This window comes from Ctenopharyngodon idella, chromosome 22 (genome assembly GCF_019924925.1).
Source record: "Ctenopharyngodon idella isolate HZGC_01 chromosome 22, HZGC01, whole genome shotgun sequence".
Lineage (NCBI taxonomy): Eukaryota > Metazoa > Chordata > Actinopteri > Cypriniformes > Xenocyprididae > Ctenopharyngodon > Ctenopharyngodon idella.
This window is the reverse complement of record NC_067241.1, coordinates 29,321,473-29,393,561: the sequence shown is the minus strand read 5'-3', so window position 1 is coordinate 29,393,561 and position 72,089 is coordinate 29,321,473. Positions and strand designations below refer to the sequence as shown.

General features: G+C 39.9%; 1 protein-coding gene across 1 annotated transcript; it reads left to right on the top strand.

Annotated features, from left to right (window-relative positions):
• The first annotated feature begins 12,935 nt into the window (after positions 1 to 12,935).
• On the top strand, positions 12,936 to 71,861 carry opn7b (opsin 7, group member b). The gene is made up of 5 exons (XM_051880580.1): positions 12,936 to 13,044; positions 21,560 to 21,722; positions 26,267 to 26,394; positions 60,841 to 61,175; positions 70,007 to 71,861. The coding sequence occupies exons 1-5, from the start codon at positions 12,957 to 12,959 to the stop codon at positions 70,496 to 70,498; spliced, it is 1,206 nt and encodes a 401-aa protein (XP_051736540.1). The 5' UTR covers positions 12,936 to 12,956; the 3' UTR covers positions 70,499 to 71,861.
• The last annotated feature ends 228 nt before the right edge of the window (positions 71,862 to 72,089 follow it).

Genomic DNA, 72,089 nt, shown 5'->3' with positions numbered 1-72,089 from the left:
GATCCTCTGCCCGGGGGAGAGTTTGCTCTTGTCCCAGTTGACCCGAAGACCCAACCAGCTGAGGTGAGCTAACACCATGTCCCTATGTTCGCACAACTGCTCCCGCGAGCTGGCCAGGATGAGCCAGTCGTCGAGGTAGTTGAGGATGCGAACGCCCTGTTCCTTGAGCAGAACAATGGCCGCCTCCGCAACCTTCGTAAAGACGCGGGGTGACAGGGCCAGCCCGAAGGGTAGGACTTTGTACTGATATGCCCGACCCTCGAATGCAAACCGTAGAAGGGGTCTGTGACAAGGCAGAATCGAGACATGAAAGTACGCGTCCTTCAGGTTGATCGCTGCAAACCAATCCTGGGGACGGATGCATTCGAAAATGCACTTCTGCGTAAGCATCTTGAACGGCAGCCTGTGAAGGGACCGATTCAGGACACGCAGATCCAGGATTGGCCATAGCCCACCGGGGTACAATGAAGTAGGGGCTGGAGAACCCTGACTCCATATCGGCTGGAGGGACCGGCTCAACTGCATCCTTCGCCAGGAGGACAGCAATCTCCACCCGGAGAACAGGTGCATTGTCCAGGGACACACGAGTGTAATGGACACCACCAACACACTGGGACCTGCTGGCGAAGTGAGAGGGGGCTGAGAGTGGCGAGGCGGGGCCTCATGCACTGCCAGCCGCGCCCTCTTGGGACCTGGAGGGTTAGAAAACAGTTCTACTTTGTAGGTACCGCTAGACTCCGGAGAGCCAGCGGCGGAACAAACCAAAATTCTCCACCCGGCCCTCCTCCGGGGAGGGAGCGATGCGGGCATCGTCTCCCAAAGAACTGTTTACCTCAGCTCCAGGTCACCCGTTTCTCCAGGACCGCTTCTCGCTAGCCAACTGGCTTGGCTGCAGGCTGAGCGGGCTGGATTTTAGGCCAGCTTGTGAGATGAGAGCATCGAGAAAGCGTACTTAGACGACGACACACCTCTGCGAGGCTAGCCAGGGGTGTTTCCGGACCACCATGGTGGACATTGTCTGGCCAGGGGCCTGCGCTATGACTTACATCATGCGTAGCTCAACCCCGACTCAGAACTACCCATATGCAATGAGTGCTTTGGCCTTCCACAGACTTGCCGGGGGCCAAGACCCATGCAGGGCAGAGGTGGTGTGCCCGTAGCACTGCCACCCCACCACAGAGGGTAGTGAGAGAGAAAAAAAACTTTTAATGCAGATTATGACCCTTTTGGCGTTCCATATTTGGCACCAAAAAAGGCTTCCAAACTGCCAAGTTTTTCATACACATCCGAGCTAAAGACAGGGGGCGGGGCAAGGCGAGTACGCATTGCACCACGCCCCCAGGAGCCCGGGAAAGCATGGTTGTTAACTCTGAATCTGATTCAGCATGAGCACATCACAACCGTGGGACGCTCAGCCTCATCTTCATGTCCAGAGCCCAACAACCCTCTCTCCAATGTAGCAGTCGACATTTGATCCTCTGCTGGAGCCCTGTCTAAGATGCTAGGTCCCCCATGAGAAGGACCAGCAATCCACCCAGAAGCTACCAGCCATGTGGGACAGTGAACGTGGCCGTCTAACTGAACGACACATGGCCATGTTGTTACCAAACAATAACCACCCACGAACACAGTCACAACATGTTTGCGATGCATTAGAGGAGTGGGGGGCCCACGGAGATTGGCTCGGCGGGTATTGCCCCACTGTGATCCTCTGGTCACCCTGGCTTGTTCACCAAAAGTAGTACTTTTCTGATTCAGAAAGAGAAACTAGATTGGGGAATAGGTGAGGGGACTCCACCTCATTTGAGGCACTTGAGTCTCAACCACGCATCTAGAGCGCCAAACAACACGCTCGGTTGCCATGGCAACGCGCGCTGTCAGCCGGCAGCTCGACGGCACACGGTGCGCTGAGCGCTCAAGCCCTTACGAGAAAGGCAAGACGAACAATGCGCCGACGTGGGCATGCCCTCTCTTTTTTGTTCTACAAGAGAATATGAACCACCCACGAACACAGTCTCAGCACGCGACATGAGAAAAAGTGATTGTGGCCATCAGTGAGGATAGGAAACGACCGCCTCCAGAAACGCACAGACAGAATGACGTCTTGAAAAAGACACAGTGTCTGTCTGTGAAGCTCTTTTAGAAGCTCTTGTTCTTTGTGCCGAAGCACACAGGGAACAGCCGCGATGTGACTGCAGGTACACTTTTCACTCCATGAGTCACAGACACAGAGGAACCAGCCCAAATCGCAAACCAAACGGGTCAAATAATGCTGTGAAAACAGCAGTTGAGAGCTGTATAACAGCTCGAGAAGCTCACTCTGGGAAAGCTCGCGGCCTCGCTGTAAGGTGCCATAAAGCCAGCACTGTAGAACAAAAGCTCTTCAAAGGCTTGCGAAGTCACTCTCAGACTAATAGCAGGAACACACAGGTTGGCTCCGAAGCGAAAGACAGAGTGCGATGCCAACTCCATTGGCCTGTTGTAGTTCACTCAAAGCTGATAGGGCTCTCTAGCGATATCCCAATTCGTTGGTCACTACTGACGTACGTCGAACGTGACCGACTGAAAGGGAACTAATGTTAACTAATGAACCTTATTGTTCAGGCTAAATCAAGCTGCCTTTCCACTGTCGTGCCAGTAGCCCCGCAGTACTACCCTAAAACACGTCCTTAACACGTCCAATAGAACAATGTCACACAACCGCACCTTTTCACCAGTATGGGGCTAGCTGACTGAAAACTAAATAGATCACAAATCTTTACTTAAAGACGTAAGACTCCAGCATCTATGTTTGTATTTATGATATAAAACAATATAAATGATATAATCATTTACGATATAAAAATGTTACAGTTACAGTAATTTATTAATTTGTTATGGCATATGCGGACGCACTGCAGACATCCGGTATCAAAGGCATCTGTTCCATGGTCCAAGCCCACCTCTGCTCCATGATCGAGAACTTCTTCCTCTTCGCAGGCCTGGTCCTCCATCCCTCACTCTGGATCTCCTCTGCTCCACCACCCTCCTGGGCATTTTGTATGTTTTGGGTTTTGGGTGGGTGTTCTGTTTGGGCATTTGGAGCTGCTCGTTTTACATTCTTGTTTTCACATCTTTTAAGTTTCACATAGTCTTGTTTCCTGTCACACCATGTGATTCCCTTGCCCCTTATGTGATCTTGTCATGTGCTTACTTCGCGTCATCCATTTTGTTCTGATTGGTTCATTGTTTGATTGCTTTCAGGTTATGTAATTAGTCCTTGTGTGTGTGTATATAGCCTTCATGTTTCCATTGTGCCTTGTCTACAGCTCTGTTTGTGTGACCTGCTGTTGGTGAGTTCCTGTTCATGGTTTTGTTCAAATCAAGTCATCATTTGATTTTGTTTATTTTGTATTTGTTTGACACTTTTGTAATAAAACTGCTAATGGGTTCTCAATTTTAACTCACCTTCAATGGACTTCGTTAAAGTATTGTTGTTGAAATCTCTTCTAAAACTTTAAAAAAGACCATTGTTGGGAGTGTTACAGTGTTCTGTCTAGGAGAAACATTTGAGATGTTAAAGAGATCTCATTTTTGATTTTTCTTTCTTAATCCTACCCAATACCTAAACTTAACAACTACCTTACAAACTATTAATAAGCAGTTATTAGGAGTTTATTGAGTCAAAGTCATAGTTAATAGTTAATAGTGAGAATTGGACCCTAATCTAAAGTGTGACCGAATTCATAAAGCTATATCATCAAGTATAATCATCAAGTCTTATCGCTTAGAAAAGTAATTGCACACTCTCCTACAAATACACATTGAAGTTTAATACTACTACTAAGGGTTATGAGTTTGTAACAGTGAATTTGAGCAATAGTAACAGTACTGTTTCCCTTAGTAAACTCCACTAATTGAGGTTTTATCAGGCTATTGCTTATTTACAATGGTGGTCCCATTAATTGGTCTCAGACATTGAGGAGATGAGCAGGCTAATTACACATACCACACTTTTAATTCATTTAATCTCCAGACTCTTCAGTATGCAGCTAATGAGGGCATTGGTTTGTCAGATATTTCTGAGTATTTCATAAGGTCATATAATTTATAAATGGAAGGTGGAGAGGGTAAACAGGGTTTGTATTGCTGTAATTGACTCATATAGTTCACAGTTCTGTCCTTGACCAGATTCCACAAGGAAGTGGATTTGGGTGGAAGGTGATTGAGACCAAATGAAAAGACATTCATAGTGCTTTACTGGTGATTGGTGGGATTATATGAACATGTATTTTTATCTCATGCTCTCAGCAGATTGAGAAATTGTATTGGTTGTCTGTGATTTTAAAGCCTAAAGCCTGAATCAACTGCTAAAGGTGTGTATATATATATATATATATCCAAACAGTTGTGACACTGTCACATAAAAGACATGTTTTACTGCTCTATTTATTACTATGATTTATGTATAATAGAGTTTTAATTGGTTTACATGTTTTTTTTTTTAGTCCATTTTATTCCTCTTAACATTTTAAGTGTGTATGTCTTTAAGAAATGAATGGTTGGCCTGTCATGTGACCAGTCACATGACAGGAAGCAGGAAATGCATCTGTATAAAGAGTGCAGCATGGCAAACAAACGGGAACTCACTAACAGTCAACAATTTACCTGGATTGTGGAGTTTACATTTTGCGGACTTACCTCTCCAGTCACAACCTTACAAACCTTGGATTATCACTACCGTGGACATTTGTGTATATACACTGGTGGACTTTCACATTGGGACTTAATCAGCACACTAGGATTCTTGGACAGTTTTAGGGTGTGGTACTTTGGACTGTATGCTTTTAACAAACTCAGTTTTCCTGGTTTTATTGTGTTGTTTTAAAGTCTCCTGTGAATATTGTAAATACACAATTCTTATTTAAACTTATCACTGTTTTATGTCTCATTCTTTTAACCACTAACAAACTCACACAGTAAAATCTGAGCCCATTTTAAATCTTGTGACTCAACCGATTTGGCTGATCGTTACACAGTGATCTTAAAGGGATAGTTCACCCAAAAATGAAAATTACCCCATGATTTACTTACCCTCAAGCCAACCTAGGTGTATATGACATTCTTCTTTCAGATGAATACATTCGGAGTTATATTAAATAATGTCCAGGGTAATCCATGCTTTATAATGGGAGTGGATGGTGGCCCAAAATTTGAAGTCCAAATAATTGCACCCATCCATTATAAAAGAAGTCCACACGGCTCCAGGGGGTTAATAAAGGCCTACTGAAGCATAGCAGTGCATTTGTGTAAGAAAAATATCCATATTTAAAACTTTATAAACTGTAATCTCTAGCTTCCGCTAACCATCATACGCGTGTTCATGAGAGAGTAGTGTCCCAGCCTATAACGTAGGACGCAGGCGCAGTGTGAGCTCCGATGACGAACAAGGAAGTGCAGAGGAGAGAGCAAAACAAAATACTGGTCACGAATTAAAAGTACAAAACTAGGATTTGTAAAGAAAAATGTTGGAGGATTTCGATATAAGCCAAGAGGACACTGAGTTTTTTGCCCAGCCATATTTGTTTGAACCGGAGTATACCGACCAGGAAATCTGGGAGATGGCTGCAGGAGCAGCGGCACAAACAACAGCATCTGCGGCGTCTGTCAAAATAGACCTGCCGCCTATCTTTAGCGAAGCAGCGTGGCGAGCTGCTTCTGAAATGCGCCAAGGCGTGGCTGGTGTAAACACAAGCACTGACTAGAGTGGCCACGGATCAGCTCTGGTAGCCGCGTCGCAGCCGTAATGCGCCACCGTGGTCGTGCTCATGCGGGATAAGCGAAGCCATACCAACAGAGGTTGAGAGTGCCACAAATGGGCGATCGCTGCCACGAATGGGCGATTGGAATGCCACCATTAGAAGTTTTTGATGCTGCCGGTTAGAGGACTGAGCGCTGCTGTATAACACAATATGAAAGCTCTCTGTACTTTGTTGAGCCAAAGTGTACTCAAAGCAGTATTGTCCTTACCTCATATAAACTGGAGGCGTCGACCAAGATCTGAAGGACCTGGTGGTACACAGTCTGTGAAGTAAGTATTTTTTTTGTGTGTGTGTAAATATTATGTTGTTATAGGTGTGGGCTAGCTGTATTCACTCTATGCATTTGTTTTACAGTCAGGTTGGTGGCATACCAAGTTGTGCTAGTTTTAAATGTTAAATTGCATGTAGAGATTAAAAATAATAATAATAATTAAAAAAAATTTTTTACAACAGTTACATGAGTGATTACTTAACTGCTTTATATAGCAGTCATATTACAGTATTTGCTGGTTAACCAGCATACCAGCATACCAGCTTCAAAACCTACCTTACCAGCATATGCTGCTTTTTTCCTCATTTGGCTGAAACAACAGCGCAGGCGTAGGCACAGCTGACGATTTCAGAAGTTGTCATGTACTTCCACTCTTCTCTGCCTTGTAATCCTCGGAGCGGAAATGTTGACTGCACAGCACGCGTTTATATAATTTTTCCACAAGTGTATTACATCCCAGCAAATAGCGAACAGCCACAACTCCCCGGAGCCGTGTGGACTTCTTTTATAATGGATGGGTGCATTTTTTTCTGTCTTTAGAATTTGGGCCACCATCCACTCCCATTATAAAGCATGGATTAGCCGGGACATTATTTAATATAACTCCGATTGTATTTGTCTGAAAGAAGAATGTCATATACACCAAGGATGGCTTGAGGGTGAGTAAATCATGGGATAATTTTCATTTTTGAGTAAACTATTCCTTTAACACACAGAAAAACACACATAACAGATTTGCTTGAAAACCAAAGAAAATACTCAAAGGAACTGAGGAAACAGAAGGCATTAAATACAAAGGAGCTCAACAAGACACAGGTGGGTAACATGATCAGTAACTATGGAAACAAACTGGCACATGAGAAACGGGAACTAAACTCAGGAAAACAAGGAGACACAAAGTAAAAGTCCATGGAACTGAAACTGAAGCAGAGCTTAAATGTTACAGTAACATTTTGGCTTATGCCTAAAAGAAATATATTGATTAAGTATGGTCTTTATTATAAATAATCTTTTTACTTTGTTATGAATGTTTTTGTCTTTGGGAATTTTTTTTTCCTAAACTGATCCATGGTTTACCAAGAGTTTGCTGACACTAAGGGATAAATGTGTTTCTGACGTCCAGTGCACTTTTTGGATCTTTGTGGTAGAGTGATGTAAAGTATGCCATCATAGTAGTCTGCTGCATCCTTCACAAACTTCCATAGCAGGGTTTGTGTCATTACCTGATTTGCATAATCCTTAAAGTGAATAGAAAGCTAAAACAATGCAGACATCGTGTGTAAATAAACAGCGCTATCAGTGTGCATGAATAGTGAATCCCCCCTCCCCCCGTGTTTTGGAGCCAGGCTATGATCAGGTTTTGACCGTAAATAATCCGTCAGTATGAGGACTTTTTTATTTATTTATTTTTCTCAGAGCAGCTGATTAAGTGATTTACTGAGAGAAAGCTGTATAAATGAAGAAATTATTAATATAAATAGAGCAGCTTGTGAGGATAGGGAATCTTTATTTCTGTATGTTCCTTTGGAGGATGTACTGTAATACTGAAGCTATAAGAGAGGACAGTCTCTCCATATGCACCCTCAGGGACGGAAGATAATCATTTATGTCCTGTTTACATAATCAGGCTTATTGTTGTAACTTAAGTCCCTTGTTTCATTGGCTTTAATTAAATCCTGAATATCCTGAATTTCCCTTCTTTATTATTAATTACAGCAGATTTTATCTATCTTCATCTAACCTCATATACCCTTACATATTTCTCTCGTCCTCTCTCTTGGTTCATTTTCTCTTAGTCTGTGAAAGCGACTTTGTAACTCATGTAGTTCATTCATGGTCCGAATTCATAAGAGCCTGATAATGGTTCTCATTAAACTGAAAAGCAAGAAAGAAGAAATTTAATCAAATTAAATCTATTTTCTCCTAGAGAGCAATGAGATTTACTGGGGAGTCTCCTTTTTTCCAGGGCCCGTATGTTTAAAGCCGCTCAGAGTAAAATTTTAGTCTTAACTGTGTCAAAATTCTAAGAATGACGTAATTTTACTCTTATTCTTAGACTTAAGAATAAGTATGATTCATAAAGGTTCCTAAGTGTCAAGACTAGGTCTTAGCTCCTAAATTATTTAAGAGAGCTGTAGAGGTCTCTTAACCTAGTTAAGAGTAACAAGATGGCAGCAAAGAAGAGGAGACATGCGCATTCCAATGAAGATATGATGTATTGGAGTTATATGATGACATGGAGTTGATAAAATGATATAAACTTGATTGTCAATTCTTTTTGTAACTGACCTAATAAGAAATGTAATAACTTTAAATAAATGTAATAAATTTAAAAATATTACTTAAACAATAATTAATATGTTTAATGCATTTTAATACATTTAAAGGTGCTGTATGCGATTTCTCAAATTCGTTGTTGAACACTGTTGATATTTGAAATCAACCCAAACAAACCCACCCGCCGCCTCCAAAACTCACGCTCCAATACTAACCACCCTGCTCAGAGTCGAAGCCCAGCCGGCACACTGTTGGCACGTGAGGCGAGTGCACTACCAATGAAGCTAAACACCTCAGTAGTTTAACTGCAGAACTCTCACTATCTGGCCGCTGTTACACATGCAATACGAGAGTGGATGTCTGTTTATCACAGCTGAAAAAAGTGAAATGCTTCACGAAAAATAAAGCGCAGATGATGAACAAACGACGGAAGCACAATAGCCTACACAAGAGTAAATTCAAACAAGAGTTTGTTGTTAATCGCCAACAGAACAGCAGCTCCAGACAATCAAAACCTAGTGTTACTTACATGCGAAGGAATCAAAGTAGCCTCCTCATCTGTTTTCAGGCCTTCCTGCTTAGCTCTCTCCAGCACTGGAAAGCTTTTCTAATATTAACGCGGTCCTAAAGCGATTGCCCAGTCATAAACCTTCATTGCAGTGATATTCTTTTTAGCTCTTTAGTATTGTGTAAATTTACCACACCAAACATAGTGTCCAAAATTGATGTGCACTTAAGTGTGTACACTTAAGTAACACTTAAGTGTGACTTAAGTCAGCACTTAAGAATCAGTCTTATACTTTACTAAAAGTTGCTTTTAGCTTCTTTATAAAAGTCTCCTACTCTTAGAAAAGTCCTACTCTTTACTAAGAATTTTTTGACACTTAAGTCAAAACTTAAGACTATTCTTAAGAGCATTTCTGAGAAGTTTTATACATACGGGCCCTGATGTTTTCTCCCATGCAGTGATCTCACATACCTGTACATCTCCTCTGCATTCTCAGAAGACGTGTCAGCAATGTCTCAAACTTTGCTCAAATTTACCCAAAGATTAACCACAGATTTAGAAATCCAAATTCTGCAATCAAAAGTTAGAGGTCTCAAATATTCAATTTCATCATATTCTTCTAAATGGCTCGCAATCTCCGTTCCAATTCACCCCAAAAGTGTTGAATGGCTCTGTGCAGGCCAGCAAGTTCTTCCACATCCAACTCATCCAACCATGTCTTTATGGGCCTTGCTTTGTGCAATGGGGCACAGTCATGCTGTAATAGAAAAGGGCCTTCCCCAAACTGTTCCCACAAAGTTGGAAGTGTAGCATTATCTCTCCTCCACCAAACTTTACATTTGGCACAATGCAGTCAGACAGGTAACATTCTCCTTATCCATCAAACCCAGACCAGTGGCGTTGTGCTTTACACTACTCCATTCAACGCTTGGCATTGTACTTGGTGATGTGAAGCTGCTTGCAGCTGCTTGGCCATGCAAACCTATTGCAGGAAACTCTCGCTGCATAGTTTTTGTGCTGATATTAATGCCAGTGGAAGTTTGGAACTCTTCTGCTATGGAATCAGTAGAGCTTTGGCGACTTTACACATCATGCATCATGCATGATGCATGAATATCTAGCAGGGATGAAATTTCACAAAATGACTTATTGCAAAGGAGGTGACTTTATACACTTGTGTATGTACTTAGTAGCAAATGTTGCATATGTAATGGGATTGAGAATGAAGTTGTTTATATCTTTTTTAGTTAATTTTTCTGAGCCATCAGTTGCTCCTATGCAAGTAGACCGAGAGAAAAAAGGGAAACTTGTGGCAAAATTTAAAGAGGGATTTTGGAAATATGGAAACAAAGCCTTTGAAAGCTCTTTAGCATAAACTGTGTGCGAGGCTGCAAGCTGGGAAAATTTTTGCTTACACACTAATGTAATATTATGTAATTCACAACCAACCTAATCAGAGGAAAACATGTAAAAACACATGTACATTTGCATTCACTAATTCAGCAGATGCTTTAACAAAAGCAAGACATAACATGAAACGTAACAAAAGAGGTGCAATTTAAAGCTCTAAAACGGACTAGAATACAGGCTAGTGTCGTGGAAGATCTCAATATGAATACAACCTACTAATCTGACTTCTGAATCTAAATCTCTCCACCACAAACAATTATATAATATCATACAGTAATACAGTACTAATACAATATAATCCAATACTTCAAAAGTAATTCACACGATTTGTTTAAACCTAGTGATGGGTAGGTTTAGGGGCGGGGTTAGGGGTAGGTCATTCGTACAAATTCATACGAGCAACTCATAAAATACGTATGATTTAGCAAAAAACTTATGAATTCGTACAAAGTAATGGTCCTATAATCGGAGCTTAATAAAATGATAATAATGCAATAATAGGAATCAATCTTATTATTTTTAAATCATGATAAATACTTACTGAGTGCACTAGACATACTCATATATCTCTTTTGAAAAGCCTTAATATCAGATTATTAATATTATTCATGTATATTATTCATAGACTAAGCACTGATATGGCAGTTTTTGAGTTCTTACCAGGACAGAATCAGAGACAGTTTTGCAAAAGTGAGCCATTTGAAATGGTGCCAAACCACTATAAAGAAAGTATTATTTTGATTTTGTTCATAAATGGATGACTGAACGATCCATCGCCCCATATTTTCGAACCAACTTTTGAAATATTAAACAGATTGTTCTACAAACAATGAAAATCCATCATCATTTACTTTTCCTTATAAGGTTTCCATACCTGTATGACTTACTTTTCCATTTTGTAACATAAAAGAAGCCTTCCAAATTAATGTTACAAAAAAAGCACCAGTATTAATAGACACAGTCTAGATTTAAATCATGTTTGATTGTTTTTTTTTTTGTTGTTGGTTTTTTTTTTTTTTTTTTTTTTTTTTTTGAGAAAAAAATGTCTCTTGCACATTTTGAAACATTGTTGAGATCCCCACAGAGATGTGAGATTGGAGATTAATGTAGGGTCTCCGTTTGCTCTTCCTTTAATCTCATTGTTTTTTGCTGACTGGTCAGATATGATCTACAATATATTGAATATTATTATGAAGTTATTAATAAATTAATTAATACTCTGTTGAGAGTTATTTGACATGTAGGTGCAACATTACATATAGTCAAAAGAATGTCTAAAGGGGACCATCACAATTAATGTTATTATTAAAACTCACCAAAGAGCAAAACACAGATTTATTGTTATACTAAAAGACAATTTTGACTGATGATAAGAAGGGCCTTTTTAAACTTAGAAATAAAAGATTAATTTTATCATTAAACATGAAATGTTAAACATATGCTTAGTGGCATATGTTTAATGATCTCATTTATAAGCATAACCGCTTGTGAGATTGGTAACTGACTTGGATACTGGCAAGATGTTCTGCTGTCCACCAGCTTTAAACACTCAAGAGCATCAATCAAACGACTCACACTTTTGCATCTGGCTGACAGCACACCGGACAAATCCATAAATCAAATGTCGTGCAACTGGCATTTCCTGAATGAACTACAGGGTGTGGTCTGTTGGTTGTGGGATGCATATAAATGTTTTGTTCTTGATATCAAAGAGCTATATTTTGTATGATAAAATATCTTGCCGTAGGCTAAGAGAGAGGATGTGGAGCGCTGGATCATTTGTTGTGTGATATATTCCTCTAGGTCAGGTGCCCGCAAGCTAAAGATGAAAGTGGAGGAGAGCAAAATGAGAAAGCAATGGAAGTGCCGACATATTACTGTGCATGTGTTGTCTCTGAATATTCCCTTTGCTCCACTTAAACTACTCCAGTATATGGTTATAAGATTGTTGTATAGTTCACTATTTTCACCAAACCCATCCATTGGTTTTATTCAGAGTCCCTACACATACCGCCATGCTCTAGTGCTGTTTGTGTGTATGTGTGTGTGCACGCACATTTTTGTGATTTACAAATGTATGACATGGGTATTGCACTGGTATTACGACGTAAACATGAAATATGAGCACATTTCATGAGTCCTCATATTTAAAATAGCTTTAAAAACATACTAAACAATGTTTTATTAAAAATGTAAAAATTCAGAATGTTTTCTGTGATGGGTAGGTTTAGGGGTAAGGGTAGGGGTAGGGGTAGTGTAGGGGGATAGAATGTACAGTTTGTACAGTATGAAAACCATTACGCCTATGGAAATATGCAATATTTGATAGCAAAACAAACCTGTGTGTATTTGTGCGTGTGCGCGCGCGTGTGTGTGTGTGTGTGTGTTTGTGTGTGCGTGTTTGTTTGTGTGCTTTATGCATCAATGCACACATGCTACATAACTTTGCTATGTGGACTGTGTGCACTTCAGAGCAAAATTGATTTATGGTAAGACATGAGGAGACTCTCGTTTCCGGAGACCTTCTCATCTTTTAGACTAGAGCAGGTGCTAACGGAAATGCATTGATCAATTCTGGGAAAAAGGCAGAATCCAACAACATGAACTTTAAAAATTAAGAGGAAGGTGTGCAAACTAAACAAAGGCCTGGATGTGGTCTTATATTTGCTCCTCGTCTTCTTCTGTGCAGATGGAAAACTCATCTGAATCTGACTTGTTTATGTCCAAAATATCGAAAGAGAATGACTTCCTCCTGGGAACCATCTACACCATCTTTGGTAAGTCTGTCAAACGTAATCTAAAATGACTTGCTAAACATTATTTTTATTTCTGCAAGCATCTTATTATAAAGGATATAATAGTAATTAATAGTGAACAGGATATTAAACATGTTAATCATATTAAAGGGTCAGTTCAAATGAAAATTCTGTCATCAACAATTACTCACCCTCATGCTGTTCCAAACCCATAAGACTTTCGTTCATCTTCGAAACACAAATGAAGACATTTAAATGAAATCTAGGAGATTTCTGTTCCTCCATTGACAGTCCATGCAAAAAGCTGATAAAGAGATGAATTGAATGGTTTAGTCCAAATTTTCTGAAGAGACATGATCACTTTATATGATGAACAGATTGAATTTAGGCTTTTATTCACATATAAACATTCTTAAACACACGTCAGTTATGGTAAATGGAAGCTCAAGCATGCTTGCTTGATATGCGAAAACCAACCAGGTTCATTCTCATGTGTGTTACATGCACGTTTGAGCTTCTGCAAGAACCAATGAAGTTCATTCTTATGTTACACAACACGTTTGAGCTTCAGCAAGAACCAATGAGGTTCATTCTCATGTTACGCAGCACATTTGAGTTCTGGTTTAAGTCATGCGCTGCGTTTCAATTCACATACTATCTATCCTAAATAGTATTCAAAATTCAAATGAGTGTGTCCCAAATCGTAGTATGCACCTTTATTTACATTGGGCTTTATATAATACAGACTGTTTCAAAGCAACTTTACAGTGATAAACAGGAAAATAATGATTCAATGATGCAAACAGAGTTCTATTCTGCTGTAAAGCAGTTCTAAAAAGAAAATAGTGTCATTGTTCAGTTGAAGTCAGTTCAGTGTTGATTCAGTTCTGTTCAATAACTGTGTAAAAATCATCAATCATGAAATGAGTTCATAAAATGAGCTCTGCAGAAAACAGTGATGTCATCATCCAGCTCAGTTCAGTTCTAATCAAATAGTGTTAGTGCAGTCAAATCAATAATTTTGTTGAATATTAACCCCTGTAATGTCCTGTTTTGGTGTTATGTTCATGTTTCATGCTATGTTTCACTGCTTTGTTTATCACTTGCTTCCCAAGTACTTCCTTTTGTCATGTGATTCCCTTGCTCTACATGTGATCTTGCCATGTGCTCCCCTTGTGAATGTGTAATGTTAGGTGTGTTCGACATCAGCTGCGGCTGGATGCAACTGATTGGCGAGAGTAGCCGCGTACAGGCGGGGAGGAGCTGAAAACGGAGACGTGAAGTCAGACACTTTCTGCTTCCCGTAGTGATGCTTGCGCTGTGTTTGCATACTTTACCACAGCTGAAAAGAAATAATGGCAAAACATGTTTCAGAGACATGTTCATTCAATACTTTATACTGCTTACAGCATCTGTTTTTACAAGAATAAAGTTCAACATAAGCATATATTATTGAAATACCAATGTAGTGGGGTCTACGCTTTTTATCAGTTTTATTTTGATAAACATGACACAATACAACATCGCAACTACATAAAAAGAGCTTTAACTGTTATAAAAATACAGATTTTTGAGCATTAGTGGAACTGAAGGTGTGAGAATAAACACAAAACATACGTGATCGTTGTTGTCACAATCGAGTCTCCTGCACCAGATCTCCCGAACCGCCAGAGGGAGCCGTCACCTGAGTATTAGCTTGTATTGGACTTAATTTCCCATGAACCCACATACCTGGGACTGATTACTCATGCACCTGCTGCCAATCATTCACCCACTCATCCGCTATAAAAGACACTCTCACTTCCAGCTCTGTGCGAAGTCTTGATTAGCCACGGTTGTCAACGCTGAGCGTTTATTCTGCATTGCTGTTTTGTTACTGACTTGGATTGTTTATCTGGACTCTGATTCTTGCTGCCTGCCTCGACCCTTACCTGCTTACTGTCTATCCCTGTCTGCCGCCTGCCTCGACCTACTGCCTGTTCCCGTTTATGCTGCTAGCTGCCTGCCTCGACCCTCTGCCTGTTTACTGGTTTGTGTTTCCTGTACTGCCCTTGTTATCAATAAACTGCAAATGGATCAATACACTTCTGACTCATCACAGAAGACTTCGCCTAATAGCGATCCAGCAGCAATTATGCAGTTATCAACCGAACTGTCTGCCCAGGCTAGCCAACTCGCTGCTCACCAACATCAATTAGCCTGGTTGACTTCCCTGACGGAGGATCTGGTGAGATCGCTACAAGGCCTCAACCTGCAACCCACCACACCACCAGCGGCGCCACACCCAACGCCCAGCCATCCACCAGAAAACCCACCTGCCATTGTTAACCCACGACTGGCTTTCCCGGAAAAGTTTGACGGGGAATCCAACAGGTGTAAGGGCTTTTTGCTACAGTGCTCGCTGTTTGTCAACCAGCAACCAACTTTATATTCCACTGATTCAAGTAAGATTGCTTTTGTCTGTTCACTACTTACGGGGAAGGCCCTTGATTGGATTACTGCTGTTTGGAGATCTGATGGTTCCAGCTTTCACTCGTTCGATCATTTTATGCAACGATTCAGAGAGGTGTTCGAGCAATCCAACAGCGGACGAAGCGCGGGTGAGCAACTTCTCGTTCTGACTCAGGGCACAAACACCGCAGCTGAGTACATGCTGGCCTTCCGCACCCTCGCCGCACAAACAGAATGGATTGAGGACACCCTAAAACTGTTATACCGATGAGGTCTGGGTCTAGAACTACAGGCGGAGATGGCCTGTCGTGACGAGGGTCGGTTCTTGAACGAATTCATGGAGTTAACCATCCAGATCGACAACTTAATGCGTTCACGTCGCCCTGTACTCCCCGCTTTTACCTCAACTCCTCTCACTTCCAACAGTCCTGAACCCATGCAGCTCGGATACACTCACCTGACACCTGAAGAACGAGAACGCCGAATTCTGTGCTTGTACTGCGGTCAATCTGGCCACTACAAGTCATCATGCCCTGTACGACCAACCTCAAGTAACACCAAAGCGGTGAGTGGTCAGACTCGACCCAAACAGTTTATCTCCTGTGTTAAAATTCCAGTCAAACTATTCAGTAAATCAATAGCTGTGGTGGGACTATTAGATTCTGGGGCTGCTGGCAATTTCAAATCCAGAGAATTCACTGACAAACATAACCTTGCTCTAACGCCCTGTACTTTTCGCTTGGCAGTGGAGGCGCTAGACGGCCGACCGCTCGGAGAGGCTCAAATCACCGATCAGACCGGATGCAGACCGGCATGCTTCCCCATGAAACTCTCCAGTTCTACGTCATCAACTCACCCATTCACCCATTAATCCTGGGATTACCGTAGTTGCGCCGGCACGATCCCCAAATTTCGTGGAGAGAGGGAGAGATTACTCAGTGGAGCACATCCTGTCACCAAAACTGTCTCACCCACAAGTCGCCCATTCCGGTCAGCACCATCACACTCACCCAAGCTAAACCTGACATTCCTGGACTTCCCCGCGAATATGCTGATCTCTGCGAGGCCTTCAGTAAGACCAAAGCCTCCTTACTACCACCTCACCAGCATCAACCGGGTTTTTCTTTGTTAAGAAGAAGGATGGGAGTCTCAGGCCTTGCATTGATTATCGTGGACTCAACGACATCACCATGAAATTCAGGTACCCTCTTCCATTAGTTCCTGCTGCCCTGGAACAGCTTCGCCAGGCCAAATATTTCACCAAGTTAGATCTGCGCTCGGTCTACAACCTTATACGCATAAGGGAGGGGGACGAATGGAAGACAGCATTCTCCACATTCACTGGGCACTATGAGTACTCTGTTATGCTGTTCGGCCTAGCCAACAGTCCGTCCGTGTTCCAATCCATGATCAGTGACGCCTTCAAAGACATACTAGATCGGTGGGTGGTAGTTTACACTGACGATATCCTTGTCTATTCAAACACCATGGAGCAGCATATATTTAGCATGTCCGCTCTGTGCTTCGTCGGCTCATCCAACACGAGTTATATGCAAAAGCAGAAGAATGTGAGTTTCATCAGAAAACTTCATTTCTGGGATACGTCATCAGTCAAGAGGGAGTGGCAGTGGATGATCAGAAGGTGAGAGCAGTGGTGGACTGGCCCCAGCCCCATACACTCAAGGAATTACAATGTTTTCTGGGGTTTCAAACTTCTATCGGCGGTTCATCAGAAATTTCAGCACTGTGGCAGCACCCTTAACATCCATGACTCGTCGAAATTCAACCACCCTCTCCTGGTCTCCCGAAGCTCATCAAGCCTTTCGTGAGCTCAAACACCGCTTCACACCCGCACCCATACTTCATCACCCAGATCCCAGTCGTACGTTCATCGTGGAGGTTGATGCTTCCAGCACGGAAATTGGGGCTGTTCTCTCGCAACGACATGAGCCATCAAAGAAATGTTTCCTTGTGCTTACTTTTCAAGAAAGCTCTCTGCGGCTGAGCGCAACTATGATGTGGGAAATCGTGAATTATTAGCAATGAAGGCAGCAATGGAGGAGTGGCGTCACTGGCTCGAGGGTGCACAACAGCCCTTCATCGTCCTAACCGACCACAAAAACCTGGAATATTTGAAGTCTGCTAAACGTCTGAACCCGCGCCAAGCCAGGTGGGTGCTCTTCTTTACCCGCTTCCATTTCTCGGTCACTTATCGACCCGGCTCCAAGAACACCAAAGCAGATGCACTGTCCAGAATTCACGAGGAGAATGAGCACGTCAACACAACTGAAACCATTATCCCAGAGAATTTGCTCGTAGCTCCCATCCAATGGGATATTTCAACAGAAATTAACCTCTCCAACACCCAGACTCCTCCACCTCCCGAATGGCCTCCAGATCTCATGTATGTACCCGAACATTACATTACATTACATTACTGTGATACCAGGACACCCTGGTATCACAGCGACGCTGCATCTTCTTAAGAATAAATACTGGTGGTCATCTATGTCTGAGGACACTGCTCGCTTCGTTGCACAGTGCGTCACCTGCAACACCCCCAAGTCATCACACCAAGTACCAGCCGGCTTGCTTCAACCTCTACCCATACCTCAACGACCGTGGTCGCATATTGCTATAGACTTTGTCACTGACCTCCCCAACTCTCTCGGTAACACCACTATCTTTACAGTAGTAGATCGATTCTCTAAGTCATGTCGCCTTATTCCCCTGCCTAAGTTACCCACTGCCTTGGAAACTGCAGAGACTCTATGCAACTATGTCTTCAGATTCTATGGTCCTCAGTTCACATCCAGGGTCTGGTCAGCCTTCTTCCGTCTCCTCAATGTCAACATCAGCCTTACCTCTGGGTACCATCCACAATCTAATGGACAGACTGAACGTTTGAACCAAGAGCTCACCCGCTTCCTCAGAACATACTGTCAGAACAATCAGACCAACTGGAGCAGATATCTCATGTGGGCGGAATATGCGCAAAACTCCCTTCAAAAGCCAGCCACAGGTCTCACTCCATTCAAGTGCGTGCTGGGTTTTCAACCACCTCTATTCCCCTGGTCCGGGGAGCCATCTGAACTGCCTGCCGTCACAGAATGGTTGCAACGCAGCGAGGAAACTTGGAATTGAGCCCATGTTCATCTGCATAGAGCAGTGAGGAGACAGGAGGATCAGGCCAACCGTCATCGCCGCCCCGGTCCCGAATACGCTCCTGGTCAATGGGTATGGCTATCCACCAGGGGCCTCCGCCTTCGACTCCCATGCAAGAAGCTCAGTCCTAGGTATGTGGGACCATTCAAAATTATTAGACAAATTACACCTGTTTCATTTCGTTTAGAACTCCCTGCTAATAAGCGTATTTCTTCCACTTTCCATATGTCACTACTGAAACCTGCTGGCGGTCCGAGAGAGGGTCAGGAGACCGCGGGTACTGAGAATCAGAGACGAGGAGGTGTATCAGGTCCGAAATCTGCTCGATTCTCGATGCTGCAACGGGGTGCTCCAATACCTGGTCGATTGGGAGGGTTATGGTCCGGAGGAACGGTCCTGGGTCAATGCCAAGGACATTCTCAACCCCACACTCACTGAGGAGTTTCATAGGACACACCCGGAGAAGCCGGCCCCCAGACCCAGAGGGAGACCTCGGCGTCGCTTGCCTCCTCGCGTCAGGAGCCGCTCGCGGAGTGGGGGCTCTGTCACAATCAAGTCTCCTGCACCAGATCTCCTGAACCGCCAGAGGGAGCCGTCACCTGAGTATTAGCTTGTATTGGACTTAATTTCCCATGAACCCACATACCTGGGACTGATTACTCATGCACCTGCCGCCAATCATTCACCCACTCATCCGTTATAAAAGACACTCTCACTTCCAGCTCTGTGCGAAGTCTTGATTAGCCACGGTTGTCAACGCTGAGCGTTTATTCTGCATTGCTGTTTTGTTACTGACTTGGATTGTTTATCTGGACTCTGACTCTTGCTGCCTGCCTCGACCCTTGCCTGCTTACTGTCTATCCTGTCTGCCGCCTGCCTCAACCTGCCTGTTCCCGTTTATGCTGCTAGCTGCCTGCCTCGACCCTCTGCCTGTTTACTGGTTTGTGTTTCCTGTACTGCCCTTGTTATCAATAAACTGCAAATGCATCAATACACTTCTGACTCGTCACAGTTGTCACGTAGTGAATCCGGCCAATCGTGGAACAGCTGTGTCGTCATCAGAGCTTGTGCAGCTGCTCTTGAGAAACTGCGCTGGCTGACTCAGCCGGCTGCTCTCGAATCGCTCCCACGGTACTTTGAAGCAATGTCACAGTCACATTACGTCTGCACTGTCTCAAGTCGGACAAAATTTTTTACTGTTTCTTAAGCATGCACTGCTTCAAGTCAGCTGCCGATCGGTCTGTGCACCACTGCATGAAGTCAAACAAGCCTATTGGTTGTTTTAGTCATGTGTTTTCTTTGTTCTGTTTTCTGATTGGGTTATTGTCTTGATTGTTCACAGGTGTTCCTTGTTTGTCATTAGTCTCTTTGTATAAATAGCCCTCATGTTTCATTGTTCTCTTGTCTAGCTTTGTTGTCCCTGTAACCATTGTTGCTGAGTTTTTGTTCATGCCATGTTTGTCACACCAAGCCAAGTCTTTATTATGTTTTGTTTATGTTTTATGTTATAATAAACTGCACTTGGGTTCTCACTACACTCGCCTCCAGTGGACTTATGTTACAACCCCCAGTTTCACAGACTAAAATACATGTTTGAGCTGTTTTAACTGAAAGCAAATTGCACTGACATATATTAAAATATGTCAATGCCATTGTTTTGCCTCAAGATGCACACCAGTATTTTTTTTTTTTCTTTTTTTTTTTTTTTCCTGAGGCATGTCTATAAAACCTACTTAAATATCCTAATTGAACTAAGGTCTAATCCTAGCTTAAAGGGTTAGTTCACCCAAAATTGAAAATTCTGTCATTTATTACTCATCCTCATGTCGTTCCACATCCGTGAGACCTTCGTACATCTTCGTGAACTCAAATTAAGATCTCTTTGATGAAGACTGAGAGGTTTCTATCTCTCCATAGAGATCCAACTCAACTACCACTCCAGAAAGGTAGGAAAAGGATATCATTAAAGGACTCCATGTGATTCCAGTGTCTTAAACTTAATTTCGTGAACACTCGCTCATGTGTGTTGTGTTGATGCACACAACAGGCATGCATTGCAGATCAATATTTTTGTACATAAAGTGGTAAATTGTTTCCTTTTTTTTTTTTTTTCCTTTTTTTTTTTTTTGAGCAAACAAAGCACTCATAAAATTGAGTTTAAGCCACTGGAGTCACATGGAATACTTTAATGATGTCTTTTCCCTACCTTTCTGGACGTTGGAGTGGTAGTTGCTTTGGATCTCTATGGAGAGGCAGAAACCTCTCAGACTTCATCAAAAAAATCTTAATTTGTGTTTCGAAGATGAACTAAGGTCTTACGGATGTGGAACGACACAAGGGTGAGTGATAAATGGCAATTTTCATTTTTGGGTGAACTAACCCTTTAATCTAAGCCCTGTTTGTGAAACCAGGCCTAAGTGTCCCCAACCGTGGCAAGGGACTAAAACTTCATCAGGTGACAGAAATGGACAAAATATTTTTAGTTTTATCAAAATTCTTATTTACTTTTTTATCTTCATATTATAGCATATTATATTTTATTATATTTGCATATTATGCAAATGGTAAAATTAATTTTGAATTAAATTAAATTAAAATATTAAATCAAAATGTAAGGTTTGAACCAAACCATTAATAAAATTTGACAAAAACAAATAAATGTATGCATGTGCACTTATTGAACTGATACTGATTACGCTTTCAGCGACTAAAGTATTCTCTGTTTAATCCTTAAAAAAAAGTTATTTAAAAAAAAAAAAATGATTCTCTCTGCATACTACTTTTAATAGCCTTATCTCCTCAAGTCAAGTCACATTTATTTGCATAGCATTCTTCATAACACACTTTAAGGCAGCTTCACAGAAAATTCATTCATTGTTTTATTGACTGTGTATTCCTTTCTTTCATTCTTTCACTGCAGGTGTGCTGTCTCTGATGGGAAACACCACTCTATTGTTTGTTGCCTATCGCAAGTGGTCATCTCTTAAGCCAGCTGAGTTTTTTATCATCAACCTCTCCATCAGTGACCTGGGCATGACCATTTTCCTTTTTCCCTTCGCTATTCCCTCTGCTTTCGCTCACAGGTAAAACTCTTTCACGGCAGGGACGTTTCTTATAGAATAAGAGTCTTCCCCTCTTTCTTTATATATACATATCTTATATCTTTATATATACATATCTTTCTTTTCCCCTTTAGATGTTAGTATGTCCTCTTGAGACTTAATAAAGAGGGTTCTCTCTCTGATCCTCTTAAAGGCATCAGCATAATAAAAGCAAATTAAATCAACTTTAACAGCTGGAAACACATCAGTGCAGGCTCCGTGTCTTCAGAGACTGAACTCTCTGATGACTGGGGCTTTTGATGCCGCTATTCCTTTTTTTTTTTTTTTCTTCCCCTTTTTTGTTTTTGTAGTAAGCTATAGTCATTGATCATGTAGTAACTACTCTGTTTTTGAAACCTCATACAGAAAATGTGAGCACTGGAACACAGAGACATAAAAATGTAAGAATTTAAATATAAACATGTTTCTTGTACACAGATTATAATGATTATAAGCCAAATGTTCTAGTTTTTCTAAAATTATATTTATGGCTTGGTTCAAACCTTAAATTTTGATTTAATATTAATTTCCCCAAAGATAAATACATTCATACAAAGTGAAAAGATTATAAAAAATAAAAAAACAAAAACATTTAGACATAAGCCAAAACGTACCTTAACGTAGTTCAATATAATCTTTTTTTTTACTTTTTATAACGTAATATTACCATAAACAAAAGCTAAAATAACTGAAATATGAGAGTAGAATTTTCACTTTAAGATAAAACTAAACACATTTTGTTGGTCAGTGTTTAATTCAGCTAACTTACTATAAATAAAGACAACTTCGAAGCACCTTAATGTTTATTGTGATGTCTTTTTAAGATATGCATCATATTTTTGGTTATATACTGAAGAAAAAAAAAAAAAAAAAACCACCAGAAAAGTGAATAAAACCCACAATAATTTCTCCAGTTAGTAAAGCTATTCAATGTTTTCTGTACAAACGGGCGGATGACGTCACGACCAGGAAAGGATAAATACACATCTGGCCAGACCGGCTTCGGCTTTTCTGTCTCAGCAAAGCAATCTGTGTGAAACTGTCTTATTTATTGTTGTCTGTCCTGATATAGTACAGCTCAATATCTCCACACTTATTATGGCGAACCAAACATTTAAACTGTGTGTTCCTCCCTGCCCCCGCTTCCTTACGGGTGGGGATACACACGATTTATGTGTTATGTGTTTGGGAGTGGAGCATGCTCTTTCAGCCTTCGAGGGGCCTGAATGTGAGCATTGTGAAAAGCTTCCACTCAGAACGCTCCGCTCCCGCCTCTCACTTTTCTAGGAAGGTGAGCAGGCCAGTGTTCCTCATGGCTCTGGACCCGCCAGGAAAAAGTTGTCATGGTGTTCACAAATGGATTTATCAGTGGGGCTCTTTCTCAGCCTTCACCTGGTAGATCCACCTCCCCCTCTCTGGTGTCGGAAGCCCACCCAGCACCTTCTTCCACCCAGGGAGAGGGCTCGTCGCTTCAGCACTCCAGTTTGGAGGAGGTGGATGTGCTGAGCGTCGATATGGGGGAAGAAGACTTGTCATCTCTTTCCCCAGAGTATGAGGAGCTGGTGGAGGTGATCTCTCGTGCTGTGTCTAAGTTAAATATTGAATGGCCAGCAGAGAAACAGGGCAGTTTGCTTTTGGGACGAGCGTTTCCTAACATCTAATAAATCACCTCCACCAAGGGGCCTTCCCTTCTTTCCTGATCTACATGACGAGTTATCTAGATCATGGAAAAAGCCATACTCGTCAAGACTTTTCAGCCCTCAGGTCAAATACTATTTAGATATAAGGGGGCTGAAAGAGTATGGCTATGGGGCGGTGCCCCGGGTTGAACAGATGCTCGCGAGCTATCCGTCCCCAGTTTCAGCGTCATCTCTGAAGGCCCCTACACTTCCCACTAAGCCACTAAAAGTTACATCAGGACTGGTGGGTAAAGCGTTCACGGCAGCAGGTCAGGCTGGTGCTTATTTGCATACAATGGCTATTTTACAATCATACCAAGCCGACCTGCTGAATGATTTGGATGGCGGAGAGGGGATTGGCCCGGACGCAGTTCGAGAACTGCTTTGAGCCACAGACTTATCTCTGAGAGCCACCAAGGAGACCGCCAGAGCAATTGGGCGGGCCATGGCAGCCTTGGTGGCGACAGAGAGACACCTGTGGCTCAACTTGTCTGATATAAAGGAAAAAGACAGGGCCTTTCTCCTCGACGCTCCGCTTGAGCCAACTGGCCTGTTCGGCGATGCTATGCTGTCAACTCGGTCGTCGACAGGTTTCAGGAGTCTAAGAAACAAGCGGAGGCGTTCAAGAAATATCTTCCACACCGCCATCTATCCTCTGGGGTTGCTGGGCGTCATTTAGAGCACAACAAAAGGAGAGTGTCGCTTCTCGTGCTCCACCTCAAAGATATGGTGGGCCGGGACGGCACTCTCAGCCCAAGCCTTCAAAGTCGAAGACAGACCTGAGGGTTGTGCTTCAGGCCAAGAAGGCTTTAGGTCAGAAGAAGTCCTGACGCCAGTGGTGTCAGACTCCTGAGGGCAGCCCCAGACGGGGTGGAGTGGTGTTCACCTCAGTATACGGTGCCCGTTCCACCTCGTTCTGCCAACCCCGCCACCTCTGGTCCTTCGGGCGCTGCCTCCAGCGAGTTAGTGATGCGGAACTCACAGGACGCTGCGTCACATTCGCATCCTCTTTCATCTAGGGATGCACCGATACTATTTTTTAAGGACCGAGTACAAGTACCGATATTTTTTTTCTAGTACTCGCCGATACCGATACCGATGCCTATACATTTATTAATTTCTCTCTCTCTCTCTTTTTTTTTTTTTTTTTTGATGTTGCAGTTTTCCAAACACAACACAGTGAGACTAATAAATGTAGGACAGCTTCTTTATTATTACTCTAATGAAAAAAGTAATAATTTTTATGTTCTTGTCACAAACTTAAAGAACAAAAATTTCAGTGTCCAATAACCTTCAAAGGGCATAATTACCAATATATATAACTGTTGTTATATAAAAGGAAATTTACAAACAAATTACAAACAATACAACAAACATTATAGAGATACAAATTAAATAGACTTGTTTTTCAGATACAGTAGGTTTATTTACCATGTATACATTTATTTAACATCTTTTGTTGTTTTATTAACATATAGACTATGGTCCCTTTAAGACCGAATCCATAGATACTGACGTGACACGTATCCTGTTTTCACCCAAATGTTTACGTTGACTTAAGCCATAACAGACTGTATTTACATGAGATACTCCACACGATGGACATTTTGAAAACTATGTGTGCATTTGACCATTCAGGCGCAAGGAGAACTGATCGCGTGCTGTCTGAGAGAACTGGGATTGTGCGCAAGAAAGAGAGAGAGCGCGCGTGAGAGAGAGCGCTTCTGGTCTGTGTCATTCAGCGCAATTCCGCCTGTCCCGCCTTCACTAATCGATAACGAATTGTGATTGAAAGCACGCAGTTCGCAATATGTGTGTTGTCATCATTAATTTTGAAGTATTTCCACACCTCTGAGGCTGAAATTGTTTCTGCTGCTGCCGCCGGTGTCTCTGTGCACAGAAAATTCTGTTAGTTACGTCACGTGAAGTATCGGTCTTTGGTATCGGGGGTATTTTTCCCCTGTAGATGGTATCACTGTGGGGAAAAACCCATTGATGACTCGTTTCCTTCATGGCACCCAGAGGCTGAGGCCTGCAACACGCACTAGGGTCCCTGCTTGGGATTTGGCAATTGTTTTAGAAGGTTTATCTGCAGCTCCGTTTGAGCCACTTGAATCCATCTCAGAAAAGTTTCTGACCCTGAAAATTGTTTTCCTTCTTGCCATTTCTTCCCTTCAGAGAGTGGGAGACCTTCAGGCCCTTTCTGTATCCCCAACTTGCCTTGAATTTGCACCTGGGATGGTCAAAGCGTTCCTTTACCCTAAGCCGGGTTATATCCCTAAGGTTCTGACCAATGTTCCTTGGCCTATAGTGCTGCAGGCTTTCTGTCCTCCTCCGTTCTTGGACGCATACGTGAGTATTGGGCACATATGTCCACAGAGCTGCCCTGTGGAGGAAAGCAGATCAACTATTTAAGTCACAATAGACCCGTACATAGACCCGAACATTTGACACACAAACCTCAAGAATGGTGTCAATCTACAAATGTAAAAAGATGAGCTCTTAACATCACAACACAACAAATAACTAATAATAATGACAAAACAACAACAAAAATAAAAAATAAAAAAAATAAAAACAATGATCCATTGGGGGGTATTCTGTTGGTCTGGAAAAATGGAAAATATGTAGTTGCTTTGTTTACAGTGCAGTCGTGACCAATCCTGTTACTGGAGATCTACCTTTCTGCAAAGTTCAGCTCCAACTCTAATCAAACACATATGAACCAACCAAATAATATCTTCAGAAACACTTGCTAAATACACATAGAACAGGATTGGGCACTCGAGTCTTAAGTGACTTTACAGATTGATTTTTTTTTTTTTTTTTTTTTTTTTTTCTTTTCAGGTGGTTGTTCACAGAGGTGATGTGTATGTGTTATGCCTTCTGTGGAGTTTTGTTTGGTCTCTGCAGCCTCAGTAACCTGACTGTACTGTCCTGTGTGTGCTGGCTCAAAGTCTGCTGCCCCAACTATGGTAAGATCTGTCTTTTTATGTACACAGGACAATCAAGCAGAAGATAATGTGAAAATACATATCAAATGCATCTCCTGTGGCGACTCACGAAGGTATCGTGAAAGGGGACCATGTTTATGCATTTATTTATTTATTTTTATGTAGCATATGGGATGAGCAAATAAGGAGAGAATAGTCTCAGTACTAGCATGAACACATTATTGAAATAAACATTATTGAAACAACATTATTTGAAATAATTGAGTGAATCAAACACACAATGGTAACCACAAAAACCAACATAACAGAAACACTTTTAAATGTCAAACATAACTGAACATTAAACACTAACAGGTCTTTCCCTTTAATCAAAAGCACATAAATTGGCAATTAATTTCAACATTTACTCTCCTGATCCAGCCCTATGCAAAGCATGCCGGGAACTAAAAATCAACTGCCCCTCTGTGGGTTTCATGGTCTATCTGTGCTGATTCTAAACTGATTTGTGACGAGTGTCTTTAGGCAGAATTAGCTTAATGCACATGTAACCCCTGTCTCAGGGTTAACTGTAGGGGTTGGGATCTGATTGAAAATATCAATCGTCTACGTTCGTTCAAGGAGCTTTGGGGTATTTTTCTATTTAAACCAAACTCTCAGTATTAAATGTTCAACTGAAATATCATGAAAAGAAAAACAATAAAATAAAATAATGCCACACTCAAGAATTTAAGTTAGCCAGAAATGTATTTTGTGAGGCAATCAATTTAAATGCTCTTTGTTCTGGCACTTAAAACAAAGTGATGAACATCAGATGACACTCAATCTCCAACAGTTAATTGAGCTTGATAACAGATAACAACAATGCAATTGTAACCCAAAAATTGATTTCGGAAATCGGGAAAAAAGTGTAAAAAAAAAAAGTCTCAGTCCCATGTAATGTGTATAAAAAATAAAAAAAAATCTCAGTCCTACCGCTTCACCAGGAATACCATTCAATCAATCAAGCACGGAAGAAAGAAGAGCTGATGAGTTGATAGAGTACGACGAGATGATGAAAAGAATTTTTTCCGGAGGAATCCACTCAGATGATTCAGGTCCAAATGTATCACCAAACAACAGTCCAAGGAAAAAAAACAGTCAGAATGTCTTAGAAAACAGTCACAGAAAGCAATAAGTCTTTGACTTCTTCCATAGCGTTTCAAATTCAACCTCCCAGCTGACATATAAAACATTTTCAATCTCAGCAGACTCTGAAACCAGAGGGACCAGTATGCCCCCAGTAACAACCTCAGATTCTTCTTGTGTGGGTCCAAACACAGGCTGAAAAGACTCTGATCTAGGAATAGTTGAAATACGTGGAGAGAACTCAGCTGCGTGAGGGGGGTTCAATGGGTCTGACATTTTTTCAGAGATGTCACGAGAGGTGAGTGGCCCATCATCTACTTGTATAACGTAGGGACTCCTTGTGACTATTTCAGGAGTGGGTATTTGGAAGTAACTTTCTTCCTCATCACTGGACAGTTCCTCATAATCGGCACCCTCCTGCATCTCAGTATTAACTCTTGTTCTCATCCCACGCTTTCTGTTAGCGGTGTGATTTTCCCCAGTCACCTGCTACTCTGGGCTCGCTGGCAAAAACAAGATAAGGCGTAGTCCTGACATTGTCAGCTCCAATAAGGGCACACAACTCTCGGATGGTGTGGGATTCAAAATCCTTTCCTTGGTCGCTAAGGATGCGACTTGGGAACCCATAATGGACAATGAAATTCTCCCAGAATGCCTTTGCGATGGTCTTAGCTTTCTGGTCTTTTGTCGGTACCACAGCAGCAAATTTGGTAAAGTGGTCAGTCATGACCAATATATTTCTGGTGTCATGATTGTCAGGCTCGAGAGACCATTAATAAATGCATACTAAGTCAAGGGGATAAATTGTCTGTATGGATTCCATGGGAACTGCTTTTTGAGGGCTCTCTTTCCTCCTAAAACATCTCTCACAGGTGTAACATCTGTTCTCAATATCCCTTGCCATCTTCGGCCAAAAGAATCTAGCATGAGGTCAAGTGCACGCTCATAGCCAAGATGGCCCACCTCATCATGAACACCATTCAATGCTCTCTCTCCACTTTTGAGGCAGAACCAGCTGGTGCAACACAGTCCCATGAGTTGTCCACTTCCGGTATAACACTCCATCTCCTAACTCAACCCGTTTCCATTCCCTCAGGAGCAGTTTGACCCCGAGCGGTTCAAGTTTGGTGTATCGGAAGTTGGGTTTCTAACCTTGTTCCATGAAAGAAATGATTCTTCTCAAAGTTGAATCCTCCCTCTGAGCTCGGTACCAATCATCACGGGTCATTCCAGGGATAGTCTCGTACCCTTTGGTGGTTAAATTTTCAGGGACAGATGAAGCATTCAAAGCCAAGGACTCAGCAAGAACAACAGACACTGATGCCTCTGACACGTCGTTCGACAAGACAAATGAATGACGCTCACACACTGCAGAGAGCAATTCAGTGGAGATCACCTCAGTTTCCTTGCATAGTCGCTGTTTTAAGTCTCCAATAGCCCTCTCTTCTTCAAGGAATGCATCATCCTCCTCTGGTGGATTCTGCAGTCTCCTGGACAATCCATCAGCATGCTTATTGACAGACCCAGCTCTGTATTTTTTATTGAATCTGTAAGTAGATAACGCTGCAAGCCAGCGATGTCCTGCTGCATCGAGCTTTGCCGTGGTTAGCACGTATGTCAGTGGGTTATTGTCTATTAGAACAGTAAATTCAGTACCATAAAGATAATCACTGAATTTCTCACAGACGGATAGTTCCTCTCACTTTTTGAGAGACCCCTACTGGCATATGCTATCACACGGAGCTTGCCCTCCTGCTCTTGGTAGAGAGCCGTGCCAAGCCCCTCCTTATAGGCATCTGTATGTAAGACATAGGGGAGTTCTGGGTTTGCGAAAGCAAGGATTGGGACAGATGTCAATTTCTCAATCAGGGTCTTAAATGCATTTTCACATTCAACTATCCACTCGTCATCAATGGGAGCATTGGTATTCACAGGAGTGCTTGATTTCTCTCTCTTGTAAACCTTCCCCCTTCTCCTTGGAGGACAGTATCCCACAGTAAGACGGTTCAGCAGCTTTGCTATTTTAGAATACCCCTTGACGAAGCGCCGATAATACCCAGCAAAACCTAAAAAACATTTTAGCTCTCGCCTGGTTGAAAGACGAGGCCAATTTCTTAGAGCCGAGATCTTTTCTGGATCGGTGTGAACTCCGTCGGCATCCACCACATGTCCCAGATACTTTACAAAGGATTTGAAAAAGTGGCATTTTTTCAGGTGACAACTTCAATCCACACTCTTTCAGATGAGTCAACACTTTCATCAGCCTGGTTTCATGTTCCTCGAGTGTTTTAGAAAAGACGATAAGATCATCCAGAAACACGAGTACTTCATTCAAATGCAAGTCTCCTACACGCCTTTCCATAAGCCTCTGAAAAGTGTTAGGTGCATTTGTGACACCTTGAGGCATACGATTGAATTCAAAGAAGCCCAGAGGACAAATAAAAGCTGTTTCGTGTTTATCTTCTTCAGCTACTTCGACTTGGTAATATCCCGATTTAAGGTCCATGACAGAGAACCATTTAGCACCACTGAGTGCCGAGAAAGTCTCCTCTATGTTGGGAAGTGCGTATGCATCTTTTATAGTGTGCACATTAAGCTTTCTATAATCGACACAAAGCCTGATTTGTCCATTCTTCTTGCGAACCAAAACGATTGGTGAGGCAAAAGGGCTCTCAGAGTCTCTGATTATTCCAGCATCTAGGAATTCCCTCAGATGTTGCTTAACAGTTTCCCTGTCACTGGGATGAATTGGCCTGGGTCGTTCCTTAAAAGGGGTCTCATCCTTTAATCTGATGTGGTGCTTCACTGCAGTAGCATGACCATATGATAAGTCGTCAACAGCAAAGACCTCTGACAGTGAATTGAGTTTATCAGAGATGCGTTTTTTCCATTCTTCAGGAATGGGTGAGTTATCAAGATCGAACACCAGCTCCCCAGATGGCACCTGACCAGAACAAGACAAAAGCTCAGTCTTCAGAGGCAGAACACAAGCAGCTGCCATCTCCGCGATCACACGCTTGGGACAAAAGATAATATCACGGTTGGTTATGTTCTTTAAGATGACAGGAATCTTGGAACGAGCCCTGCGTGGTGCACTGACCACAGCGCACTAAAGCAGAAGACCACCCGATAAGGGAAAAGACTCGGGTTGCTATAAAACAAATACAGTGTTTGGCATGCCCTTAATCCTCACTTGACCAGGGATACATGTTTTCTGTTTGGCAGAGATAGTGATGTGGCCTTTTCCCAGTGCTCTTACTTGGAATGAATACCTCCCACTCTCATAATTCTTAGCAACATGCTGAAATAGCAAAGCATAATCACTACTGCCCCCAGGTTTTTGGAAGAACTTGGCACCTTTTCTCTCTATACCCTGCTGATATAAGCGGTCAAGAACGTTTGTGCCAATCAACAGCGGGACTTTACTGTTGAAGTAACAATCTGGAACCACAAGCACAAGGGAGAGAGCTCTTCTTCTGCACCTGTGACAGTACAAGGAAAGGTTATTGCAACCTGGATGTAACCAAGATATGGAACATGCTGTCCACCAGCACCTTCGAGTTCAAACAGAGCATGAATCGGCTGAATGGGAAGGGAAGAAAGATTGGTTAAGTAAAATGTCTCCGAAACAGTTGTAACTTGAGACCCCGTGTCTAAGAGAGAATCACACGGAGTGCCTTCAACAAGAACTGAAGCAACACAACGTTGGCCAATAAGACCTTGGGGCAAGAGTTCCTCTTTAACCCTGTTGTTTGTTTGGGTTTCTCTAGTATAGCTGACTGTATCGTGAACCATCATTGTGGGACAAATATGAGTGCTGACAGCTCCTGAGTGTCCTGCAGCAGAAGCTGTTAAAGGTTTAAAGAAAATTGTGATGACCCATGCAATTTCCTTTACTTCTCTCGTCTCTCCCTCAGCTGTGAATTCTTTTTCCGGACAAGCTAGGGGTTGGGTTCCTTATTGCAGCGAACTACAATGTGTCCATCTTCCCCGCACTTGAAGCAGAACCAGGGCTTTGGCATGGTCGTAGAGTCAGATGTCACATTGGAGCTGGCCACAAGGCAGTCACCAGTACCTGCACTCTCTTTAGATTTCTTCCCAGCTTTTATCTCATACACTTCCACTTCATCTTTCTTTGACAAGTATGCAACTTGTTTTTTCAATGCAGCTATCTCTCCTTTAAGTTTCTGGGTTTCATCCTGTTGGCATTTATTTGTCGACTCAGGCAAAGGTTCTGCATTAACAGGTATGCCATACACCAAGTGAGCATGTGCAGCTGCTTTCGTGCTGCCAAGATGTTTTTTCATTCGATCCATCTTTGCCGCCCTTTTGTCTTCCTCTGTCCTCACAGAGAGCAGGAGCTCAGGAAAGGCTGGTGGAGTGTCTTTACGATGTTCAAGCTGAAGTCCTATTATCATAGCCTGGTCCCAGCACCCTCGACAGAACTGGCGGAGCAGATGCTTACGGGAATCTGCAACACTGGCCCCCCCTCTGGATATTGCTCGTGTAAGAAGAGAATGCAGTCTATTGCAGGTATACTGAAGGCTTTTCTCATGCATTTTGATTTAGGTTAAGAAAAGTGGCAAAAAGCTCCTCTCCATCTTCTACTACACCAAAGGCAGATTCAATCTGATTAAGGTAAGAGCTAGGCGAAGAATTGATACATAAGGGCTTGACAATGTCAGCTGCCGGGCTAAGCAGGCTCTCTAAGATCATCCTCACCTTCTGAGAATCTGGCGAAGAGGGGTCAGGAAGAAGAAGATCAACTTGAGTACGCCACGTCTCATAGTCTACTTCCCCATTTGGCTTGGGGGTCCTGCCAGAGAATGTGCGGATACTGCTCTGCCTCAAAGGTGAGTGAGCAGACTCATTATGGATGACATGCTCCTGAACAACCCTTTGAATCTGAGGGTGGTTAAGCATACTTTCATCAACATGCACTGGACTTGGTGGAACATGCAAGGGGGAAAAGTTTGGAATTCTGCTCTACCACTTCCAGGGATAGCGTTCAGTTCATCTAAATGTCTTAACGCCAGTTCCCTGCCTAGCCTCTGCTGATGTAGATCACGGACTGTTCTTACATGCCATGTCATGGCAGGGTCTTTAGGGTTTGGCAGGACACCTAAAAAATCAGGGCTGATTCTCAAAATAGATTTCTCAGACAAATACTGAATGAGGACTCTACCTGCTGGCTGCTGTGGCTCATCAGGAACTCTAACTACTTTCTCAATTTCCCCATGTGCTTCAAAAATTCTTGCAATATCCTCATTGTCACACGTTTCTTCTACCCCTGTAACATACAAACAGTTCTGACCATGCACATCAAAACGGTCACAAAGATCCATAGTTAATCTTGAGACATATAATCAAGCTCAAAATAAATTTGGAAAAGTGTAGATCCCACTCTCAGAATATTGAATGAAAATCAATTCATACCAAAAAAAAAAAGAAAAAAAAAAATACATTTACTGAGGTAGTTAACACTAAGGGTAAAATTTAACCAAAGCTCCTGGCTGCTGGCTCACCACTTAATTTGTGTAACCCCTGTCTCAGGGTTAACTGTAGGGGTTGGGATCTGATTGAAAATATCAATCGTCTAAGTTCGTTCAAGGAGCTTTGGGGTATTTTTCTATTTAAAACAAACTCTCAGTATTAAATGTTCAACTGAAATATCATGAAAAGAATAACAATAAAATAAAATAACGTCACACACAAGAATTTAAGTTAGCCAGAAATGTATTTTGTGAGGCAATCAATTTAAATGCTCTTTGTTCTGGCACTTAAAACAAAGTGATGAACATCAGATGACACTCAATCTCCAACAGTTAATTGAGCTTGATAACAGATAACAACAATGCAATTGTAACCCAAAAATTTATTTCGGAAATCGGGAAAAAAGTGTAAAAAAAAAAAATGTCTCAGTCCCATGTAATGTGTATATAAAAAAATATCTCAGTTCTACTGCTTCACCAGGAATACCATTCAATCAATCAAGCACGGAAGAAAGAAGAGCTGACGAGTTGATAAAATGTGACTAGATGATGAAGAGCTGAAGAGTTGATAGAGTCGAATGAGAATGATGAAAAGAATTTGTTCAGGAGGAATCCACTCAGATGTGAATAACAACAGTCCAAGAAAAAAAACCCAGTCAGAATGTCTTAGAAAACAGCCACGGAAAGCAATAAGTCTTTGACTTCTTCCACAGCGTTTCAAATTCAACCTCCCAGCTGACATATGAAACAAATCAGCTATTCAAAGACAATTCGCAATATAAATGCTTATTTTAATCAGCAAGTCAGAATTACTCACACGCTATGCGTTTATCCGTGCCAGGGCTCTGGCGTTGTTGTCTCCATAGTGCGGGGTGTTGGTGGGTTGTGCTCTGGGTCTGGTTGCGTGTCTGTGGGGTGTGGCTGGAAGAGGCTGCTGGAATCCTCCGCTTTGCCCACTGTGAACGCGGATCCATTCGTCCACAGCACAAAGTTGAAGTAACTACTCAGGGTCCAGCAGGGATCGCCGTGGGGCATGACGAAGCGGAGATCTTCGTCTAAACCACACCGAAATCCCTCCATGAAACAGACGTCGTCGCAGGTGGCTAGATGGCAGATGTCAGGGAACTCCTCCACGTAATGCTCCAGGTCTCTGCCATGTTGGAACAAAAACAATGGCTACGTTTACATGCACCCAAATAATCCATTTTTAGTCGGATTGACGGCTCAATCGGATTGAAAAACATTCATGTAAACACCTTAACTAAGAATGAGTGTCTGTGACACCCCCACCCTGCAGTGAAAAAAGTGAAATGTCTGTGTCATTTATTTAAAGCACATTTTTATATTGGTATGATTGAAGATCATGGTGTCACAGTTGTGTTCAGTTAGTTTGCTTTTAATGGACTTCTAGTTTGTTTTCATTCATCATATGTGTTTCTTTGTCTTTGTTTCCCGCCACACTTAGTTTCTATGGACACTGATTATCATCACAGCTGTTTGTTATTTGGTATATGTACACACTGTTTCGCATGCTGGCTGTCTTATTTAATAAACCTTGTGTAATATTCTCATCATCTTCATCTTCCATGGATTAAGCGTTATTTAATAATAATGGTTTAATTTATTTATTTTTTGTTTTGTTTTGTTTTTGTTTTCTGTACATAACAGAAACGGACAGGCATCTTTGGCTACTTATCAGGGCTTTCAGGAGGTACATTGCTGGGTCCAGACTTCTTTTGTAATGATGGGTCGACAGAGTGAGGATCCATTTGCAGCTTTATTAAAAGCAAACACAACAGTGCAAGGATAATGCAGAGGTGAAAACAGGGACAGGCTGAGGTTAGAACAGGCGGCAGACAAACAGAGTTCAAAGACAGGCAGAGATCAGGGCAGGCAGCAAACATACACAATCCAAAAACAGGCAAGGGTCAGGACAAGCAGCAGAGAATCAAACACGGGGAACAGTCCAGTCGTACACAAGAATAACAATCCACAATAACGCTCAGAAATGATCACCGGGGCAAATCAAGACTTCACAATGTGTGTGTGTGTAAGTACTGCTTATAAAGTGTGTGAGTGTCATGTGGTGCAGGTGTGTGCAATCAGTCCCAGGAATGAGGGCCTCTGGGAAATGAAGTCCGAATGGGTAATAGTCAATATTCAGGTAAGGGCTCCCTCCGGTGGTGCGAGGAGGGAAGTGCAGGAGCCTCACTTGTAATACCTTTTAAGCCTTCTGACTCATCACTAGGGACTAGCTTCTGGAGGGATGGTCAGAAAGCAAGTGTGGCTAGAGGCACAGGCAGGAGCAGAGTACGGTTGAAGTTGTTAAACATGTAGATGTACAAACCTAAAGTATAGGGGTCTTACTGGGCAATAGTTGCATTTCGTTAGAGTGAACAGTTAAGTATTTCTCAGTAGAGCATGAAAGCTTCGGGGTTTACCTGACGCTTCTAGGCATTAAGCTCTTCAAGGGAGTGAGGCTATTTACTATGTCTACCTGGATGCGTCCTAGTAGATGTGGACTCTTAGATAAGTTTGTTGAGTTGTGCAGTGCTCTGGCTTTCTAAGATTATTCTTGGTCTTTTTTCACATCTTGTAATGATGGGTCGACAGAATGTGGATCCATTTGCAGCTAGTTTATTAAAAGTACTTACAGAGTAGACAGGGCAAAGGCAGAGGCATAAACAGTAACAGGCAATGGTCGGGGCAGGCGGCAGACAAACAGAGTCAGGGTACAGGCAAGGATCAGGGCAGGCAGCAAACAATCACAGTCCAGGAAACAGGCAAAGATCAGGGTAGGCAGCAAAGGGTCGCAGGGAATAAACAGTCCAATCGGTAACAGATAAACAGTCCACAGAAAAACGCTCAGAAATGATCACCTCGGCAAATCAAGACTTCGCAAAGGGTGTGTGTGTGTGTGTGTCTTAAATAGTCCAGGTAATGATCTGCAGGTGTGTGTGGCAATTGGTGATTGGTGCATGTGATTGGAAGGGAGGATTATGGGAAGTGGAGTCCAGGAACTGACAGGAACAGACAGTGATCGTGACAGTGTGCATTACATTTACATTTAGTCATTTAGCAGACGCTTTTCTCCAAAGCGACTTACAAATGAGAATAGTAGAAGCAATCAAATCAACAGTACAACAGTATGTAAGTGCTGTGTCAAGTCACAGTTTCATCAGTAAAGTGTTCGTACCAAGTTTTTTTTTTTTTTTTTTTTAAATATACACAAATAGATGGAGAAAGAGAATAGAAAATCGAAAAAAGAAAAGTAAAAAGCAGCCAGTGCAAACTGATGAAGAGAGGTGTGACATGCGCTCTCTTCGGTTCATTAAAGACCAGTCTTGCTGCAGCATTCTGGATCAGTTGTAGAGGCTTGACAGTGCATGCTGGAAGGCCTGCCAAGAGAGCATTACAATAGTCCAGTCTGGTGTAGTGTCTGTTCAAAATCGGATCTGCCCGTCAAGTTTAGAATCTTCAGAATGCTTTTAGCCTCCTGAACTGTGCATGTAAATCACGAATCGGCTCCGGCAAGTCCGGGACCAATTGCCCCATTGGCACCTTTGTTACCCCAGTAAAGAAAAACAGAACATATTCTCACCAGCTCCAGAGACTTCAAAGAGTCACCCTGGTGGGACTAAAGGACATATGGTCACAGACACTGGCCACAACCCCAATGCATGGAGATGGTGAATGTACATTTATCCTCCAAATATGACTGTGCCAATATGTACCCGTCGCTGTATTTAAAGGTGCATGTATTTATCCCTAGTATATAAGCTTAGCTATGACTGTAGTTGTATTAGTTTTCTTCTAAACGATAAAACTCAAGTATAAACTGTATCTCACCTTTTATGTCTTTGCCATCTGACAAGTTTGGTCTCATTGTAAAGCTTTCGTTATGCTCTAATTGAAAATGTATGTCACATGACTGTAAAATGCATTTTTCTATTTTTAATGGTACTTTGAAGAAAATGTACTCAGATCGGACACTTCATAAACCATGCAAATTAGGTCATAAATGGAGACAAAGAAAGAGTTTGCCCGCCAAAATCGCACCCTCATCATTGGCTGATGTATCCCAGGAGGCGTTCTGGCCTGTTGTCCTTAAAACACAATGACACGCATCTCTCATTTGTCTCTCGATTGTCTCTCGAATCGCTTCAGCCGCACGCACCGAAACTCCTGCAGAAACACGAAACGACCACAGCACCTGAACCTATGCAAGTATAGAACCATTCTTTCCAAAGCGTTTTAAGCTCGATGTGTAAGCTGAGTTTCCTTGCTGGCTCTCAAAGGTTTTAACTGTTAGTAAGTTGCCATTCCTTTGATCACCTCTGTTTTCTTGACTTTACTTTCGCTTTCTATATATGTGTATTGTTTGTGTATGTTTAGTAGTATAGTCTCTGTATCCGTAGTTTCATATATTAAATACATTATATTCATGCTCGATTGTTTTTTTTGCTCATGCAACAAACCCAGGTCACTTTAGCGTTTCGATCCAGTATCCTTGCTTTACGCATTGATGCTAGAATAGCAATCTTTCTCGTGGCCAGAGAAAAACCTTCCTTTTATAATCGGCTATGAAGAGCTAACGGTTTGCTGGACAAACTAGTTTCTCTAAATTATTATCAAGTCAGAACTAATCATATATGTAATTGATTATAATTCGTTGTAATTAATTCACAATATATGTATAATTCCCTCTCGGGTCGGTATATGTATTATAATTAATCATAAAGCTTTATGATTTATTATATTCATATATTTCACCCATAAATTAATTAAATACCTGTACAGATTTGCTACACTGGATAGAACAAGAGCTTGGACAAGAATTTGTGTGGAATGCTCCGATAGGAAGGCATTTGTCGTAGTGTATATTATGCAGGCATTTGTCGTAGTGTATATTATACTATGGAGTTGTTGAATGCTCGAATCTGATTGGTTATCGAACGTTCTAAGGTGTGCAATTATTTTCAAGGAAACACATGGGAAATGCACAGCTAAAATAGTTCTAGGCAGGTCTTGAACGCATTACAGTTCCAAATCACTTCGCCAAATGATTTCAGTTATTTCAAAAGGTCCTTACAGCCTACAATAGCAAAAGAAACAAAACCCACAACAACACCGACCAAGAAAATAAATATAGTAAACAATAGTATTAAAACAACAAATTATTGTCATGGTTTTTGACACAAAATATGTTGTATGTCCTGAAAGCACATACTCTCTCCCGCTCTCACTCTCTCTCATTCAAACGCACACACACAGTACGGACAGGACACACACTCCCACAGAAATGTGTTGTCAGCGTTGCTCTGACTAATTACTCAGTAAAATAGTTTAGCAACTTAAAAGCTACATGACATTTCTCACCAGCAAGGTAATAACTGGTTCTTAAGGTAGATAAACTTACACTTTCGCTATTAGTAGAGACACTGCTGCCGTGAGAGATGCACAGACTCAGGTAGGCTAATTCACATATGCTTATTCTCTCTCTCTCTCTCTCTCTCTCTCTCTCAACTGCATATATAACCTGCTATCAATGGCTCAAGCCTCCGTTACTAGCTCTGAAATGACATTACGCATTAGCAACGGAGGCTTGGGGTGAGATGCGTAAGAAATTAGTCCCACACACAAGAGTGTTTTATGGACAAAAACCTGACAAATGTCTTGAAATACAACATCAGAACGGTGTCTTGAGGTGTGGTAACCGTAGTATAAGCAGAATAATTGACGACGGGCCATTGAATTATTAGAAAATAATGCAAACCTGAGGTGTAATGGCTTCGCTTTGCATCATGGCCACATTACCACCCTGGGTGTGCATTATTTTCTAATAATTCAATGGCCCGTCGTTAATTATTCCTTACTTAATGTTCCCTATAGCATCAACATGATGACGCACCATCAAGTTTCCTCGAAAAGGAACATCTTAGGGTTATGTTTGTAACTCGGTTCCCTGAGAAGGAAAAGAGAAGCTGCGTCATGTTGGCATGCTTCAGGCATGCCTGCATGCGGGTCTTCCTTCAGGCAACTCTTAAGTTCATGACGTGTAATGCAGGCACTCCATGTGATGTCATAGGACTGCCATCAGCCAATTGATAGTTTTCACGTGACGTCACACCCAGAGGGGAAGCTCTTCTTTCATAAGCTGCGATGTACATTTCTGTACAAAATTGAAAGTAATTGGCAGAGAGATGTTGAAAAATTCACGGTAAACAGGAAAGCAAGATTGAAACCAAACTATTTTGTATTTATTTATTTATTTTATTTTTTTACTGTAAGCATTTGTGGTTGTGAATACAGTATTGCACAGTAAATAAGAAAATATAATACATCAACCATGTGTAGAAAAAAAAAAAAAAAACTAGCATAATTTTGAAAGAAAGGTGAATATTCCAAAAGAATGGTATGTATTTGTGTCCTGGTAGGGGACCATATGTCTTCACAAGTATAATAATACCAGTGCATTTTGACTTTGTGGGGACATTTATATACAGAATATACAGTATAAAAACCATTACACCTATGGAATGTCCCCTTAGAACATGGAACCTATTCTAAAGCCATGATTGGTTGGTGTTAAGTAAAGCAATGAATGTTTGCACATGTGAGGAGTTAGTGTGAGGCACTGATGAATCAGTGTGGCATTTTGACTGGTTGTGTTTGAAAATGGAAATCAAGATACTTCCTGTTAGATTTTTGTGTGTTACATAGAGAATTGTGTGTTGTGTTTTGCAAAAAGTGTTTTATGAAATTGAAAACTGAGTCGAAGGCTGAGAATTAGTGTATGGTTTTTCAGATTTGGTGTGTGGCTCTGCTGTTTGAGTGTCAGGTTTCAGAAATTGTGTGACAAGTAAAGATTTTGTGTGTAAGCAGTTGAAAAAAAACTGTAATGCAACATGAGGTTTCTCGTTAAGCGTTTTTTTCCATCGAAAACCATTATAAAGAAAATATGTTGCTTTCATATTCTGGGCTCATCTGCTCGCCTGTATATAGTATGATAATCAAAAAGGGTTAAACTGAATTTTTTAATATCACTGAAATCTTTTAATATCACTGTTTTAGTACATTAAGGCACTTTAAGGGTGGGTTGCACTAAGGATTCTTTAGCCTGGCGTCAGTTCACCCTCCGTCTATGCTGCTTGATCAGCCCTTTAATAATTCTAACGGTCTTTCTGCATAGTTAATATGTGTTTAAAATGAAGTGGTGCAACACGTTATTTAAAATAAAACCCAGATCAACAAATCTTTGATTAGTGTTAAACTTTGCTTAATTTAATCTTTATTGGTGCAACCCACCCTAGTGTTTTTCATGTTAGCTTTTTAAAAAATCGTCCCGCTGTTGTTAGTGATTGAAATCACTGCAGGTGCTGTATATGGATCACAAGTGCTCAAAACCTGCATCTTGTTCACATATTTTTGTTTTCAAGATGGAAAATTGACAGGCTTGTGGTGAAGTTACATGGCTGTTTTGCCCTCCAGGGCTCCGCGACAATCACATGACTGAAAACTATGAATAGGATTGCCATGATTTCCATGTGTTTCAGAAACTGGTTCTGCAGACGCCTTCCCATAACGTCAACACTATGAAGCAGTGTTTACATGCGTAACCCTAAGATAAAAAGACTTTTTATCTTAAAGTCCCCTTGTAGTCAATAATTTTATCCCTTAAAACTCATCTTTGATCATCAAAAATGATTTCTTCATTCCTTAAAATAGCTTGAATGTAACTCCACACCCTTGCTTCATATAGTATACATATGAATATGCATATTAGTCCCCGCTTCCACTCAATCACACAAGCTCAGAATACCTGATCCATTCGGTCAAGTTTACTGTATGAAAAAACACTACACGATGGCAAGTGGAAATACTGGTTTAATTAAGCTATTTATGTTTGAACCAGAAACTGATTCAGAGAAGAAGTGGAAGAGTGAATTATACAGGATCGTCTACAAGTCAATGTATCAGAATGGTAATGTGTTTTATGTTTTGCTCTTTACGTCGGACTCATAACGGTAATTGATATGATTAGCCGGTAACACTTCATTTTAGGGTCTTTTAACTAGTTGCTTATTAGCATGCATATTACTAGAATATTGGCTGTTTATTAATGATTAATAAGCACATATTAATGCCTTATTCTGCATGACCTTATTCTACATTCTTAAACCTACTCAATACCTAAACTTAACAACTAACTTACTAACTATTAATAAGCAGTAAATTATGAGTTTATTGAGGGAAAAGTCGTAGTTAATAGTGAATACGTTCCCTATACTAAAGTGTTACCGATTAGCCTTTGGCTTGATCAAACAGCTAATAATGTGTTGCTAATGTTACACAAACCATTTTCCCGTTCACCATCTCAGAGTCAGACAGCTGCCTTCTAAAAATCAGCAACAACTTAGAAACGTCAGTGGAGAAAGGCATATAGTTCATCATCATGACATCGTAATATACAATCACATTTCACATTTTCACATTTTGTATAGTGCTTTTCAAAATAGTTTCAAATCAGCTTTACAAAAAATGCATGAAAATACATTAAATACTTAATTCACCCACTATATTGCTAAATGTGTACCCAATTTTTCATATCACATTATAATATAACATTTCATATCACACTATTATAGTATAACATAAAACACTATTATATTCATCTACATTAAGTAACATTTTGACTTATATTGATTAGGAATGGTATATGAGCTTTATAATAATCTTTTTACTTTTAGATTTTATTAGCAGGGGGTGCACATAGTCTACTAATGTAAGCCAGGCCCAAGCCACGCACATGCTTACACTCCAAGCCAGGCACATGCTTTTAAAAAATAGAGAATCAATAACACTTTATAATACTGTTCCATCATTTATGAATAACTACACAGGAACAAATGAGTAATTATTAACATTAACACAGTTAACATTCTAGTAACTACTATTAACTATCAAGAAACTCTGATTAACGAATTTGTAACTATTAGTGCTCAGTTGAATGAGATAGTTCATTATTAGCTTATCAGTAACTATTTTTTTCATACCTCCCGGGGACTACTAAGAACTAAAAATCATACAAAAACCTCAAAAGCTTACAAAGACTTCAGTATTTACCATGTTTTGCCATGTTTTACCATGAGTTACCATGCTTTTCACTTTAGAATACTGATCCAAATAATTAGTAATTCCTTTTGAATGATTTGGTAATACTTGAGTCTAGTGTATAGCCATGATCTTCACTTTAGAATTAATTATACATTATGCCTTATTCATGTTAATTATGAACTTGTATATAGCAGTTCTTAGTAGTACTCTGGTAGGTATGAAAAAAATAGTAGTTATTGATTAGCTAATAGTGAACTACCTCATTCAACTGAGCACCATTACTTACTAATTCATTAATCAGTTTCTTGTTAGTTAATAGTAGTTACTAGAGTGTTAATAATGAGTTACTCATTTGTTCCTGTGTAGTTATTCATAATGACGGAACAGTATTCTAAATTTCAGGATTAATTAAATTAAATTAAATTAAATTAAATTAAATTAAATTAAATTAAATTAAATTAAATTAAATTAATTCAGCCATTAAGGGGAAAACTTGGAGCCCAGTCCCATGCTTTCTTAATCACTTTCAAAGATTATATGAATGTGACAACTTATAAATGTAGAAAAATGTCTATTGTCATGTTTAGTGAGGTGGAAACAGATCAAGAAAACACACAGCAATGGTAGGACATGAAGGAATTTTCAGAGGATGTTCAAATCAGTATTAATCACAGTTTATATATATGTACTTTTGTAACGATGAGGCTGAGGTGGCGTTAGAATCCATTTGTGGGTGTTTATTAGCAGCAGGTTTAAGAGACAGGAACGTTAAGCCAGGCAATAGGTCAAAGCCACAGTAGCAGTCCAATCTGGTGACATACACAAGGGTAATCCAAAAGGCAGAGGTGAGTAAACAGGCAAAAGGTCCAAACACAGTAATCAGTCCAAATCAGGCTACCAAAGCAAAGGTATAATCCAACAGGCGTAAATCAGAAAATCAGGCAGAATCATACACAAGGCCCCCCTTCCCTTTCCTTTTCCTATGTATAGACAAAACGTTATCAAATTATTCCAGTTCACATAGATCAGCGGACACAACTAATTTTTCTGTATTATGCGGTCCAGTAAAGTAATTTGGCAAATATCACTTTAAAAAAAAAAAAAAAAAAAAAGACCAAGCTTCTGCGCACATACACACTCAAACATGCAAATCTATAGACTAAACATGTGAATGAACGGCAAGAATGCATTAAAGGTACTTGGTTTTCAGTAGAAAAGGTCTCATTTAAGCGGCCCCTAAAGTAATAATTAACAATTTTTACAACGGAATTGATTCAATGAAAAAACAACTTTACCTTGATAAGAATTTTCCTATTGTCACTGTGAAGCTGCTTTGAAACAATATGTATTGTGAAAAGCACTATATAAATGAAGATGACTTGACTTGACAAAACAATCAGGCAGAAAACAATGGAAATGCTCGGTAAGGCAAATGAACTGGCAATACTTCGCAATGAGCAAACACACATGCTGTGTTCGAAATCGCCCCCTGTACCCTTATTCATTATTCCCTACATTACTCCACTAATATAGTCCACTTGAAGGAGTGAATGAAACGAGTGAGTGAATTCGGACACTGAGTGCACCGGAAGGGCTGCCGATTTCGCATAGTTTGTGCTTGCTGTTCAATAATCATTTGAAATGTAGCAAACTGGCAGATCTAGTAGTAAAGAATATTTATGTTAAACTCTGCCATGGAAACTAGCATGTATAAACCTTAATTAAATGATTTAATGATCAAATTAAAAAAGAATGTATACCTGTGTGATATTATGCTGGACCAGCGCGGTTTGGAAAATGAATGGATGATTGTGGGCGCCTTCTCCTGGCGAGACGCGGGAATTCATTCAGTGCGCGACTCTCACAGTGCATTATGGGTATTTTCTAGCCATTAAGCGTGCATCGGTTGTACACTCGTTATTGCGGTGCATTGTGGGATTGAATGAGTGCACTCAACATCGTCCACTATGGTTTCGGACACCACTACAAATGGCTGTCCCCTCGAATAGTGCCCTATTTAAGGGAATAGGGGGGCGATTTCGGACACAGCCAAAGTCTCTTCCTAAATACTGTTCAAACAGGAAATGCAAATAGAAGCAGAGGGAGCGGTACACAGTCAATACTCAGGTGAGGGCTCCCTCTGCTGGTGTGGCGTTACAACTTTCTTGTCATTTTAGTCTTTCATTTGTTTTGAGATCTTTCAATTATTTAGAATGCATCAATATTTTGGCCAAATTTTGTTTGACCAAAAATTGAACATTCACCTGTTGCATGAGCCACAAGTAGGCTTCATGAGTAATATGGATGTGGATATGGATATATGGATCACTAAAGTGAAATGTAATTGGCTGATTGGCTCTGATAATGATGATGGCTACATCCATTTCTTTGCCTTTTAGGATTTTTCAACCACATTTTTCAAGGAAATAAATTAATATAATTGGTCAGTTTACTCATAAGAGGAGTTTTTCTGTCAGCCTCCTTTGGCATTTTTGCTGTGATTAATACTTATACTGCACATTAAAGGGAAAAAAAATGGTACATTATAAATTTAGTTATGTACAATAGTTAAAAGATAAACTGTTTTAATTTGATTTAACAATCATGAAATTTAGAATGTAATATAGAAAATTAGAATAAATAACACTTATTTTTTATATAATATTTTGGGAGACTGAGCCTTTTTTGCCTCCAATGATGGACTGCCACTGTCACACCACAGGAATTTGATTGGTTAGAGTGGACAGGAGACAGTCCATGATGCTGCAGATGGACATTTTTAGTTGAACACGGCTGGACAAAAGATCTTTCAGTATTTTGTGTAGAGTGAGGTTAGTAATTGTGTTGAAAATGTCAAAGCCAGCCTAGTTCCTTTCAAGAATGAAAACAATGTAGCCAGCGCTTCAGACAAAGAAACAAGAGAAGAGACAGCAACAAAAGGAGATGAAAAAATGAAAGAATGACAGAAAGAAACTGCTTACAAATTTAAAGAACATAGTTGAGACAGGCTTTACAAACTAAGTGGATTTATGGAGACCTATAACCTTTAGACCTATAACAAAAAAGGGTTGTTACATAACATGACATGGTGGATATGGGGGCTTGCAGTCACACTTTGTACTTCAGTGAATATATTATCTTTTAAGGTGGGTTTGTTTTTGAAAGTCAATTTCCCTATAGATACAAACCTTAAAGCAGTGTCCTCACACTTAAAGCTAGGCCTATATAAATTGTACTCATTCATGGCTCCGAGTATGCATTGCAGCATGAATAAATTATGCAGCTGAATTCTTTTACTATTTAAATTTGATTTTTTTTTTTTTTTTTTGATTATCACCATGGTTGAGGTTTGTATGATGAGTGTTGATGTCTAAGTGTGTCTCAACTTGAGGTTTAGTGTTTTTCTAAGATCTCACACAGATCTCTTTGGTGTTACAAGTGATCTTTCTATTACAACAGCTAAATGTATTACTTTTTAATTTATTAATGCTTCAGCTTCAAAAAAAAAAATTTAAACCAGTCATGAACCTACAGAAGAAGCAGTCATTTTATGGTCATTAAAACAGACATGACAATCTGCTTTTTCATATTTTGCTTTCTTGAGCAATACTGAAATGTTTGCTGAGAACACTTGCAATTGCTGAAAGAGAAATAAGTTAACAAAAGTCAAGGGTCAAGAGCCCAACTAAAGAAAACACCGATCGCCATCACGGTGACTTTAAACAAAACGTATTTTCAACCAAACATGAACATTTTCAACCTCTGTTTATCTCAACAAGAACTTTTGTTCATGTTTGAAAGAAGTACAATCAAATTGGTTAGTAATAAGAAAAGCTTGTAATGCTGGTTGTGAAGTTGTTTAATCCTCCTCTGCTGAGATCTTGAGAGATTTAATGTCTTCTTTTATCTTCAGTCAATTTCATCGAAGGCTGTGGCTGGAAGTCAGTTGTAGTTTCTGTTCTTGTTGTTTCTCTTTCCTTCAGTGATTCTGCTTGTTAACAGCAGGTGTTCGAATGTTTCAGGAACATCATACTGAACCTTTTAAATTACCTTCTATTAACATTAAGGAAAGTGGACATTTTAATGTTACTGAAAAGTACATATCAACGTTCCTATAATGTTAAGTTGTTAATAAAAATTAAGTTGAAAGAATGTTTCAAGAACATCATACAAAAATCATTCCACTAACATCAAGAAAACTGGACATTTTAACGTTTCCTAACCAAAACTGAATGTTTGGAAAACATTCTTAGAACAAAAATTTGTTGGCTGGATAAGAACTATTGTTTGAACAGAACAGCATTAAGATAATTAAGACATTAAGATCTATACAATTTCTCTTTTTGTCTTTAATAGAGAATAGACTGAGAACGACATGAGGGTAATAACAGGTCAAAAAGATGAATTAGATGAAAAATGAATTAGTCCTGCAGAGACAAATTGTTATATACAGTGGTGGTCAGAATTATTGGCACCCTTGGTAAATATGATCAAAGATGACTATAAAAATAAATCTGCATTGTTTATCCTTTTAATCTTTAATTCATAAAATTAGCAAAAATCTAACCTTTCATTGAAGGAAAAGAATTGAAAGTGGGGGGAAAATCACATTATGAAATAAATGTTTTTCTCCAAAACACGTTGGCCACAATTATTGGCACCTCTAGAATTTTTTATGAGTAAAATATCTCTGAAGTACATTCCCATTCATATTTACATTTTTTTAGCACACCAGGGTGATCATGAACATGAAATTGTCCAGCCATGACTTCCTGTTCCACGGGAGTATAAACATGAGGAAACACAAAGGCCAAATTCCCTTAATCATTCATCACAATGATGAAGAAAAACCAAAGAATATAGTTCTGATGTGCAGCAAAGGATTGTTGAGCTTCACAAAATAGAAAATGGCTGTACGAAAATAGTTAAAGCATTGAAAATCCCCATTTCCACTATCAGGGCAATAATTAAGAAGTTCCAATCAACTAAAGATGTTACAAATCTGCCTGGAAGAGGACGTGTGTCTAAATTGTCCTAATGCACGGTAAGGAGGAAAGTTTGAGTGGCCAAAGACTCTCCAAGGATCACAGCTGGAGAATTGCATAGATTAGTTGAGTCTTGAGTCTGAGAAAGCCTAAAGAAAATTATCAAACAGCACCTACATCCCCACAAGATGTTTGGGAGGGTTACAAGAAAAACCCTCTGCTCTCATTTAGAAACAATATCCAGCATATTCAGTTGTCAGACAAGACTGGAACTTCAAACATGACCGGCTTCTATGGTCAGATGAAACTAAAAAAAGATCTTTTTGGCAGCCAACCCACCAGATGGGTTTGGTGTACACATGGATAAAAAGTACCCCATGCCCACGGTTAAATATACTGCTGGATCTTTAATATTGTGGGCCTATTTTTCTTCTGGAGGTCCTGGACATCTTGTTCAGATACTTGGTATCATGGATTCTATCAAATACCAACAGATAAAAAATCAAAACCTGATCACTTCTGCTAGAAATCCAATAATGGACCGTAGTTGGATCTTCCATTAGGACAATGATCCAAAACAAACATCAAAACCAACACAAAAATGTGTCACTAAGCACAAAATTCAGCTTCTGCCATGGTCATCCCAGTCCCCTGACCTGAACCCTAAAGAAAATGAGTGGAGTGAACTGAAGAGAAGAAGCACCAACATGGAGCTGGGAATCTGAAGGATCTGTAGAGATTCTGTATGAAGGAATGGTCTCTGATCTCTTGTCAGGTGTTCTCCAAACTCATCAGGCATTATAGGTGAAGACTCAGAGCTGTTATCTTGGCAAAAGGAGGTTGCAAAAAGTATTGAATAAAAGGGTGCCAATAATTGTGATCAACGTGTTTTGGAGAAAAACATTTATTTCATAATGTGATTTTTCCCCCCACTTTCAATTCTTTTCCTTCAATGCAAGGTTAGATTTTTGCTAATTTTATGAATTTAAGATCAAAAGGATAAACAATGCAGATTTATTTTTATAGTCATCTTTGATCATATTTACCAAGAGTGCCAATAATTCTGACCACCACTGTATATGCAGTTTGATTCTTTGTGTTATCAGTCATACGGTGAAACCAAGCATATGAGGGGAGAAACAGAGCGATGAGTGTGATGAGCGGCGGCTCAATTTCTGCAGTGCAGCAGCCTTGAAATTGCCACCCACCCATGACTCTTCCTATTAAATGTAAAACAACCCAACAAATGATTGATGAAGGGCTTTTTTTTCTCCCCCGATTTCATTCAGCAAGATGTCAAGGAGAACCAAGCTGCTGTGATAAGAGAGCTGTCTTACTCCATTTAACTAACTGGCATCATGGCCAGCCCATCCTATAGGAGCAATGTTGTGATCATTTTGGCAGCAAGTCTATTTTTGCTGCAGTGCTCACCCTCGATTAAAGGGACAGTGCATTGTTTATGGTCAAAATCGTTTGACATGAGAAAACAGCAATTTTACCATAAAAGCATGATGTTCGCTGTGTTTCACATAGTTACAATATGACTTTCAGAACTGTGTAAAAAAAAAAAAGCAAACAAAAACACACTGTTGCCAGGAGTTGCCTAGTCTCAGCCTTAGACGTCACGCCCATGGACCGTTGACTGAACATCTGATGCATATGCCACACTTAACTGGAAACACTTCAGGATTTTCGAAGTTGTCATCTGGTTGGTTGAATTCTACAGGATGTCCGGGAGACATGTGTGTTGCGTTCTTTAATGGTCCGCATGGAAACAAATGCCATGACGGCAAACACCCTTGTGGAAGAAGAATGTCGTTGTGTTTACAACTGTGACAACGAGTGCTTACTAGGATCAACTAAATGCTGGATTTTCAAAAGTATAGAATTTCGTGGCTCCATTGTTGCTGTAAACTTGCACAACGTTCTTAAATGAATAATTTACTAGATGCACACCAGTCTGTTATTATAGGGACATCGACTTTACATTTTCACGCCCCTAAACATAATGCGAAACAAAACAAACTGTGATTGGTTGCGTGACATGTCAGTCAAACGTCCTCTTGGGTGGTCTTTGGCCAAAGAAAGCTGTGATAGAGTCCAGACCAAGACTAGGAGTTGCCCAAAAACACAAACGCATTTTAAATAAATTTAAAGTATAAGTATAGCTTAAGTTGAAGCATCTAAACTTCACTACAAAGCATATTATATGGTGTGTGTGGAAGAAATGGGCATTATTGCTTCACCACAGAGTATGCTGAAGATTCTAAACAAAAGCATGGTTCCAGTAAGAGTATGTAGTCAGGTTGTGCGCTTGCTGAAAACATGTGCGTGTGCTGCTTCCACTCAGCTTCCGCTTCTTCTTACTCATGCTGTATGAAACAGGCACAAGAAATCACTGCCAAATTAATAAATGAGCTACATGTCAAAACAAAACAAATGGAAAAAGCATATATTTTAAATTTTTTTGCTCTAAAAAGGCCTGCATTTTGTACTATTTCTATATTTTGTTTTTTAAAATATACAGTTAAAAATATTTATATTGCCCAAAAATATCAGGAACACTTCTACCTTAATGCCAATTTAAAATACATCAAACATATAAGCAAATTTTCTTGATGTATCATTGAAGCACTATAGGTAACGTCTCCAACGACTCTATTTATTTATTTATTTTTTAATGTTCAGCAAGATCTATTCAGATGACACTATATGGAATCTATTTCTGGTCTGTACCTCCAAATTCTGGAAGAGTAGAGCCAATTCAATCTCATGAATTGGAAATGAAGTGAAGACCTCTAAAAACTGAGAATGCAAAAGATGATTATATAACATCCTAGAATTCACGGAGAGTCAAATGAGTGCTGTGCACAGACACAACCTCTTACTAAAGCAAGACGGTTCTGGCTCTGTAATCTGATTGGATGAGCCATCAGTGAAATTGTACAGTAGCAAATATAAACACACCAGTGTCCTCATATGAATTGAATTCTATATGTTATATTAAGTTGCTTCACTGTCAGAAAGAAAAATGTGCAATAATTATAACATTATAAGAGGTACAAATACAAAGTTCTGTCATGAAACTCTAGATGGTGCAGGCTAATAGGTACTTAAAGGCTTAGTTCACCCAAAAATGTAAAATATACTCACCCTCTTGTCGTTCCACACCAGTAAGACCTTCGTTCATCTTCAGAACACAAATTAATATATTTTTGATAAAATCCGATGGCTCAGTGAGGCCTCCTTTGACAGCAAGTTAATTTACTCTCTCTCATGGTGGACCCAGCTTGTCGTTCAGGGCTCCGAGCGAGGACCAGATGTCGAGGATGAGAATGCCATTTCTGGCCGAACCTTGCAGAGATGCAGGATGCTGACAAAGTGCGCTTTCTCAACGCCCCCATCTCACAAGGTGGCTTCTTCGGCAACACTGTCGAAGACTTTGCCCAGCAGTTCTTGGCATTCCAAAAGCATACGGAGGCCATCAAACACATCTTGCCACTAAAAGCTGGCCCCTGGTCTGCTCGACCAATCTTTCATTTGAAGGCCATGTTACTAGCATCTGTAAAGCCGCATTCTTCCATCTTAAAAATATATCTAAACTACAACATATGCTCTCAATGAAAAATGCAGAACAGTTAGTTCATGCGTTCATGACCTCAAGGCTAGATTACTGTAACGCTCTACTGGGTGGTTGTTCTGCTTGCCTGATAAATAAACTACAGCTCAAATGCAGTACAAAATGCAGCAGCTAGAGTTCTTACTAGAACTAGGAAGTATGACCATATTAGCCCAGTTCTGTCAACACTGCATTGGCTTCCTGTTAAACATTGTATAGATTTTAAAATCTTGCTAATTACTTACAAAGCACTAAATGGTTTAGCTCCCCAGTACCTGAGCGAGCTCCTAATTCATTATAGTCCTTCACGTCTATTGCGATCTCAGAATTCAGGCCAGCTGATAATACCTAGAATATCAAAATCAACCGCAGGCGGTAGATCCTTCTCCTATTTGGCACCTAAACTCTGGAACAATCTTCCTAGCATTGTTCGGGAACCAGACACACTCTGTCAGTTTAAATCTAGACTAAATACGCATTTGTTTACCTTGGCATACACATAACACATTACCAATTTATATTTTCAAATCTGTTAAAGGATTATTAGGCTGCATAAATTAGGTCAGCCGGAACCGGGAACACTTCCTATAACACCTGATGTACTCGTTACATCAGAAGAAGAATGGCATCTACGCTAATATTAGTCTTTCTGGTTATCCCGAGGTTCACCGTAGTCAACCGGATCCAGGCCGTATCCAGGTGAGACCAAGTACCTGCGCCTTGACACGACCACAACGCAGCCCTGAAGTATCAGCAGAGATTGAGTCAACTAGATCATCCACTCTGAGGGCCTCATCGACACGACAGCCACGACACAGTTCCTCAACAGCCGTGATGAATACGATCCTCAATTGGATGGAACTGGAATAAATACTTTGAATGTTGCGATCCTGTCGGACTTGTGATAGCTACCTGAATCGTAACAAAGCACTGTTGGCCAGAGGAGAACTGGCCCCCCGACTAAGCCTGGTTTCTCCCAAGGTTTTTTTCTCCATTTAAACACCTTTTTGCCACTTGTCTGCCACCTGATGTCACCTGATGGAGTTTGGGTTCCTTGCCGCTGTCGCCTTTGGCTTGCTTAGTTGGGGACACTTGACATTTGACTTGACATTTGATATTCAACAGTGCTTTGATCTGCCTGCATTGACACTATTCTTTGAAGAGCTGCTGTGCAGCCAAATAATGTACCAGTTATCAATGTAAAGCTGCTTTGACACAATCTACATTGTAAAAAGCGCTATATAAATAAAGGTGACTTGACTGACTTGACTCGTCGCCAAGGGCATCCCCCTGCAGGAAGGTGATGTAGCCCCTTCCTCAGGCCACTGCTTAACCCTCCAAACATCCATCAAAACACCACCCTGAAATTGGTAACCCGGAGATAGAGGGAGCTGCTTTGAACCACCGGTTTATTTCTGTTCTGCAAATTATCAATAAATGGGCAGTTTCCTCAGTCTCTTGGTCATACTGGGCGTGGTCTGGCAGTAAGCGACCATCCCCCCTTCACCAAGAGGTCACGTTCTGAAGATGCGGATCTCTAGCCAGCCTCTTGTGGGTTCCTTGGAGCCATGTAAGGGTCACAACACACTCACTGCCTCTACTTCGGGATGCTATGCTTTCCGGGTTGGGCCCCAGCGCTCCTCCTCGCTGCCCCTCCGTGGGTACATCAACTGCCCATCTGGTGCCTCTCGCAATGGAGCCTGGGAGCCTGGCTAGCACTTCCCAGCCCGTCCTGCTGGCTCATTTACACAATCAGTCCGAGATGAAGTCACGGTTTTAAACCATGAGTCATTACTTCATCGTACCCAAGAAAGGTGGTGGGTTATAGCCAATCTTGGATCTGCAAGTCTTGAACTGGGCCCTGCACAAGCTCCAGTTCAAGATGCTAATGCAGATGCCCATGTTCCGTTAAGTGGGCGTTTGCATTCTCATTGATGACTGGCTCATTCTGAATCACTCTCAATATTTGTTGTTTGAACACAGGGACCTGGTGCTCAGGCACTTCGGCCATCTGTGTCTTCAGGTCAACTGGGAAAAGAGCAAGCTCTCCCCTGTGCAGAGCATCTCTTTTCTCGATATGGAGTTGGACTCTGGCAATATGATGGCACATCTCACAAACAAGCATGCACAGTCAGTGCTGAACTGTCTGAATATGTTCAGGGGGAAGACAGCAGTTCCACTGAAACAATTCCACTGAAAAAAAGAGGCTTTTGAGGCATATGGTATTCGCAGCCACGCTAACACCTTTCGGATTGATGCATATGAGACAGCTTCAGCATTGGTTACTTCACCTTTAAAATGCAGGTACGCAGCCAAATCCTTCCTGGAATTCATTCTTTCGTGTTGAACCATTTGACTGTAAAGAAGTTGTTTCCTTAAAGTGCAGACTTCTGCACTGTGTTACATGTATTGTAGGAGTGTGACGGTACACGTATTCATACAGAATCATTTTGGTACAAGACTTTCGGTTTAGTGCACATATGTACCGAATGCAATCCTTGCTTTACTTGCGGAACATACTTCAAATCTGAGTTCCCACACAAACATATTAATTGGCGGACCGCAAGTTTGTTTACTCTCCAGCCCTGTCCAAATACCCAAACTTGCGGTCTTTGCACTTGACGTATTTCCTGTATTTGGCTCAAGCGTTCAAGTGGGCATGAAGACTGCAAGTGTGTATAGAACTTTTGATTACCCGATGGGACACACTTAGAGTCTTGCAAAAAGTGCAAGCGTTTACAGATTTCGGAGCATGTAAGTTCCCGAACATAATGCATGATGGGATACGCTTAGCCTCGAATACTGCTCCGAAGCGGTATTCAAGATAGTGTGGGTTTAGTGTGCATTAAGGGCACTGCACTTGGGCATTTTTAAGACATGGGACAGGCTTGTACATTTATTTCCTGTCACGTGCACGCACTGTCAAGTGGCCAAGACCGCAAGTGTGGGTATTTGGACAGGGCATCCATCTCACACTTTCAGTGCACTACACGCACAGCACACTTAGCCTAGCCTCTAGCTAGTAAACGTCATGTCATCATGGCCAATCCAAATGAGAAGTCAGAGCTTGCAGACCCTCCCTTATCATTAAGGTCTCCTGTTTGGGAACATTTCGGTTTCCCAGTGAATTATGATAATGGACAGAGACAGGTGGATAAGACGAAAGCATGTGTTTAATATAGGCTATTCACAATCTGAATAAAAGTTTTAGAATTTTTTTTCGGCCTGCTACAAAGAGGACCAGCGGCCAGGTGAACACTGCTGAGTTTCAGAAGAGACAACCGTGTTTAAATGATGAGTGAATCAGCTAAAATATTTACTAGCTTTAAGCTTACAGTTAAATAGGCCTACTAAAACATTCTTTGGTGTATTATTTTACTTTTGTTGTTTAATGCAACGTTTAATTAAATGCAGCGACACATGGAATGCCTAATGTTGGTTTTATTGCTTGTGTTAGGCTACATGAGAAAATGATTTTTGTCTGCCTCATGTAGGAGATTTAATGCAGGTGCGGGTCGGGTCGCGGTTTTTATGTCGAACAGGTCAGGTCGGGTACGGGCTTAAATTAGTGTTTGTGTCGGATATCGGGTCGGGAGTGCTGTTAATAACTGCGGGTGCGGGTTTATCAAACAGGACCCGTGCAGGACTCTGATGTGGATATCAGTGCTACAAGGAAAAAAGGGAGTGTAGTGCAAACACTGAATCCTTCTTCATTTAAACAGCCTCCCGCTTGTAATTCAGATCAGGCCAAAGCAATACCATTGGCGTTTTTATAGCAGCAGATCTACGACCATATTCAGTTGTTGAAAACACAGGTTTTAAACATGTTGAAGGTGATTGAGCCCCGGTATGAAATTCCTTCTCGTCCACAATTTAGTCAGAAAGTCATACCAGCCCTTTATGAAAAAGTAAAAGCTGCTGTTGTCCACGACTTGGCCAAGGCATCTGCTGTCACACTCACGACTGATGTGCGGACATCGAGAGCTATCGAGAGCTACTTAACAGTGACTGCTCATCACATCACCCCTGAATGGAACATGGTATGCCATGTTCTGCAAACTCGCCCCATTTATGAACAACATAGAAGCACAAATCTAGCAGAGGGACTTAATCAGGCAGTGTTGGAGTGGAAGTTGGAGAGGCCAGCAGCTACAATTCCTGTCACAACAGACAATTCTAGAAATATTGTTAATTCAGTCTGTGAAGCTGGACTGGGCCCCCAAATTGGATGCTTTGTGCACACAATTAATTTAGCATCACAGAAAGCAACAGGATTCAGCCAGGTGTCCAGAGTGCTAGGCAGAGTGTCTTTTTTTCAACGTAGCCCAACAGCAGCACACATATTGGAGAGCAAACAGGAGATGCTGGAAGTCCAGTTATGATATGCTTGAGAGGTACATTGAACAACTGTGTACTCTGCACTGACAGAAAGTGCCCTCAAGAAGAACAAAGACATAACCACATTGTCTGACCAGGATGTGAGAACTGTAGAGGAGGTAATTGAGGTCCTTAAACCACTAAAAATCCTCACAACACTGATGAGCACTGAATCCTCACCTTCAGTATTAATGATCCTGCCCCTCAAAACCACAGTGCTCAACTCTATGGAACACAAAGAGGAAGACAGTGACTTCTTCCACGAATGCACAGCTCTTGACCCAAGGTTTAAGGCCCTTCCTCATGTGGATGATGCCTGTCTTGACAGAATCTACAACAGCCTCATCACAGAGATTGTAACCATGGAAGATGAACAGGTATTCATTTTCTTGCGCATAAAATGTCTTCATTGCTTAATTTGAAACACTTCTACAGTGTCAGTAGTAATCAGATATTAAAGTTTTGTCAATTTATTTTGCAGATTGAGGAGACCACAGGGGCAACAGCAGTCAGTTCATCTCCTGAGAGAGGACACCCAGAGGCATCTGAATCGTCTCCTCCTGTCAAGAAGTCAGCCATGGCTCAACTGTTTGGTAAAATCTTCAAGACTCAGGTGGGGAAAAAAGCCTACTTTGCAGCTGGTGAAGGAAGAGGTTGCTTCATACAAGGCAGTGGACTGCATTTCGCTGGATTCCAACCTACTTGTATGGTGGATGACCAATGAGTCCACATATCCTCGTATTGCCAACTTAGCAAAGCGCTACCTTGCTGTACCTGCTACCTCTGTCCCTAGTGAGAGGGTATTTTCTACAGCAGGAGACATTGTTACTGCCAGCAGATCTTCCCTTTCTGTGGACAGTTTAGACAAGTTAATTTTTCTAACAAAAAACCTGAAAGTTGAATGAAACTGAACAGGGCTATAAGCTGGAATTGTAATGTTGTTCTTTAGACAATGTGTGGAAAAGTTAGGTTCTAAAAAAAAAAAAAAAAAGAAATCTGAGCAGGCCTACAAGCTGGGATTTTTACTGTTGTTCTGTAGTTATTTATACATCAATAGTTATTTATACATTTTATTTTTTACTACATTTTATATTTTATTTAATTTATTTGAAAATTATTTTATTTATTGGAGAACTTCTGTTCTATTCTATTTTATTTTATATATTATTACTAATAATTATTACTGTTGATGTTTACAAACGTTAATAATAATAAATGACGTTAATAATAAACGACAAGCAATTTTATGTTTTGCATTTCTTTCCCCTAATTGCACCCCTAATGTATTGTGTTGTTTTGTCTATCTGGTTTGCACTTTAAATAGTTTGTGAAGTCAAATGGAATGATGTCTACAGCAGAACTCCTTAGTTGGTTTCTTTTGAGGCCCAGATTATAAAAATGAATTATATAAACAATTATTCAAAATGAACCGTTTAATTTTAAACAGATAGTTTACCCAAAATTTTTAATTCTTTCATCAACAACTCACCTTCATGTTGTTCCAAACCCATAAGACTTTTGTTCAACTGAGAAACCTAAGAGATTTTTGTCCCTGCGCTGAAAGACCATTTCGCCAAAACATTTAATTATTCAAAAAATTCATGAAGACATTGTAAAAGAAATCCATAATAATTGGTTGATTTAGTCTTTTGTAAAGATGCAGGCACACTATATAATGAACATATTCAATTAGGCTTTTATTCACATATAAACATTGATCAATGCACATACTTACATAGAGCACATCAAATATGATAAACCATCCTCAACCATATTTGCTTGATTCAAAAGAACAAACCTCATCCGATTGAAGTCTGACATCATGTGTCACTATTTCTGTGTCCAATGCTCTATCAGATCCCAAAAGCAAACAACAGACAGTGCTAATAAACCCCCATAGTGTATTTTAGTACTACCAAAAAGTCATGATCTAACCTTTATCACCTCACCATATCTCAGCTGGCCAGACAGTGATTTTTCTTTTCTAAATCGCTAAAATATTGCAGGCCAGATACTGTAGTGTACATAGTGAATTTTTAAAAGCTTACCTGCTGTCCTATAAATGAATAGTGCTCACAAAGGGCTGTTGAGATAGTATTCTCAGTGGAGACCTGGACCCGGAAACAGTATTTGACGTCATGACTCAACAAGCGGATTGTTCTTGTGGAAGATCAAACGTGCTTGTGTAACATGCAAGAAAAAACCTCATTGGTTCTTGTTTGATTCTTTGTTTATAATATTTGACTTGCTTTATGTGTGTGCGAAAGCAGTTCATTATACAACGATCAGGCATAACATTATGACCACCTTCCTAATATTGTGTTGGTCCCCCTTTTGCTACCAAAAGACAGCCCTAAACCGTTGAGGCATGTGGTAGATTTTCCAAGACGCACTTGACTTAAGTTTACCTGTTCCTGGGGTGTCTCCTAATCGACACCCGAGCGTTTCCTTATCGACACTCAATAAATTTCCTGATCTTTCGGAGCGTCTCCAAATCGACACTCAATAGTACACTTGATCTCTCGGAGCGTCTCCTAATCGACACTCAATAATATATGATCTTTCAGAGCGTTTCCTAATCGACACTCAATAATATCTTGGTCAACGTCTTGACCCTCTTAAACCTAGTGTTCCCTAACCTAACTTGCTGCGCAGCAATAACTAGAGACTACAGTTGTTGTCCATCAAAGCTTTAATCACGGCCGGGAGAGTTCCCATCAATCCCAGAGAATCTCTCTCCTCACAAAGGAATACAGCAGGTTTTATAGGATTTTAGGTACATTTCACAGTCAGTATAGCATGATCTGTTACTCATTATCATCAGTCTTAATATGATTGGTTCAGATTTAAGAAAAACATCTCAGTTCCTCTGCCCCGCTCACTGGCTGAGTAAATTTAGATTAGAACAACTTAATCACAAGATCACCAAAAAATATCACCGGGTTAATAGTTCAGATTACTCAATAGGTTAAAACAATTTTTCAAAGACTATTTTTTTTTATCCTTAGAAGGATGCTGTCTAGCCAGCACAGCAGAATTTTTCCACTTGTTACAACACTCAGTCCTAGTGATTATTTCTCTATTTCAAAGTTAGCTTATTAGGCCTGTAGAAGAAAAGAAATGTTAGTTCATTATTAATTAGTTCAAATATTCCACCACAGGCATAAACTACACTAGACCCCTGAAGGTGTGCTGTGGTATGTGGCACAAAGATGTTAGCAGTAAATCCTTTAAGTCCTGTAAGTTGCGAGGTGGGCCTCCATGGATTGAACTTGTTTGTTCAGAACATCCCACAGATACTCGATTAGATTGAGATCTGAGGAATTTGGAGGCCAAGTCAACACCTCAAACTCATTGTTGTGCTCCTCAAACCATTCCTGAACCATGTTTGCTTTGTGGCAGTGTGCATTATCCTGCTGAAAGAGGCCACAGCCACCAGAATACTGTTCCATGAAAGGGTGTACATGGTCTGCAACAATGCTTAGGTAGGTGGTACGTGTCAAAGTTACATCCACATAGATGGCAGGACCCAAAGTTTCCCAGCAGAACATTGCCCAAAGCATTACACTGCCTTCTTCCCATAGTGCATCCCGGTGCCATGTGTTCCCCAGGTAAGCAACGCACACGCACCCGGCCATCCTTCATCAGACCAGGCCACCTTCTTCCATTGCTTCGTGGTCCAGTTCTGATGCTCACATGCCCACTGTTGGCACTTTTGGTGGTGGACAGGGGTCAGCATGGGCACCCTGACTGGCCTGCGGCTATGCAGCCCCATACACAACAAACTGCGATGCACTGTGTATTCTGACACCTTTCTATCAGAACCAGCAATTACTTCTTGAGCAATTTGAGCTACAGAAGCTCGTCTGTTGGATCAGACCACACGGGCCAGCCTTCGCTCCCCACGAGCATCAATGAGCCATGACCGCCCATGACCCTGTCGCCGGTTCACCACTGTTCCTTCCTTGGACCACTTTTGATAGATACTGACCACTGCAGACCAGGAACACCCCACAAGAGCTGCAGTTTTGGAGATGCTCTGACCCAGTCGTCTTGCCATCACAATTTGGCCCTTGTCAAACTCACTCAAATCCTTATGCTTGCCCATTTTTGCCTGCTTCTAACACATCAACTTTGAGGACAAAATGTTCACTTGCTACCTAATATATCCCACCCACTAACAGGTGCCGTGATGAAGAGATAATCATTGTTATTCGCTTCACCTGTCAGTGGTCATAATGTTATGCCTGATCGATGTATAAAGTCTATTCAGAAGACATTAAAAGTCAAAGTTTTGGTGTAATGGACTTTCAAATGGAGGGGCAGATATCTTTCGGGTTTCATAAAAATATTTATTTGTGTTTCAAAGATAAATGAAAGTCTTATGGGTTTGGAACTATATGAGGGCGAGTAAATAATGACAGAATTTTAATTTTGGGGAAATTCCTTGAAGTTTAACATGTTGATTTTCAATATAATTTTTAACATTTCAGGGCAGTTGTTCTGTTTAACTGTTATTTTACGGAAATAATAAATTTGAGTAAGACGTGATCAGATGTATGCAACTGTGACTATGGTCAGATTAACACATGCACTCCACTCTGACTGTGAACTGCTAATTGTAGACTGCTTATTTTTATCCATTGTAAAATACTTCTTCTTTTTTAATTTCCTACAAGTTTTCCTGTATTTTTACGGTGGTACTTTAAAGCCAAAGGCTAAAGTGATTATAACCTTTCTCACTCACTCACTGCTGCAAGTGAGTTTAGCTGTATACTTAAACCCTTTTCTTTACTGGAGCGATAATATTTTCCTACAGGCTAACTCTGAACCTCAGATTCAGTTGCCCTCTTTCACGGTATGTTACTGAGGCTCTGACTCATTTTTTCATATTATGATTCTGTTGTGTTGAAGCTGTAGTGCCATATTGAACATTTAAATATGTCCTATTTTGCTTGAAAGTTTCAGCTATTAGAAATCAAAATTTCACATACTTCATATACTACATTTATTGTAGGATGTGATTTAGTAAAATAAGAGAATTGGTTAATAGAGTTCAACACATTTTGCGATATACTATGAAACACGTGAGGTGAATTCCATTTACATATATGACTATGCCATTTTTTTCATGTTTTGTAGCTGCACAGATGGGCAGTTATGATGGTTGAGTTCATTTTGTTTCTAAGTGTCATTAGAGTGACAGAGAAGAATAAATGAACTTTGTCTGTGGTTGCATTTTTGTACACATACTGTCTGCATTGTTTTAGCACCCAATTTCACCCAAGGAATTATGCAAATCACAGTCATGGGCAAAAAAAGAGAAAAGATTTACAGTCTTGTAGGTCAGATTTGAGTGCTCAGTGGGGAGGATGCAGCAAACCTCTGGCATATTTATTTGAGCCTGAAGCATCACTCTGCTACTAGGATCCAGGCAACTTATTTGTCTATTTAAAATGCTGAAATGATAGGTGAATAACACTGATGTAGAAGCACCTAACCCTGGTTGTAAGCCTAAACTTGACATAAACTGTAAACTTGTCCCTAAAATCTGATTGGTTGATTGGAATGTTGTTCTAGGATCAACGAAGATGTTGATCCAGGAACATGTTGTACTTGGTGAAATGACGTTCACGCTCACCTCTATGTAGAAATTTGCATGTGCAGTATAAATACTACACACTGCAGATACTGTTTAAGCTGCATGGCAGTATGCTGTTTTGATAATTGCCATTTTTGTGTTTTTTATCAGGTAATAAATTCTCCTCGTCCCATGCGCGTTTCCTGGTGGCTGGAGTGTGGTGTTATGCTGCAGTGTTTGCAGTAGGTCCGCTTTCAGGCTGGGGTCAGTACGGATCAGAGCCTTACGGCACTGCCTGCTGTATTGACTGGCACGCTCCCAGCTACAGCACACCTGCCATGATCTACATCATCTGCCTTTTCTTCTTCTGTTACATTGGACCCTGCACCATCATCATCCTCTCCTATACTCTCATCCTTGTGACGGTCCGGGGGGCCCAGCATGCAGTGCAGCAGCATGTCTCTCCTCAAAACAAAATCTCCAGTGTGCAAACACTTATTGTCAAGGTAAGAGTTATTCGGTTGATCGGCAAGTCCTGCAGACTGGGGTGTCCAACAAGTTAATTTCTCTAAATCCAAAAAAAAAAAAAGCTCCCATACTGGCGAGCTTACTTTTTTGGAGTTTGGGTAGAGACTCTCCCCTGTCTTATCAGACAACATGATTTTGCACGGCAGTAGTAGGTGCGTGCTGCTTTAAGACAGATGGCAGCATTAAGGTGCAACACCGTCACCTATTGTACTTTGGGATGTCAACCAGTTACTGCCGTTGGATTATTTACATTTCATATTATCATATGTGCACTATTCATTTTAAATATTACATTATTGCCAATACTGGTATATTGTCACACCCTTAATTAACACAATATCGAGATTTCATATTTTGAATATCACAGTTATCATCATTAGCGGTACGTCGCGACACCCCTACTCACTATGTTCCCTAAACGGAAGTTCTGGAGAGCGAAACATAAATCACGTGAGCCAACTCACTACACATAATGATTATTTTTATTAACATTTTATTTATTTAACATTTGTCATTTTTTTAAAAGACAAACAATTATTTTATTATATTTCAGCATAAACATACAACACTAGACAGGTAATGAACATAATCTAGCTAGCATTTAAATTAAATTCAATTAACATTTATTTGTATAGCGCTTTTCACAAAACTATATATTTAATGTTTCAAAGCAGTTTTACAGAAAATGCATGTCGATTTGGAGTGATCTGTTATCAGAGGTGGAAGTTATGTAATTTCAGAAATGTACATATACAAATCATGCAGTTAGTTAACAATCTATTAATTCAAATAATGTATTAATTTAAGGCAGAAACAATGGGTTTATTGAAGTAATGAATGCATGTTAACAATGATTAGGATATATAGGAAGATTTGCATTGGTGCAAGTTGATCTAGAGTTGCATCATCTGAAGTCATCGCAGGAGTTGGCACAGTCTCTTCACAGGTGTTGAGGCATCTGAAATTAACATTTATCATTTATTTACAGCTGAAATGTTGCACATATATGTAACAAGCAAAGTATTTATAATATTGTAATTTAAATAACATTAAAAAAAATAATGTCAAGTCAAGTCAAGTCACCTTTATTTATATGGCGCTTTTTACAATGCAGACTGTGTCAAAGCAGCTTTACAGTGATAACTGGAATATAATTTTGGCTGCACAGCAGCTCTTAAAGAAAATGGTGTCATTGTCCAGCTTAAGTAAATTCAGTATTGATTCATTCCGTTGTAAGAATCAATAGCTATTAATTTAGTTAATTTATCGGTAACACTTTACAATAAGGGTCCATGAATAATCATGTACTAATACCTAAATTAATACTTAATTCAGCATGAACTAATGATTATTGAAAGCATGAACTAATCATGAAACAATGAAGAGCTAAACTTAACTACGACAGGAGTCATATGGATTCATGCATGAATAATGGCAGCCTTAACTACATGTTAGTACGTTTGATAGTTAATGCATTAATAAACGTTTATGGCTAAACCAAATCAAACAGCCTCTTTAAGAAGGAGCAAGAAGTAATCTGACTTTGAAACAAATTTAAATAATATTATCAGTTTAAACTTTTGACTGCAGCTTTGTTATAAACATTACTGAATAGCACAGAATTGATCCTCATTAAATGTAGAAAACACTACATACACTAATAACTGATCTTAAAAGGTCTTCATCTGTTTTGTTTTGTTTTGTTTTGTTTTGTTTTGTTTTGTTTTGTTTTGTGTTGTGCTCTTTTGTTTTGTGCTCTTTCTCTTCAGACTCACCCTACTGTAACTTATGCACAGCTAAATAAAAAAATAAATCCCACACAGAACATTTGTGGAAGAGTTCCCAAAGAAACGACTAAACTGGAATCATGGTCAGAGCGTTTGCTGGGATCAGTACAGTTCAATCTCCATCCATACGCAGGCCGTGATGATACTGTACCACCTCTCTCTGACTTCTTGAAAAGCCACACGTCATCACTTAACTGGCCTGAACACTAGTTGTGTATTTGATAGTAAGTTTAAAATAAATCATGTGTTGAATTTAGTAAGTAGTTAACAGTGAATTAATTATGTCTGGGCCCTCTCAAGTAAAGTCATGACAAAATAATGCATTAACAAGGCATGAGTTGATGTTAGTTAATAATGAGTTAGTATTGATGATTGGGCCCCTCAAAGTAAAGTCATGACAGGATGCACTAACAAAACATTAAATAAAATATGATTAAACATGCAGTAAGAGTTTCATTCTTACTCATTTTCACCACCAGTACAAAAAACTATGGAAGCCCGTTTCTGCCACAGTAAAGTAAAAAATATGATTCTTTAAGTCATAATATTGAGAAACTTTCTCATAATAATGACTTACTATGTCATAATAACGAGAAACTTTCTCATAATTATGACTTAGTATCTCATAATAATGAGAAACTTTCTCGTAATAATGACTTCGTTTCTCATAATAACGAGAAACTTTCTCATAATTATGACTTAGTATCTCATAATAATGAGAAACTTTCTCGTAATAATGACTTCGTTTCTCATAATAACGAGAAACTTTCTCGTAATAATGAGAAACTTTCTCGTTAATTTTGACTTAGTATCTCATAATAATGAGAAACTTTCTTATAATAATGACTTAGTTTCTCATAATAATGAGAAACTTTCTCGTAATAATGACTTAGTTTCTCATAATAATGAGAAACTTCTACGCATGCGCAGAGCAGCAGAGCAGAAGGGCGTGGCACGCTAGCGACATCCGCTGGTCAAAGTCTCGTAAATGCGAGAACAGCAAACATGGCACGTTATGCAAAACAGTTGTTTTCGTTAAAGTAATCTACAAAGTGCAGTCTATCTATAGTATCATTAAATAACATCAGTTATTATAAATTATCAGTATATCTTCAATACTTTTCCATGCGCACGAGAAGTTGGAACGCAAAGTGGTTTCCGTGGTAATGGTGGAAACTGTTGCATGAGCGCGACGGCTTACAAAACTATCAGATTAACGAAGGAATATGACATGTATTCGTTAAGTTTAAGTGCAACGTCTTCATAAAATGTGTGGGTTTATGTGTTAACATTAACACGTATTTCGCGGATGAGTCTAGGCTATTTGATGTGCAGGTTTGCCTAGACAAGGCGCTGGAAAGCTTTTCTAATATAAACCGGGTCCTAAAGCACTTGCCCAGTCATAAACCTTCATTCCAGTGATATTCCTACAGAAAACACCTTTTAAGATGTTTATGACTCACTAGAATGTATGCAAAAGACAGCTTTCCAGGTGAAGCGTTCTTTAACAGACTTGGATTTGTAGGTGTGTGCTGTCTTATCATTCCTCTATCTGTTTGAAATCCATGGATCACCACTCTGTGTTTCTGCTTGTTCGTACACAAATATACAAATGAATGTTACAAATGAATAAACTACTATATCTCGTCTCATAGGCTACTGATAATTTATCAGTAATGTTATTTATTTAATGATATTATAGATTACACTTTTGCAGAACGTGCCATGGTTGCGGAGTTATCGCATTTGACCAGCGGATGTCGCTAGCGTGTCACTGCTCCGCTGCTTTGCGCATGCGTAGAAGTTTCTCATTATTATGAGAAACTAAGTCATTATTACGAGAAAGTTTCTCATTACTATGAGAAACTAAGTCATAATTATGAGAAAGTTTCTCATTATTATGAGAAACTAAGTCATTATTACGAGAAAGTTTCTCATTATTATGAGATACTAAGTCATTATTACGAGAAACTTTCTCAATATAATGAGATACAAAGTCAGAATTATGAGGAAGTTTCTCATTATTATGACTTACAGAATTATATTTTTTTACTCAATTGTGGCGGAAACGGGCTTCCATAAAAAACAGATGATAATGGTTATCTGGGGTTCTTGTATTATTTATTTAGTTACATCAAACATATATGGACTCAAAAGAACAAACCTATAACATATAAGGCACATTTACAATCAATGGACTAGGTGCACAAGATGGTGCCGGTGAGCTGCGGCGATGCTGTTCGCATGGTTATTTCCGCTTGTGCCCTTCTGGTCTTAGCGAAACTTGCATTTGGTGCAAGAAGAAACTTAACTATAAAAACTTGGCTAGATATAATAGATTTTTTTAATTAAAGAGAAGGTGGTCTATCAGAGACGAAAGAAAACATCCTTGTTATATTATTGTGTAACGTTACCTCTGTGTGGTAATTCAACGAGATACGCAATCTTTGACTTTAAATCTTTCTCCTGTTGATTATGCGGTTCAGGCTCAGCGGTGATCCACAGGGATCTCAAATCCATACAAAACACTCAAGTATGTAATATATATCTCCTGATTTTGTTCTGACAGCTGGGGGACTAAATGGCTCAAAAACTGCCTTCTCTTTCTGCGTGGAACAGCACTCGACCTTCGTGAAGATCTAATGTTTGCTATTGTCAACTGAAGTATCAGTCCTCATCAGAGATAAATAAACATGGGAATATGATATGGACTCAATGTATCCATTTTTGTCCATTTTATGCAGACAACTCTAATCGTAGTTGTATATTTACAGGCATTATTGTCATTGTATATGTGTATGCACCATGAGTGCGTTAATCTAACTAACCCATGCATGCATGCATTTAAATGCCATTGGCTCGTGTGATTGTACTATATATCTTAGTTGTATTTTAAGTGATAACAGATTCCATAAACAACTATAAGAGATCATTTTCGGCTTTCCCTGTCACTCTGCACCGGCATAAAGCGAAACCGGAAGTGTATATGCGTACACTCGCTGATCGAAAATCCAAAATGGCGGCCACGTGCAACTAGTCCATTATGGCACGTCCACAAGCTAATGCTAATCGAAACATATACAATTAAATGACAAAACAATAATTACGGTACATAACTTCCTGAAAAACACATGCAGACATGACTTTAATTATAAATTCAGGTAACCAAAGCAGTCAACATTTATTAGATTAAAACGCAGCAATACCGTAGCAACTAACGCGCCAAGCGAGCAAGCAATTAGAGTGTGCCACTAATGATTGTCCCACCAGAAACAAACCCTACATACTGTAGTCCCGGGAAGAAAAGTAGTTATGTCTAAACATAAATGAACAATAAAAATCAGAAAACGCTTTAGATCAAATACATTTATTAGTGGTAGTTATTAGTCTATTTTCCACATTTAATTAGACAGATCTAATTAATGGCAAAATAATCATGCACCATTTTAATTATTTGTCACATTAATTTAGAGTAGTCACCTTTATTTCTATAATAATGCTTTATTCAATACAGATTGTTAAAGCAGCATACAGTGATCAACAGGAAAATAATGATTCAATGATGCAAACAGAGTTTACTTTTGCTGTAAAGCACTATAAAAATAAAGCTAACTTGACTAGATATTTAATGCATTACATAACATCTGGGGTAAACTAAATCAAACAGTCTCTATAAGAATAAATAATTAGGTCACTGACTTTGAATTAAACGTGAATAAATAGTCTCAAAATTTAAACTATAATACCATAATGCCTACAGCTTCGTGACAAATAATTAGAATGGTGTATGATTATTTTGCCATTTAATTACATAGATCCATCTACTATCTAATCAAGCATGGAAAATAGACTAATTACTACCACAAATAAATTGAATTTGATCTAAACCACTTTCTGATTTGTATTGTTCATTTATGTTTAGACATAACTTTGATGAACCAAATTAATAATTAAAGTCATGTTTGCATGTGTTTATTTGGGGGGGGGCTGAACTATAATTAACTGTATTGGTTTGTCGTTTAATTGTATATGCTTCGATTGGCATTAGCTTGTGGACGCGCCATATTTGATTGTAAATGTTCCATATATGTATTTACATATCATATATATGTCATATGTCAATAAATAATAAAATAACTCCAGATAACCATTATCATCTGTTTTTTGTACGGGTGGTGAAAAGGAATAAGAATGAAACTCTTAATGCATGTTTAATCATATTTTATTTATAATGTTTTTTTAGTGCATCATTGTGTCATGACTTTACTTTGAGAGGCCCAATCATTACTAACTCATTATTAACTAACATCAACTCATGTCTTGTTAATGCATTATTTTGTAATGACTTTATTTGAGAGGGCCCATCATAATTAACTCACTGTTAACAGCTTAATAAATTCAGCACATTATTTATCATAAACTTACTATCAAATACACATGCACTAACACAACTAGTGTTCAGGCCAGTTAAGTGATGTCGTGTGGCTTTTCAAGAAGTCAGCGAGAGGAGGTACAGTATCATCACGGCCTGCGTCTGGATGGAGATTGAACTGTACTGATCCCAGCAAACATTCTAACCATGATCCCAGTTTGGTCGTTTCTGTGGGAACTGTTCCACAAATATTCTTTGCGGGTTTTTAATTTTTATTTAGCTGCGCATAAGTTGCAGGAGGGTGAGTTTGAAGGGAAAGACAACATCACAAAACAAATAAAGACCTTTAGCGTGTAGAAATGCAGAAAACTAAATAGCGTATTTAGTGTTTTCTACATTTGATGAGGAGGATCAATTAATTTTGTGCTATTCAGTAATGTTTATGACAAAGCTGCAGTCAAAAGTTTAAACTCTGATAATATTATTTAAATTTGTTTTAAATTAGTTCATGCTTTCAATAATCATTAGTTAATGCTGAATTAAGTATAAATTCAGGTATTAGTACATGATTATTCATGGACCCTTATTGAAAAGTGTTACCAATTTATCTATATCAGCACTGGAGAAAACACTGATGTCATCGTCAGCTGGCCTGTTGCACAAAGCCGGTTTCAGTTTCTACCCAAGTAAGTTCAAGATTAGTTTGAGCAAACTCTGGTTTTTCGGGCTCATGCAGGTGTATTGGTTTTGGCGGGTTTCATTGCTATGGTAACTTACACTACACGGCTAATATGCTCCAGAGCAGGTTTTATTCTGAGTTAGAGATTGCAAACCCAAACTCGACCAATCAGCTGTGAGTAAAGTGACATGTATCTGATGCAATAAAGCCACTCTCCCTGTATCTCTCGCTCCGAATTAAATCAGTTTATAGTGAAAACATTTTAGAGACAAAATTGCTTATCTTTTGCTGCTAATTATTCATTATATTAATATTAAATAAATTAAAACTATGAATAATTCATATGACATATTCATATAGGCTAATTAGGCCTATTATATTAATTGACAATATTAAACTTTGCTTTTAAATTAAAATAAATATAATGCATGCATAATATATAAAGCTTTTAAACAGATTAAGCTTACATGTATTCTTTTGAGCTCTTTGTGAAACTATATTAATTATTTGGTCTATTTGTTTGATTCACATGCATTGATATAGTCAGATATTTTCTTTCAGCTGCCTTCTCAAACTTTCACTGCAGCAGTGTTTATTCCTCTTTGTAAATGCGTTTAATTTCATATTTTTCATAACGATCTCTTAATCTTCAGAAGAGACATGAATTGTGCAGCTCTCTCGCGAGAAGTGAATCAAACTGACGTTCTCCTTGTTCCGTGTGATTGGCTGTTTGCCGCACGTGTCACACTTTCAGGTGCTTTGCAAACTCTGGATTAAACCTGAGTTGACAGAGAAAGTTTATACCGAGCGTTGTGCAACAGTTGATCCTGATCTAAACCAGGTTGGATTTATCTGGATTTGTCAACTCCAAACCTACTCTGAAACTCAGAGTTTGTTCAACTAGCTTCATGCAACAGGCCACAGCTCAGTTCAGTTCGCATACAAGGGTGTCGATGCAGGCAGATCAAAACATTGTTGAATATCAAATGTCAAGTGTCCCCAACTAAGCAAGCCAAAGGCTACGGCGGCAAGGAACCCAAACTCCAAAAGGTGACATCAGGTGGCAAACAGGTGTTATAAGGGAGAAAAAAAACCTGGGGAGAAACCAGGCTCAGAAAGATATCAGTTCTGCTGTTGTTCATTAATACCAGTAGTGATGTAATCGGCAAGTTTAAGGGAGAGCAGTTCATGTGTTCATTGTCTGGTGTTGTACATGGATTTGATGGCAGTGCTCTCAGGTCAGTTCCTTGTGTTTTGTTTCTTGGATTCCTGTTTTTCTTGCATTTTGTTATTGTTTTAATAAACCCTATCTGGTGAATATGTAAATATGGGCTGTGCCTTCACCTCTCAAAAACGAAATATACACATAACAAAACTGACAGCTGTGAGAAAATAGCAGTTAAAAAAGCATATTATCATAGAGATGTAGATATGTTTTCACAAGCTCTGAAATGCATCACTCCAGTCAATTCACAACACGTTATTTATATAGAAATTTATATAATACATTGCTTCAATGCAAGCAGGTTTATAGTATTAAACATGAAAAATCATGTTGTGATGTCAATGTTGTCAGTGTCACTTTCAATTAGACTTTCTTTCCTTCTATAAAGTAGCTCTCCAGTGTGTTCATGTTTTTATCACATCTGACCTTTACGGACTTAACAGAAGAAATGAACTGGAGAAGATTTCCACATTAAAGAAGGAAGAGCCCCAGAGCAGATTATGTAATTACAACAGACCAATGGTAGTTTGTAGGTGTTTACTAGCTGGAGCAGCAGGCACATCTCAGGACAGCCCAGATAAGAGGAAGAGAAGGAAAATCACATAGCAGAAGATCTGACCACTTGTAATCCAAGGCATCCAGACCTAATGTCCCTTGTTTTTTTTTACTTCAAACCACACGGAATAATGTGTTTTATATGTATTAACGTATGTGTGTTGATGTTTTTGTGTTTTCTGTTCATATAGCTATCAGTGGCAGTATGTATTGGATTTCTAATGGCGTGGAGCCCATATGCTGTGGTATCCATGTGGGCAGCCTTTAGTGATCCAGACTTGGTACCTCCAGTAGCATTTGCCCTGGCAGCTATGTTTGCCAAGTCATCCACACTCTACAACCCAATGGTCTACCTCGTCTTTAAGCCCAGCTTCCGAAAATCCCTCTGCCGGGATGCCACAAAATGCAAGAGAACACTCTGTCCTTGCATGTGCCAGACAGACAGCCAACAAAAAGCCACAGCAAGTCTTTCTAAACTGAACACAAAGGATAAATGTAACCACACATGGGTCTCTAATGGACTGAATGAGACCCACCAATCATGCAGACATTGTCCAAAAAGACAAACAGGGTATTACCTGGACATCACACCCCAAAAGACAGCACGCATCCTCATTGGCTCTACCCAAAGTGAGGTGGCAGTCAGCCAGCTCTCCAACGAGATGAACAGCGACTTCCTTTAGAGCAAGAGAAACTGATCATAGAAAAAATGAAGGAAGGAAATAATAAAACCTTCATTTCCCTCTCTACAACATTAGGGAAAATAAGTATGCTATAAAGCAGAGGTCTTCACCCCTGCTCCTGGAGACACACTGTCCAGCAAAGTTTATTTCCAGACTGCTTCAGCCCACCTGCCTGTGATTTTCAAGCGATCCTGAGGAGATGGATTAGCTGGTTCAGGTGTGTTTGATTAGGGTTGGAACTAAACTTTGAAGAGTTTAGCAGGATTGAAGGCCTTAAAGTCTCACACTAACAAGAATTCTGTTTGCAAGAGGTTATTACACCACTCAACTTATTAACTAAGCAAAAAATACTTTTTGGCTACTTGATAACTCAGAATAACAAAAGAAAAAGAAAAAAGTTTGATTTGGTAGCAAAACTGAATGGCAGACTTGGACTTGACATACATGCCACCCTCAGAGGTGCCCAAAAATGAAAATTCAGTCATTATGTACTCTTTCTAATTTCTTCCAAACCTGTATACATTAATTATTTTTCCATAAAACATAATAAAAAGGATATCAATGATGCACAATAATCAATTATGTTTCATGATGTTATTGAGGTCCAACATGACAATATCCCTCCAAAAGAGCCAAATTTGACTTGAGCTACAATGTATCAATGAATAATGATTTCAATTTTAGTGTGTTTCTTGCACAAAGCTGTCACGTGCCTGTGAAAGACTTGAAATGCACAAGATATATGCTGTACTAAATTTATAGAGCTTTTTGATATTTTTTGGTGTTTTTTTTTTTTTTTTTTTTTAAGCAACTAGGTTACCTTTCATTCAAGCTTTTTGTAGCCAGTTACTGGTTTAAAAAAAAACATGCTGTTTGTTTGTTTCTTTTAGTGAGATTTTTTCCTCTCCTGAGTTCAAATTCTCTTGGTGTACTGATGAAAATCTTTAATCCCATGACTTTTCCAGTGGGACATTGGTTATCAGTGCATGAGCTCACTACCACCAATGCATTTATTTATGTATGTATGTATTTATTTATTTATTTAAATCAAGCCTCAAATGCAAGTAATTTATTATGGATAATAAATGTCAGATTTAATGATGGAATCTGTTGTTTCCACCTGTGAATGGAACTGAAAATGCACTATTATATTTAGTTGACTGAATTTAAGCTTATATATTTTGATATTTAAGTATAAAATGTTATATCCACTAATGTACCCTTTATTTATTAATCCAGAAACAATAAAACAATTTTATTAAATGTACACTATGTACCTTTTGGCCCTCTAGCAGTTAAAAAACAAAACTGCATGCATTTTGAGGAAGAACATTGTTTTGGTTGTGCTTCAGCTCTGCGTGACTGTGAATAAATATGGTTATCCTACCTCTCATAAAACATTCACTAGGCTTAAGAGATGTAACCAGTTAAGATGGAAAGGATCTTAAGCTGACTAGCTGAAGACGTTACTGTAGCTATACCCATTAATAAGAAATGGTAACTCCTTGAAAATAAATTCCAGCGCTACAACAAGTAGTAATAGTACTACTAGTGTGAATCATGGCGAACACAAATCTAGGACATAAGCATA

Coding starts and splice junctions, on each gene's coding strand:
- opn7b (XM_051880580.1), top strand. CDS start 12,957: ATGGAAAACTCATCTGAATCTGACTTGTTTATGTCCAAAATATCGAAA. Junction 21,723..26,266: donor CCCTCTGCTTTCGCTCACAG/GTAAAACTCTTT, acceptor TTTTCTTTTCAG/GTGGTTGTTCACAGAGGTGA. Junction 26,395..60,840: donor AGTCTGCTGCCCCAACTATG/GTAAGATCTGTC, acceptor GTTTTTTATCAG/GTAATAAATTCTCCTCGTCC.